The 70,776-nt window shown below is 51.8% G+C and overlaps 1 protein-coding gene and 1 pseudogene across 4 annotated transcripts; both read right to left on the reverse strand.

Moving 5' to 3' along the window:
- Nucleotides 1-16,553: 16,553 nt before the first annotated feature.
- On the reverse strand, nt 16,554-46,286 carry Atoh8 (atonal bHLH transcription factor 8). 4 transcript variants are annotated; one of them, XR_005873980.1, is made up of 4 exons: nt 45,008-46,286; nt 43,921-44,024; nt 42,730-43,019; nt 35,421-35,531 (listed from the first exon to the last, which is right to left on the reverse strand). XR_005873980.1 is itself a non-coding variant. In XM_005076093.4 (3 exons), exons 1-3 carry the CDS (start codon nt 45,770-45,772, stop codon nt 17,489-17,491), a joined length of 963 nt encoding a protein of 320 aa, XP_005076150.1. In that variant the 5' UTR covers nt 45,773-46,274; the 3' UTR covers nt 16,554-17,488. The 4 variants fall into 4 exon arrangements, 3 of the variants coding, with proteins under 3 accessions (XP_005076150.1, XP_040594143.1, XP_040594144.1); XM_005076093.4 differs by lacking the exons at nt 42,730-43,019; nt 43,921-44,024 and adding an exon at nt 16,554-17,494 and having other exon boundaries at nt 35,340-35,531; nt 45,008-46,274; XM_040738209.1 differs by lacking the exon at nt 42,730-43,019 and having other exon boundaries at nt 35,346-35,531; nt 45,008-46,285.
- Nucleotides 46,287-63,013: 16,727 nt separating this feature from the next.
- LOC101844300 lies at nt 63,014-63,404 on the reverse strand (annotated as a pseudogene).
- Nucleotides 63,405-70,776: the final 7,372 nt, after the last annotated feature.

Below are 70,776 nucleotides of genomic sequence, written 5' to 3' on the forward strand. Positions count from 1 at the left end.
CAGCTGTAAAGCATTTTCTTAGTTAGTGATTAATGCGGAAGGGCCCTGGGCTGGTGGTCCTGGGTTCTATAAGAAAGCAGGCTGAGAAAGTCATGAGGAACAAGTCAGTGATCTGTCACGTCTGCTGCGTGGCCTGTGTCTGAGAACGTGCGGAGGGTGTCGGGGATTGACAACACAGAGACTCGTTCAATGATATAAAGAAAACTTTAAACAGGCTCCAAAAAGGTTCAAGAAAAACTTCCTAAGAAAAGCTCCCACCAGAGAAGCTTCTGCTCTCTCCTCTACCCTGGCTGGTTCTGCTCTGACCCAGAGGTGGATGTGTGTGGGTTTTTGAAGGTGCGGTTAGTCTCTGGACAAGGTCAAGGTCAGGGCGGTTTCCGTGGGAAGGCCTTTCCCAGGAACTTATTGTATCATTTTTAGTAAACATGTTTTTACTAAACATTGTCTTACAGCTGCCTACTCCCAGGCAGAAGGGGAAGTGGCCAGGAACTTATTGTATCGTTTTTAGTAAACATGTTTTTACTAAACATTGTCTTACAGCTGCCTACTCCCAGGCAGAAGGGGAAGTGGGTCTCTGCTCAAGGTCTGGTGTTCCCACAATTCACCCCTTTTTATTTTCAAATGAGGCACTCCTGGCTTAGGTCAAGTAGGGTCACCCTCCCTTTCCTGTCTTTGGGGGACCTTGAACCCCTGTTTTAGGTGGGAGGGGTCTTCCCCACAGGTTGCCCGTCATCGGAGATACCCCAACCTTAAATCATCTGTAACCAACCTTCATGGCTATCGGGATTGCCATGGGCTAAGCTAAGCAATACTTGGTTACGGATCTCTTGTCTCTGGAACAAGGCACGTTTGAGCTCGGCATAAAGCCAGAAGGCCTACTGCCACTGCCACCATTTCCAGGACCCCCATTGACATAGCGCCTCTCCATTACCATACCCATCACCAGATCTGGGCCATAACATTCTACCAGCCTTCATCTGTTACAAGGGTAACCAGCATGTGATTTACATTTACAATTTGATAAAGTTTCCAATCGTTTCAAGATCTGCTCAGGAAAGCATTTAGAAAGTGCACTTGCACAGATACATTAGGTACAATCATTGATGTTACACATGTAGCATTACGAAAAATATGAACAATAGTTGTCGCATTAGGACAAGTTGCATTTCTCCAGAAAAATACACTGGCCTAGTCGTGATTCTAGAAACAGGAACCATCAAGTCTGATATTTCAAGTGACCATGTCCTGTTCAAATACTGAAAAGAGGCTTTTGCCACTCATCATAGTCCATACCAATGTCCAAATGCTTTAAATGGGTCCTTTTTTCTCTGTTGGCTTCATGATGAAAACTCATGGGTCCGGAAGGTTGATGCAGCAGGTCTGTTGAGAAACTGGAAATCTCGAACTGACTGTTTTCTTTCTTTCTTGGGCTGTAGATTCGATGACATCAAGGGTCAGGAACACTGATTCAGGAGATCTCACTCAAACTGGCTTAGGTAGGCTCCCATGGTCTCAGGTACAGTCTTTCTCTGCTCCATGCATCTCACCAAATGGTCTGACAGCTGCCGAAGCCCCACTCCCTTCCTGCAAGAAAACACAAACATGCCCTCGACCCCAAACCAGGGTCCCCTCCACTGTCCAGTGCATGGATGTCTCCATTCGACCCGAGCAATGGTCGCTCAAGTTCCATCATGCCAGAATCTGTCCGAAGCTCACTGGCATTCACATTATAATATTTTTAAATGAGGAGTGTATTATTTGATGAGTCATGTAGGGACTGGGGGCATTATTCCCCCTTTTTTATTTAAAAAAATTTTTTTTGAACTGTTGAAGCTGGACCATAACCGTAGAAGAATTTGTCTACCCTCCTTGGTTAACTATCTAGGTAAATTGGGATTACTACTTAGATTATTTGTAGATGCCCATTAAAAAGGACATATCCATTAAATATTTCCCAAAAACTTCTGAAAATCACTCAAAGATTGTAAACTATACTGTGTCCAAATAAGTTTTTAAAATTATTTGAAGTCTGTGAGCAGTCTTTCCCAATCTAACCTGTAGAGCTCTCACTAGCTGACAAGGCCTCGTTTGCATCTTAAATTTTTCTGTTAAAACATTAACAGACTGGCTGGATGTTCCTTTTGGCCATATTTAAAGCAATCTAGGTAGCTTCTTAACTAATTTTGAAGGGATTTAAGTATCCTTTTAATCATATAAGCAGTTTACACTCACGCATTCACAATCACATTTCATACATACCGGTGTGGCCACACCATACATTCAGAACATACATGCATCTTTCAGTCATCCTTTTTCCCTAGGTCATGATTAGTCTGTTGCAATGAAGCTTCCTTAATTGAAATCTATGTAAAAGAACAACTCCAGCCAATCCTTGAACTAAAAAGGTTAAAAAGTCCTATATGTTTTTATCATTCCTCCATTTGAGCTACAGTCATGGGGTACAGCCGTACCTACTCCTTGTAACTCTGTAGATGCAAGGTAGAGAGGCCAGGCTTTTGGCCAAAAGTTTTTAGAGATGACTCACAAAATAGAACTTAAATGTAAACAAAATTTTCCATTCCATATACCTTTGTCTTTGTCTTTTTCTTTAATTAATACCAGTACCAATTTTTTTTTTGAGTCAGGGTTTCTCTGTATTGTTTGGAGGCTGTCCTGGGACTTGCATAAAGGTGTGTTGGGATTAAAAGCGTATGCCGCTGGGAATCTCTTGGATTCCCCTACTTCCTGACCCTGGTATCAGGCTTAGGAGGGGGAAACTCAGAAATGTCTAGTTTCTGACTTTTTAATCTCATTGGCAGCAGCCGCTCCCAATGTATTATTGGTGTTATAAAATTTGATGAACAGGGAGCTGGAATGACTATCTGGCATCAACATGGGGGGGAATCCTCACCAACCCCCATATTTCCCTTACCTGAGTGTTTAACAATGGTTGGATCATCTTTAGCATGGTGAGCATTCCTAGTATCCGGAGTAGTGTTGGGGTCGACATGCCTGATGCACCATTCGGGGACCCAAATGGGCTTCTCACTTCCTGGAGGGAAAACACAAACAGCCCCTCGGACCCTAGCTAGTAGGGGAGTGGGTGGCTGCCATTTTCCTGTAATCAAATCCTTCCATCTGACCCATCCCAAGGACTGGGAGGGTTTGTTCCAATGTCTCTCCATAGCAGACAAATTATTATGGTCTATGGTCAAAAAATTTAAAATGTAAAGTATGGTGGATAACTGAATATTGGGGGAGGTAACATACTCCCCCTTTTTTATTTTCTTAAAATACTGTTTGAGAGTGGCATGGGTGCGCTCCACAATAGCCTGTCCCGTGGGGTTGTGAGGAATACCAAAAGAATGGACAATGTGATGTTCCCTGCAAAAGGCAGCAGTGATCAACACCCCCCACCCCCAAAGGCCTCTGCATCGGCTCCTGCCTCCAGGATCCTGCCCTGCTTGAGTTCCTGTCCAGACTTCCTTTGGTGATGAACAGCAATGTAGAAGTGTAAGCCAAATAAACCCTGTCCTCCCCAACTTGCTTCTTGGTTGTGGCATTTCGTTGCAGCAGTAGAAACCTTAACTAAAGGCACCCTCCTAGTCCTTCCCAAATGGTTCCACCAAGTATTCAGACACAAGAGCCTATGGGGGCCGTTCTCATCCGAGCCACACAAGTATTCCTGTTTGCTTTCTATTGCTGTGAGAAAGACCATCACCAAGATAATTTGTGGAGGAAAAGGTTGGCTTTTTGTTTGTTTTCTAGTCCATCACTAGGGAAAGTCAGGGCAGGAACCCAAGGCAGGACCTGAAGAAGTTATGGAGGAACCCTGCTTACTGTCTTAGTGGCTCAGCCTTTTTTCTTGCACCATCCGAGACTACCTGCTTAGGGAATGGAACTGCTCACAGTGGGCTTCCCTGCCCCCATAAATCATTAATCAAGAAAATGTTCTACAGACTTGCCCACGGGCCAGTGTGATGGAGACAGTTTCTCTACTGGGGTTTTGCCTCCCAATAACTGGAGGTTTGAACGAGACCCCCATAGTCTCATATCTGAATGCTTGGTCCCAGGCAGAGGAACTGTTCAGAAAGAATCAGGAGTTGTGTGGCCTTACCTTCTCCAACTTGTGCCACCTACAAGTTTGCAGTGTGCTTCTGATGTCCAGCTTTCTTGGACCACTTCCCACGAGGGGATGGGCTTAGATGATGTGACTGGTTTTGAGTCATTTCTGCTTCTGTAAATAACAACTCACCTATATTCCTGTAAGTAGCCCCAAATAAACTCATTGGTTCACCCCCCCCCCAAAAAAAGGAGTTGTGGCCTTGTTGGAGGACATGCGTCCCTTTGAAGTTTCAAAAGCCCACGCCAATCCCCCCCCCCCACCTGCTGCCTGTAAGGGATGTGAAGTTCTCAGCTACTGCTCTGGTGTCATGCCTGTCTACTCCCCCCGATGATTACCATGTTCCAACCCTCTGAAAATGCAAGCAAGCCCCACACCTTTAATGAGTTGCCCTGGTCGTGGTGTCTCTTCACAGCAATAGAACAGTAACTGAGGCACTCTAGTTTGTGTCGAGTTGAGAAAAAATAAAACCTTCCCAGGATAGCAAGCATTTGTGAGAATGGTCATCTGGAACGATTAGGAAACCTCAGCCCTTGGTGAAAATCCACTGACACACATCAACCGTACTAAGCAATGACTCGCTTTGGAGGCCGTTCCTCAGAATAAAATTTGGTTGTTATGAGAGAAACCCACAGCTTCCAAAATGTTATTCCCATTACGGCACTCAGATGATGACATCACTTGTAAAATGCACTGGGTGTGCTGGCTACTTCTTGTGTCGACTTGACACGAGCTAGAGGTCATGTGGGAAGAAGGAATCTTAATTGAGAAAACTCTTTCATAGGATTGGCCTCTAGGCAAGTCAGCAGGGCATCTTCTTGATTTGTAGTTTGTGTGGGAGAGCCCAGATCAGTGTGGGTGGGGCCGCCTCTGGGTAGATGGCCCTGAATGGTATAACAGAAGGTCTATTGCTGAGGGAAGTTAGGGCAGGAAATGAAGGCAGGAACTTAGGGAACTCAAGGCAGGGTTTAAAGCTGAAGCCATGGAGGATCCCTGCTTATTGGCTTGCTCAGCCTTCCTTATTACAGCATCCAGGACCACCTGCTTAGGGGATGGCTCAGCTCACAGTGGGCTTGCTTCCTGAGCAAGCAAGCCAGAAAGCCACAGTCCTCAACAGCCTCAGCCTCAACTCCTGCCTCAAGTTCCTTCCCTGATGACTACAAACTGTATGGTGAAATGGACCCATTCCTCCCCAAACTGCTTTGGTTGTAGCATTTCTTCAAAGCAACAGAAATGCTAACTAAAACACTGGGTAGTAGAACATGGCTGTGTCTTAACCTATTAGGCTTGCTTAAAAACAAACCAGCAAACAACTCAACAAATGTCAGTAAGTGTCAGCTTACTTCTGACAGTCCTGGAGGCTAAGGAGTCCCACTGGAAGATGGGGATGTGGTGCAGGGGTAAAGTGCTTGGTCAGCGTGTAGGAATCCCCGGGTTCAGTTCCTAGCATTTCGAGAACAAAACAATACCGGTAGCATCAGGAGGAGGAGTAGAAAGGGAAGAGGATGAGAATGAGGAAGTCCAGGAAGAGGAAGAGGACGGGGAAGGAGGAAGAGGAGGAGAACAGGAGGAGGAGGAAATAGTCAATGACTCATTGTGTCAGCAGATTTGGAGACTGATGAGGGCTTGCTTTCTAGTTCATGGATGACATCTTGTTGCCATGTCCTCCGATGGTAAAAGAGGGACCATCTGGCCTCTTCAGCCTCCTAGAAATACACTAAATCTCATTCAAGAAAGTTCTTCTTTCATCATCTATCTCATCACTTAGGTTTTAACACATGAATTTGGGATAGACACAAACACAGACAAAAAAAACTAATCTGCAGTAGACTGCTTGAGTGTAGACAACTATCCCAGGACAGAGGATAGAGCTTCACACACGTGCAACTCATCTGTAGCACGTGAGAGAGGCTCAGCATTGGTTTTGAGGTGCTGACTTAATATAGATGTCTGCTTATCTTTTACACAGAGATCTGAGCTATTACTCTGCTGTGCTCTATGATGCCATCAAGAGCCCAGACCCGATTCATGTTGCTGCTCTTCCATCCCCAGAAAGATGCAAGATGGCACATTACATATCTACCATCCATTCAGAGGGTGAAGAGGAAGGAATGGTCAACCTAGCCCTTTCAGAACACACATTGGTTGTCTCAGTATATCAAATAATAGCAAAACACACTTGTTTAAAAAAAAACAATAAGCACTTGTTAACCAGGTTTCTGTGGATCAAGAATTTGAAAGCTATGAACAAGGTGTCATACAGGATGGCAGCCTTTGGAAGCCTTGACTGGATGTGAGGTTTGCTTCTAAAGTGGCTAACTCTGGCAGAAAACTTCAATCCCTTGCTCAAGGGCCAGTCAATAGGAGTGCTTCATGGATTTCATGACTTGGCAAAGAGCTTTTTCCAGGTGACTGTGAGCTGTCACAATCATGATGCTATTGAACTGCAATACGTTGGTTTTCATCCAGTCATTCTGTGAGCACCCCCAAAGGATGTCAGGGGACGCAAGTGTGAAGTGTGTTTTTATCTCTACTTTGTATGTCTACGGTGGCGTGAGTGATAAAGGTCCCTCTTTTACCATCGGAGGACGCGGCAACAAGATGCCATCCATGAACTAGAAAGCAAGCCCTCATCAGTCTCCAAATCTGCTGACACAATGAGTCATTGACTATTTCCTCCTCCTCCTGTTCTCCTCCTCTTCCTCCTTCCCTATCCTCTTCTTCCTCTTCCTGTACCTCCTCATTCTCATCCTCTTCCCTTCCTACTCCATTTAGTCCCTAGTGGATCAGATGCGAGCTCTCAGCTACTGCTCCAGAGTCATGCCTGCCTGCTGCCATGCTCCCCGCCACGATGGTCATGAGCTCCCCCTCTGAGCGGTTAGCAAGCCCCCAACTGAATGCTTCCTTTTACAAAAAACGCCTTGGTCATGGCGTCTTTCCACAGCTAGAGCAGTGGCTAGGACAGTCTCCTGGAAGGTACATAGGCTTCCTTCTTCCCCCTGCCCCTCCCCCACCCTACTAGCACAGCTGTATATTTTCTTCTTCCGAGGCAGAAACTGCCATGCTGTCTCCTTTTTCCCTCACGGCAGCAGGTTTCTAGCTAGGCTTACACCACTCAGTAGATAACTGTCCTAGATTCATTTCCATGGCTGTGAGCCTGTCAGCTTTGAGGCATGCCAAGTGCAAGGCAGGCAGAAGGAGCAGGACCAGGGCCTGGTTAGACAGGCCACGCCAGCAGACGGAGGGGCAAGGCATGAAATTGCAGCTGGGGGCTAGAGAGATGGCTCAGAGGCTAAGAGCACTTGGTGCTCCTGCAGAGAACTGGAGTCTGGTCTCCAGCACCCGCATCAGGTGACTCTACCACCTGTAACTCCAGCTCCAGGGGATCTAATGCCTTCTTTTGGCCTCCATGGACAAACCACCCATCACATATACATAAAAATGAAATTTAAAAGCAGAGTGAGCATAGGGTGGTGCCAGAGGCATGGACTGGGGCCAAGAAAGGTTTAATCTAAGCATCCAGGCTAAGGGTCGAGGTCCTGGTTCTAAGGATCCATAAGGTGTCTGGAGGGGAAGAGGGATTTCAAAACGTGCTCTCAGCATCAGCAGTGACCTCTAATACAGATTTGGATGGCACTCTCCTGCTCAGGAAGGAAGGGTAAAGGGCTTAGGGGCTGAGGGTGCAGCTTATTCAGTTGAATATTTACCTATCATACATGAATTCCTGAGCTAGATTCCAAGTACCAAATGAAGTTCCGAAACCCAGTACTCACAAGATCAAGACAGATCAGAAGTTCAAGGACATCTTTCGATACATACAAGTTCAAGGTCAGCCTGGGATAGGAGAAACTCAGTCTCAAAAAAAAAAAAAAGATTACAGAAAGTGATTGGTTGGTGACGTCTGCAAGCGTATGGGGGGGGGGATGATGTGGCGGCCAGGCCCATCACTTCCGGAGCTCTTCTTGTCTAGTGGCTCACCTCCTTCCTCTTCCCCCACTCGGATGCCCCTGTAGTAAGAAAAAATTTTCTCCAACTCCACCCTTCTCATTTTGGCTGACCCACCGCTAGGCTTTCTATACACAGGGCTTTTTTATGCAGTTATAATCAAAAGGTACGTCCTAATTGTAAATGCTTTTTCCACTTGGCATGGCAGTACAGGACTTTCCTACGATTGTTTCTTAATGTGATTTCTTTTAAAGTAACACAACCTCATTATAGAGAACGAATAAAAGAAAAAAATACACTTTAGAGATTGGAGAAGCAACTCATTTGGTAGAGTGTTTACCCAGGATGCATGAAGTCCTGGGTTTGATCACTAGCACCCCATAAACCAGGCGTGATGGCATGTACATGTAACCCTGGTACTCAGGAGATACAGGCAGAAAGTTGAGAGTTCAAAGTCATCCTTGGCTGTTGGTGAGTTCAAGAGCAATCTGATCTGTGTGAGAGTTTATCAAAACAAAAAAAGGTTAAAAATTAGTAAAGCTTACTTTAAAAAGTTGAAAACACCATTCATTCTGAAGTCTATCAGGGACTCCACAGTTTGTCAGCCAGCAGAAAACTAGGAGCGTTCTCCTACTGGGGCAACAGTTCTGGAACTTTCCTGAATTATCAAAATTAAAAGCCACCCCTCCCTTTCAAAAGAGTGGGCTATGAGCAAGGCCATCACCAGAAACAGAGGTTGAAGTACTCAATAAACATGAGGGAATGTTCTCTTCTATTACTCAGAAAAATAAGGGTTAAAACAATGAGATGTCTCCCTCCCCCTTCCCTGGAAGATTGGCAAAAGTTCAAGTATGATAAGGTCTAGGCCAGGAGAGGGAATGGGCACACATGGCTAGAACCTCTTGGGAAAGTCATCTAGGGTTGTTGATGAACATTTAACATGTTCTGTTAAGAACAATCACAGACCCACCCACTTCCAGATGAAAACCCAGAACATGAAGACACAGGGTCTTTACGAAAGCACCCCCTCATTTATTCAATGCATAGTTGTTAATCAGCCACGATGGGCCAGCACCGTTTGGATACCAGGAATACAGAAGGAAACCAAACTGACTCCTGATGAGTTTACCTACTAGGAGGAGACTTTGGTCAACCATGGGAGTGGATGAGGAGCAGGACAGATGAGGGGCGGGACTTAAGTGTGTGAGGGACAACCTCCTAGAGAAGACCCATGGTTAGTTACTTTCCTTGTTGCTCTGACAAAAGTAACTTAAGAAAGGGTCATAGTTTTAGCTTCAACTTGACACAAATCTGGGGTCACCAGGAAAGAGGGAACCTCAACTAAAGAATGTCTCTACCAGACTGGCTCATGGGGCATTTTCTTGATTGCTAATTGATGTAGGAAGGCCCAGTCCACCGTGGGTGTTACTATTCATAGGTGAGCAGGGTTAGGCTGTGTAAGAAGACAGTTGATTGTGGGCCTGAAGCAAGCCAGTAAGCAGAGCTCCTCAGTGTTGTCTGCTCCAGGCGCCTGTCCCGGCTTCCCTCCGTGATGGACTGTAACTTCTAATATGAAATAACCATTTCCTCCCCCAGTTACTTTTGGTCATGGTGTTTATCACAGTAACAGAAAGCAAACTAGGACAGGAAGGGAGGGTTTATTTTGGGTCATTATTTTTGGGGACAATCCATCATGATGACAAGTGAGGCAGCTAATCACACTGCGTTCACACTCAGCAATCAGAACCATGGATGCCGGGGCTCAGCCCACTTTCTCCTTTTCAATGCATTTCAGCATTGTACCCATGTGGTGATGGCACCCACACTCAAGGTGGGTCTTCCTCCTTAGCCAACCCTCTCTGGAAATGTTCTCAGAGTCACATCCGGCGAGGTGTCTTCCATGTGAGTCTATATTACATCTGGTCGACAAGACTCAACATCACGATTGACATTTAATTGAAGAATAGAAGATGAGGGAACTAGCCACGGGGACATTTGAGGCTGTCTTGGTTAGAGTTTCTATTGCTGTGATAAAGCACCAATGACCATAAACAACTCTGGGAGAAAAAGGTTTATTCCAGTTTACAATTCTCAGGTCCCACTCCATAGTTGAGGGAAGTCAGGGCAGGAACCTGGAGGCAGGAGCTGATGTAGAGGACAAGGAGGGTGCTGCTCACTGACCTGCTCCCCATGGCTTGCTCAGCCTGCTCCCTTTTCGCACCCAGGACCACCAGCCCAGGAGTGTCACTGCTCACAGTGTGGGCTCTCCCACGCCAACAATCACTCAAGAAAATGTGCTACAGACTTGCCTATAAGCCAGTCTGATGGAGGCATTTTCTCCATTGAGAATCCCTCTTTCCAGATGACTCTAGCTTGGGTTAAACTGACCAGCACAGAGCATCCAAAGCAATTGAAAACAGCTAACTCAAATCGTAGAGGCATACTGAGTCTGGTGTGTCAAGAGAGCCACATGGTGGAGGCTGGAGCTCTGCTGACAGAGAATGCATAAATACCTATGCCAGGTTCCCAGCACCATGTAACCAGGTGTAGTGAAGATAGCCTGTAATCCCAGCACTAGTCAGGTAGAGACAAGAGAATCAGAAATTGAAGATCAACCTTGGATATATATGAAGTTGAGGGGCAGCCTGGGTTACATGAGACCTTATCTTAAAACACACACACACACACACACACACACACACACACACACACACACACACAGGGGTAGGGGTGTGGAGGTGGAGCCAAGTTAACAGAGGCTTTGAGGAGGGCCGTGTTTGATGAGGACCAAGGACTGTGCTCTGAGCACTGCAGATGAACATCTGTAGAAGAGGGAAGCATGGGAGGTGCCAGGTCAGGGGGACTTCCATCGCTGTGGGTGGGCACTGTGTTCTTCCCTCAAGGAGGGCAGCAGAAAGGACTCGGAGAGCAAGAGGGCAGCAGGTGACACAGCCCTGAACAGCTGCACACAGGCAGCTGTTTCTCTAGAACAATGGGATGCCCTGTGTCCTTCCTTGTGTTCCAGAGGCCTCTCACCCAGGGCCAGGACAAAGCAGGTCCCTGGGTTAATTGTCTCCACTGCAGCAGAGCAGGGCTCACTGACTGAGGCTCTGGCCCAGAGCAAGCAGTCAGGCAACTAGTTCAAGAGCTGGCTCCTGGGAATAGTGCTGGGCTTGGAAGAGGAAGACAGTCCCCTGACTTAAGGCTTGGACCAGAGGAAGGACACAGCCCTGGGAGGGGCCAGGGAGAGGCCAGGCCAGATGAGGCCAGTGTTGAGTGGAAAAGCAGACAGAGCAAAATGCTTCTTCCTTCCCCTTGTTGGGGTGCCCGGCAGGGGCAGGCGCAACCTTGTGAATTTTAAAGTGGGGGCTACTTGCATTTTAACTGCTAGGCATTCGGCAGATAATAGCTAGTGAGACAGAATTATGGAGGGAAACTTTATCACCTTGTTTCCCGAGGGAGAATCGGAGGCTCAGAGAGGGACTAATTTGGCCAGGGTCACCCAAACAGAGGAAGGCTGGGAACCACACCAGGCCTCGGGCACCCATGACAACCTGCAGTCACCAACATCAACACACTGCGGAGACCAGGCTGCGAGGGGGAGTAGGACCCAAAGAAGGTAAAATGGTTCCAGATGGAGGATGAGAAAGAGAAGAGAGACCTGGGCCTGAGGAGAGTGGGCACCTGTGGACGGACAGCACGGTGATGAGAATGGCCCAGCCAGGTGACAGAGGAAGTAGAGTTGTGTGAGAAAGGAGGCCTGGAGATCAGCCTCTGGCCCTCAGACACACACACACTCACACTCACTCACACACATATACACACTCAAACACACTCACACACTCTTACACACATACACACTCACATATGCACTCACACACTCACTCACACAGTTACATACACAAATACACACAGTCACTCACACACACATACACAGTCTCATACACACTCACGCACATACATGTACACAGTCACACACACTTACACTCTCACTCACACACATATACACATTCATACACATTCACACACGCTTACACACACACACAGCTATACTCACACACTCATACACACTCACACAGTTACATACACATAAATACATACAGTCACTCACACACACACATACATATACAGACACAGTGTCTCACACACACACCACACACCACACACACACACACACTCCTGCCACCATCTCACCCTCTGAACAGCTTTGGGCTGGAGAAGCACAATATTTCCTGTTTCCCTGTAATTGTGCTGAGCCAGTTCCCAGAGCCTTCTTCATTCCATGCCTAGAACACACTTTTCTTCTGCTCCCTGCCCTGAATCTCCACCAGGCTCTGAAGAACAGCCAAGGCCAGGGGTGAGGTAGGTAGGACCCTGTGGGCTCACTGCTCAGTCCAGCAGCTTGCCAGAGAGCAGGAGGTGACTTGCCTTTCAGGCACGCACGCACGCGCACACACACACAGACACACACACACACAGACACACACAGACACACACACGCACGCACGCACGCACGCACGCGCACACACACACACCCGGGCCCCATGCCCTGTGTGCTGTCCTGGGGAGATAAACCAGGTGTATTACTTCCTTCCCAGTCTGCCTGGCTGACCCAGGGAGCTAGCCATATAAATCGCTGTGCTATGAAGGAAAAGGAGAGGATCCCGGAAGGCCCACTGCGTATGAAGTTCGAGGTCTAGGGTCTGGGGAGGTGACCTTCATCCAGGATAGAAAAATGACTACTTCTTTTTAAATTATTTTTATTTATGTTTATTCATTTGAGGGAAGGACTTTTCTAAAAAGACATTTCTCTCTCCTTCCACCATGTGTAACTCAGGGGCAGAACTCAAGTTATCAAACTTGGCAGTGAGCAACTCCACCTGCTGAGCTATCCGCTGGCCTGGATGAGCATTTGTGAGTGATTCCTCTAGAGGCTCTGTTTTTTTCTGTTTTAAATCTCTGGATAGTCCCCACACACACACTCCTGCCCCCTGTGTGCTAATCTCTGGGGGACAGAAACAGAGGCTGCCTAAAGAGAACAGGCAGCCCTCAGACCCCATGGGTTAGCAATTATGTGGGGAGTTTTAATCTGAGTCCAAAACAAGAAAAAGACACTTCAAGAAGTGGATGGGACATCACTAGCTGGGGGGACCCCAGAGGTCATGAGGCCACTACCGGCTTGTGCTCAAGAGGGTTGCCATGGGGTTGAAGCCAGGTCCTCAGATTCCCAGGACCTTGGTTGGTCTCATGTCACTGGAGGCTGTTCTGGGTGTCCGTCTTCACTTGCCAGAGGGCCATGGTGTCTTTCAAGAGACCCTTAAGTCATTAGTCTTCAAATCTGCTTCTGCAAAGGGAACAACGGGAGACACTCAAACAAAGGCAGTCCCCAAGACAGTATTGGAACCCATGAAGTTTCATGGGGACTGAGGGCTGCCACCTCCTGGCCAACTGCTTCCTCGGGCTTGGCTCCTGGGTCCTGTGCCCCAGACCAAGGAAGGTAACCCTGAAAGGTCACACCAGAGCTGAGATTGCCAGGACCAGCAGTGTCATGTGACCTATGGGATCCAAAGACATGCACACTAGGCAAGCACTCAACCAACTGAGCTCACTCTCAGACCTGTAGTTCCTAATTATTTCTAAAAAAGTATGTGGGGGCTGGAGAGGTAGCTTAGTGTTTAGGAAGGCTTGTTCTGCAAGAGCAAGGACTGGGATTTGGACCCTAGTACCCGCATAAAAAGTCTGGGCATGGTCTCTCATGCCTTGAATCCCAGCACTGAGTGGGGCAGAGACAGGAAGACCTTGGGGTTGAAAGTTCCAGATTCAGTGGGAGACCCTGCATCAAAGAAACAAGGTGGACAGTGAAAGAGTACAGCATGCAACACTCCCTCCTCAGGCCTCCTGACACGCCTGCACATACATGTGCACATATACTGCATACACATACATACATGAACACACACACATATACCCTCGGGCACAGACATGCATACACACTCAGTGTGTGATGCCTATTACATGCCTGTGTGTGTATGTAAGAGGGGAATTTCTGGGAACTTCTGTTCATAAGACTGGAAATGCAATCCCAGAGGATAAAAGCATGCTGTCTGTGGGCCAGATGGCTTTGAAGATGGGTTAGGGCATGGTCTAGCTGCTCCTGCATGTTGGGGAGGGGCATCCTTTGTGCTGTCCCTTCCTTCTCTCTGTGGCCCATCTGCTGCCTCTGGACCAGTCTTCAGTACAGGGTACCTGGGAGTGGGAACGTGGCTGGTCCAGGGAACCCTCAATCCTCCTGGAGACAAGGCCAAGGCCCTCACTCAGCTGAGGCAGGGGACTAGCCGTGGTGCTAGCTACCCTCCTGTCTCACGGCCCATCCATTAGTCATTCTACATGATAGTTCTGTTTTGGGGTTTGGGACATTAGAATAAGAAGACCGGATTTCAGCCACAGCTGTAGGGACAACCTTAGGGTGAGTCACAGCCCAGAAATGCAGCATCGGGGGATCACAAGAGCTGGAAATGTGATCAAGAGCCGTATAAATGGAGACGTCAAGGCAATGACCTGTGTGATCTGTAAACGTTGTCAACGTTATCACAAACAGCAGACATCAATGGCTCTCCATACCCTCGCACCCTCGTACTACGGGCCCTGGGGTAAGGAGGGAATTGGCCAGGAGAGGTAGCTGAAGAGAGGGCCACAGGGAGCTGATCCCAGAGACCAAAGGCAGAGATCTGGGGATGTCAGTCCCGAGAGTGGTCAGGGATCTGGGGTGTGAGTGGGCTGTGCCTGCTTCCTTGGTACACAGGGGGCGGGGTGATGTTTTTATTTGTATGTGAAAGGAAAACTGTGTCCCATGATAGAAGGGCGTGAACCCAGGTCATCGCTGCTGGATGAGTCTGACCTCTCCATCAGCCCCAGGGTGGCTCAAGAGAACTTAAATTCCCAGGGGAGCCAGAGGCCCGGCAGCAGACAGAACTGCCCAGTTAGAACTGAAAGGAACAGCTTTCCACTGTCGCAAGCACGGGGCTCCAGAAAAGAACCTCGCTCCGTGGGAAAACACAGGAAAGGAAACAGGGACTCGAGAAAGGACTGATGGTCTTGGGATGGGACTTGGTCCAGCCAGGATGGGAGCTCTAATAAGTTGGGTAGAAGCTACAGATTTGAGAGATGTTGGGACAGTCTGCAGCATGCCTGGTCTCGTTTCCTTTGTTTGTTTTTGTTTCCTCTTCTTTTAAAGATTGTTAAGAGAAGCTTTTTCTTTGCTAGCCGCTTTGGTTTATCTCCCGCCAGTTGCCTGGGCTCTCCCGCGCCAGCATGGTTCTAGAGCCGCATCAGTCCCAAATAAACACACAGGAGGCTATATTCATTATGAAGCTGTTGGCCTTGCTTGTCCCTTACTGGCTAGCTCTGCCTTAAGTAATTACCCCATAATTGTTAATCTAAGTATGTCTCTTACCGGAGAATAGTTCCAGGCTTCCTACCCCCAATGGCGTTACATGTTGACTCTCTTGTCTTTCTCCTTCCCAGAGTTCTCCTGGACTCCTAGTCCCTCCTATCTAGGTTTCCTATAGGCTCAACAGTACTTTATTGACAAATGCACAGGACTTCCCCCAACAAAAGATTTATTTTCTTTCTAATGATGTGTCTGCGCGTGGGTATGTACATTTGAATATAGTGCCCACAGAGACCTCAGCTCCCCTGAAGCTGAAGTTATAGACTGCTGGGAGCTGCCCAGTGTGGGTATTAGGAACCTAACTTGGGTCCTCTGAAGATCAACAGCTCTTCACCACAGGGTCATCGCTCCAAGCCCAGCCAGCCTATCCTAACTTAAGCCGTTGTACCCTGGCCCTGGCCGGGACCACAGGCAAGGGCTTGGGTCCTGCTCTCCTCCAGCAACCAGCATGGCTCTGGCCGTGGCTGTGTTATCATCTGGTCCCTGACATGGAGGTGAGTGTGACGCCGTGAAGTGAATGTGAAACCTGTGTCAGGGAGACTACATCACACTCCCCACATCCGGTCCCAACACCCTAACCTTCTCCTCAGTGGATTCCCTTCCCCCATCCTGTCTCTATCCTAAAATGACCCTCAGAGGAAAGGAAGGGACAAGGCCACCCAAGAGTGATGCGTTGGAACTGGGAAAGACTGGCGAGCGTGGGGCCTGGAGCCGGGCCTTCCCAGTTCAAGGGCTGCCTCTGCTGATGACTGGCCCTGTCTCCTGGGGCCTTGTTTTCCTATTTGGAAAATGACAGTAAGAGCAATCCCGGTCACACAAAACTTGTGGTGGGAGCTAAGTGAAGGGTGAGTTAGAGAGGGCTTCTCACACGACCTGGCCAGCCCTCCTAAGCAGAGTCTGACCAAGGCCACGGTGGGGGTTCTCTCACCAACGCTGCTTCTGAAGGACTCCCCGCCCCTCCCTCACAACCCCCAGCTAATGAGTGCCCAAAGTCCTGCTCAGCCCCGCGTCCACTCAAGACACACCAGCACTCTCTTTATGCTGCAGGTTTTACTTCAATTTGAAGCAGATGGTTACACACACATGTGAACAGCTTTGGCCTCTAGCACATGGAGCAGGCACTGGCTTTGAACACGCCCCCTTCCCCACACACTGGCCCATTCGCCTGGTCCCTTCCTCCCCAAGTCCTCTTGCCTGGCCTTCCCAAGGGCAACTGACCTACAGCAAGGTGCTGTCTTATGTGCCGGCCACTGGTGAGCACCTGGCGGGGCAGGCTCTGGGAACCCTCAGACCGGTTGTCTTGGGGCATGTCCCGGGTGGAGAATGGAGCAATGTTGCTTCTTCACTTCCCCCCTTTCCCCTCAGGACTCAGAGAATATCAGGCATGGGGTCAGAGGCCTGGGTAGTTAATGGGAAGAGACAGGGATCTCAGACCCCACCTTCCACCACACCGAGGCACAAAGCCTGCCTGTCACGGCCCCGGAAAGCCTGTCTTGCACCCGGCTTGGGGCCCAGCGCAGACAGAGCACTGGCTCAGAGGGTTAAGTGCTTCTGAAGGTCACCAACTGTCCGCTCCTTGCGTGAGTTCCTGGCGGAAGTGCTAATCCATCTTTGGCTTGAGGTGGACTCGGTTGGGCAGCAGCGGTGCGGCTTTGCTGTTGGGGTTTCATCCCGTAGTTTCCTCGGACAATCTCTGTAGAATCTTTGGCAATAGCCTGCCCCACCAGTCAGAAGGCAAAATTTGAAGCAACCCTGGATGGCTTGAGGACAGCAGGCGACTGAGAGGGAGGCAGGCTGCCCCTGTCCTGGTCCTGGGTGGTCCTGAGAGGCAGTAAGTGCGCTGAGTGTCTGGTAGCATCTTGAAGAAGACAGGGAGTGAGGCTGGCTGTCTTGGTGGCCTCGGCTTCTTTCTCCTCAGGCCCAACTGGGAAGAGACCCAGAGCAGTGTCCATGGTGTAGCCTGTGGCAGGTCACTCCTAAAAAAAAACCAAAACATTTATCAGCAACATCCCCTATTCACCTTGAAGCTGGATGCTGACGCTCACAGAACATTCTGGAGACATTAAACCCATCCTGCCCAGGCAGTCTTTCAGTTAGACAACAGGGCCAGAGTTGGACCCAAGACTAGCTGTCCCCAAAGCTCATACTGTCCCCCTTCTCTCCACCTCCAAGAACCTGAGGAAGTAAAGCCCTTTTAAGCTCGGGGGCACCTGGTGCTGACGTCATGAACCCCACATTCACACCTGTGAGGGACAGCAGAATCAGTCCTGCTACTGTGGGGCACTGGGGTGCGTGGATGGTGGGCCTTCCCTGGTTCCCTGGAAATAACTGTCTGTCTGAGTTTTCACTATGTCTCCACCCTGTTCCACAAGTCCTGAGGCCCATCACCTGCCACCCAGGTGACCTGACAGAGTCACTCCTCCAGTCCTAGGTTTCCACATCTGACAGAAGGCTCATCATCTGGAGGACATCAATAATCTGCTCCCTTGTTTTTTTTTTTGTTGTTGTTGTGTTTTTTTGTTTATTCTAAGTGGAAATGAGAATGGGCCTGTAGAATGCCAATCCAGAAAACAAGCCATCAGAGATCTGTGATTCCGAGCATCAGGAGGTGAAGACAGAGGACCCAAGAGTATTGCTTTCACTGAGGACCCTGGGACATCTTGAGAACCATGAGTTATTGGGTCAGGCCATCTCCAAGTCCCAGGCTCGCTCTCTCTCTCTCTCTCTCTCTCTCTCTCTCTCTCTCTCTCTCTCTCTCTCTCTCTCTCTCTCTCTCTCTCTCTCTCTCTGTCTGTCTGTCTCTGTGTGTGTGTGTGTGTGTGTCAGAGCAAGTGCAGAGGCTCATGAGGGTTCCAAGAACCCACCCAGAACATGGGAAAAATACTCAGAGATCTTGATGCAGCTCCTGTTCTGCAAGACCCCTGATAAAGCAGACCATGCTGCTGTTAAAGCAAACCATCTAATCTATCAGGCACCTCTGATGTGTCAGGGGGAGAGGGGGAGCCACACAGAGCGTGGAGTGAGCGCCACACACTGGCAGTGTCGGGGTTTGAACCCAGAGCAGCCCTGTTTCTCCTACCAACAGAAGCTGCTCCTACTGAAGTCTGGCTTTGGAAAGCAAGCGGGAGGGAGCCAAACCATGAGGCTGGAGGACAGCTAACCACAGACCCTTGTATGTCTTGCCTTGGAGGCCCCGGGATGCTGGTAGGAACATAACCAAGATGTGGTCCAAGATCCAAAATAGAGGTTGGAGCCACGCTGGATGCAGGGTCCAAGGAGGGTGAGTGAGCCAGACCATGGGGGAGGAAGGCTGTCCAGCTAATAGTGGCTAGGCAGGGGGAAAGGAAAAGTGAGAGGCCGGCTGGATCTTGATGTGGTAAATCCCAGGCTTGCATTCTCCCAGCCCATTGTGCATGGCTGGCCCCAAAAGAGATCTGCTTTTTGTTACTGAGTCTGAGGAGAAGGATTAAGAAGCGGAAAGGAAACCCATGGGGATGGCACTGCGTCTGTGGTCCACAGCATGGTTTACAGCCACGTCATCCCAACACCGACTGCCTGGGCGGGCCCTGCCATGCACTGGGCCTGGAGCCCCTTCTCATCCAGCTTGACTGCGGTCTGGAGAAGGAGTGGAGGGCTGGAACCATTCTCCTAGCCACACTGCAAAGGTGGCCAGGGCAGCCTGGCTTCAGCTACAAGCCCTGCTACCACTCAGCCTGAGCTGACGATGGGTGCCCAGCTCCGAGCATCCTACCTACCCCAGACCAGCAAAGGAAGCTGACTGGGCTAGCTTCAGTCTCCAGGTGGTTTCTTCCTCTCGACCAATCAGCTGTGGCAGAGGGCAAGGACGCAAGCACCGTTGCATGTTGTTGCTTTTGGCTATCCTGGCATGCTGGCTCTGACTGCCGCAATCAGTCAGTACGGCAGAAGGATGAGATCATCACAAATAGATGCTACACCTGTCTACTCATCCGGGGGCCAGAACACCAGCCCCATCGGGACCAGTGGACGGCTCTGTTCACTGAGGTAGCTCAGTGCCCGGCACAACTCCAGCTGCTAGCGCCATCTCCGTAAACAAACACTTACAGAGCGAGCACACTCCTACTGGTCACGGGCTTCAGTGCACGGCAGCTCCTCGTGCCAAGGGATGTGCCTCCGTTCTCAGGTGGAGCACTGAGCGTTTGTGCAATGATGGCTGTCCTTTAGAGAATTTGTTTCCTGTAACCTAGAGCGACCTCAGCCAGCTCGCTGGTCATCTCAGTTTGTTCCTCCCTCTGCCCTCTGCTTACTATGTCTCTGGACTTAAGTCCTTTGCTTCCGTCTCTTGATTGCTTGTGTCATGCAGGATAACTGAATCACTTTAGGGACATTAAAAATTGATCTCAGAGCCAGGCAGTGACAACACACACCTTTAATTCCAGCGCTCGGGAGGCAGAGGGCAGAGGCAGATAGAGCTCTGTGAGTTCCAGGCCGGCCTGGTCTACAAAGCTACACAGAGAAACCCTGTCTAAGAAGGAAGGAAGGAAGGAAGGAAGGAAGGAAGGAAGGAAGGAAGGAAGGAAGGAAGGAAGGAAGGAAGGAAGGAAGGAAGGAAGATTTCAGGCCACGGCACAAGGGGAGAAAGATGCTTGCCTGATGACCAGCCTAAGTCTACCCCTGAAACTAAGTGATGGAAAAGACACTGACTTTCACAGTTGTCCTCTGACCTTCACATGGATGCCATCGCACACACATAAATAACAATATTTGTATGTGAATGTTTTGCCTGCACACATGAGCCCCGTGCTCACAGAGGCCAGAAGGGGGCACTGGATCACCTGGAACTCGAGTTCCAGACTGCTGTGAGTCACCATGTGGGGGCTAAGAACCAAACCCAGGTCATCCGTGAGAGTAACCAGTGCTCTAACCACTCAGCCATCTCTCCAGTCTCCATCCCCACCTCCCTCCAAAGTTTTAAAAACTCGTGGCTCATCTATAATGTCCACTTTACCTCCTTAACCATTTTTTCACTATTTTCAAATTACTTATTTTTCTGCAATTTGGATACAGTCATGTGTGTGTGAAAAAATACCCAGAGGGTTTGAAATCTGAAGGTTTTTTATTATTCATTATGTCCTAAAAGCAGCAGGCAGATTGTAAGCACCTTTAAGAAAACTACAATGCAATAGAAACGTGGGGAGGTAGCAGAATTCTACAAGAACCGTATTGCTCGCCCTCTAGCCTTCCACGTCTGCTGCCACTACACGATCAGGTCAGCTGTGGGGCCTGGGCAGGCCAGGTAAGCTCTCCAGCTAACCCTAGGCTTCCTCACTTTAAAATGTCACTTACTGCGTGTGTGAGTGAGTGTATGCGTGTGCATGCGTGTGTGCGCGTGCGTGCACGCGTGTGTGTAGATGTACTGCATGCGTGTGTGTGCGCATATGCGTGTGTGTGCACGTGCGTGCGTGCGTTGCCTGTGTGTGTGGTGTGTGTGCGTGCGTGCATGCGTGTGTGTATAGATGTACTGCATGCGTGTGTGCGCGCGTATGCATGTGTGCGCGCGTGCGTGTGTGTGAGCAAGCGTGCATGTGTGTGTGCCCATGTGTGTGTTGTGTGTCACAGGGCTCATGTGGCAGCCAGATGACAACTTGCAGGAGCTGGTCCTCTCCCTGCTGGAGTGCAGCTCAGGTCCCGGGCTTGGATGCATCTCACCTGTGACTGCCGCACCACCTCCTCAGCCCCTCCTCACTCCCTCTGTCTTTAGTGTGTGTGGGTGTGTGCGTGCCTGCACAGAAGTCAGAGACCAACTGCTGCTCACCTCACAGCCCGGGTCTGTTCTCCCATCGTTTCTGGGCTGGGAACTGCAGATGTGCTCTGAGCCCATAGGCTTCCGGCCTCCAAACTTCCCAGGGAACTAGAAACAGGCAAGAGTCCACCCATCTTTAGGCACTGCTGTCCCACCTGACCTGGACACCATGAGGCAGGTGGGGAATTTGGGAGCAACTGCAGTTAGCTATGTTTACACAAACATGACAGGGACATGGTGGGAACCTGTGATCCTCCTATGTTTTGTCTGGGAGGATCCTAAAGGCATCACTGTCATAGTCAAAGCCTTTGTGAGCCAGGAGAGCCAGGCGCAGGGAGAATCTATTCACTCAACCAGTTGTACCGAGTTGCTGTCACACAGTCTTGGTGACAGGCCCTGCCCTGCTTCCTATCTCTCCTCACAGAAGAGCTGTCAACCCTGTTCAGTCCCCTGTGCCCCCCGGGCTGTTCCTCAAAGAGAGAGACACTGTCAGGATTCCAGGCTAGGGTATGTGACCTGCAGGTCCTAGGCCCCAAGACTGAGAGCACTGGACCCAGCAACCCACACCCTCCCTTTGCTGAAGCCAATGATTCAGGCCACGCCTCTATGCCAGGGGACGATGTAGAGACAAACTTTCCCAGCAGTAAGAAGCAACAGCTGTCTGTGTTGTCAAACGTAGAGTCCCAGGCAACCTGGGCCAGCACTCACTGACTACTGGCTCTGGAGACCGAGGGAACTATCCTACCCATGGACACGCCAGCTCCAGCGGGGACTATGACTTATGTTTTTCCTGACACTGCCCCACAGCGGATACTGAGGCTCTGCTCAAGTCCACCCTCTCATGCCTCTACCTCCCTCCTGGAGAGAATGAGCTGTTGCTCCCAAGCCCCAAAGCACTTCATTTCCCAGCCCTTCCAGCTTTCTGTAGCCTGGGTTACTGCTAGTGGGGCTGCTTGCCCTGCCCGCCACTCCCTTGAACTCCCGGTGGGCACTGCCCTAGGCATCCTGATCTTCCCATGGCCTGGCAGGGAAGCAAGGGGTTGGGGCCCGGGGCCATCTTTTCAGAAAAGCGGCCATGTGCCAGGAACCTCACCTCATTCCCTTCTCACACTGACAGAGACAACCCTTGGGAAATGGGTGTTACTGCGTCCATTCAGCAGATGGATAAACAGAGGCCTGCATAACAGCCTGCTGCTGGAGCTTGCTGTGGACAGAGCCTGGGCCCTGGCGGTCGTAACAGGCTAACTTCTCCCATCTGCCCTCACTGGGCCAATTAAACAGACAGCAACAGTGAAGAGCAGAAAATGTGGCCAGGGCTGGAGGAGGAATGAAGGCAAGCCTAACGGAGCAGTTCCGTTGAGGTGTGGCCTGGCCCATCATCACCACCTCAGCTCTAGCCTCTCCTTGAGGAGCGATCTGACAAGCTGTCAGAACCGTGTGAGATCTCTCCCTGGGAGGGGAGGGGAGGCTTCAGCCCTTTCCCTCTCCTGGCTGGCAGCAGGAGAGGCCTGGCACACCCGAAGCTAGGCCCACAGCCTGCAAGGAGCCCCCAGGGCCTGCGGGGGACCGCCACGCCATGCTGACGCCTTCTCTCTGGCTGCCGATCTGTTTCTCAGAGCTCTGCCCGTGTCTCCCCGAGCCAACTCCTTCTTGGCCTCTGCTGTGTTTGTCTCCCTGGGTCTGTCCGTCTATCTGTCTCTCTTGGTCTGGTGCCCCGTAAGGGCAGGGCTGGTCCAGGCAAGGCTGTAGGGCACAGCACCCGCAGCCGGTTCTGCGGGCTCACTCACAGTAGCTGCCTGCCACCCCCACCCAGGGCTGGGGACTTTACAGCACCAGGCTGGAGGGATCAGCGGAACTGACAGAGCCCAGCCAAGTGAAAAAGCCCCACTCCTCCGTCTTCTCCAGTGGGCCTGACCTCACGAACACCCCCTGTGTGTACACAGCCTAGTCCAGGGGAAAACTCCCATTTCTTGGGGCTCGCTGTTTCAACAGTCTAACAGATAAAGGGAGGGGCACAGGGTCTCCTCAGAAACACCCATGCCCACCAGGTTGCCTCACCTGCTTCCAGGGAACAGTAGAGCAAGGCAGACCCTGGCCCTGACCTTCAGATGGTCGTCTCTTCTATAGTGGGCAGGGCTTCAGGTCCCTGAGCCATCTGCCCCAGATGGCAATTACTCTGTTATTCTGTATCTCCCTTCCCAAGCCTTCTAAGTGACAGCAGGGGGCAGGGGGGGCAACACCAGATAAACCAACCCACGCTGGCCAGGAGTCCTCTGTAAAAATCCCTACCTGTACCCAGAAGACACATGAGGGAGCACAGGTGTGTGTGTGTGCGCGCGCACGCATGTGTGTGTCCCAAATAATCAAGTGATTTCAGCAAAAGCCATGAAAACATGGGGCTTTGTTTTGTTTCCTTATTTATTTACTTATTGAGATAGGATCTCACTAGTAGCCCAGGGTAGCCCCAAACTTGCTATATAGCAGAGAATGACCTTGAACTTGTGTTTATCCCCCCCCCACTACTTCCTGCGTGCTGGGATTGCAGGCATGAGTCAATACTCCTGGTTTACTCGAATGCTGGGGGGTCAAACTCAGGGCTTCATGCATGTTAGGCAAGCATTACCAACTGAATGATCCCTACCCTGCAGACGCAGTTTTAACAAGAGATACGCCCTTCCCGTGTCTCTTCTAATATATCCTTAAGCCCGTGTCTCAGCTGGAATCCGGAGCGTGGTGGGATGTGGGTACAGGTGGGGACATCTCTTCAGGGCTTTTTATTCCCCTGACACCTTATCTGTTACACCATCAAAGGAGGCTCTAGCTATAATAAGGAAAGGCTGAGAATGTGATGAGGGAAATGACCCCTTCCTTTCATAGCCGTGCACATGTGTGTGCCACCCGCCCAGCAGGCAATCCAGTATAGCGATTAAAGGTGCCAACCGGTGGCGTCAGGGAGTCTGCGCTCTGAGTCTGAGATCCCCATCCTACTAGCTGTGTGACCTGAGCGTGTCAGTCAACTTCCTCCTGGGGGCTGAGCCCGTGAGCATCACAGGCCCCTGCCACTCAAGGAGCCCTTCGCTCCAACACAAAAGGCCTCTGCTGCTGGCTCCTCACCATGGCCGTCCTACGCCTTCCCTGGTGGCGTGGCCGCTGGGCAGCTCCGCACGGCTCCCAGAGCTGGCCTTGCTGCAACAGGTTGTTTCTGTTCTGCTGCTCAGACCCCAAGCACCTGCGAGTCCGGGTCGGAAGTTAGGCACACACATCAGGTATGGTGAACTCCTGTCCACACAGCGCTCTCCTCTGGATTTTCAGTTATCACTTTTGTGTCATTTAGCTCTGTCTCTGTTATTCTCTGTAGTAACCCCAGGACTTGGAACAAAGCCTGGCAGAGTGAACACTGAGACTCAGACTCACTTAGTCTTAAATAAAAGCGCAAAGCCCTTTGGATCGTCTTCATCATTTTCCGTTCAGGGATGGAAAAAGACTAAAGAAGTTAACATCTTACAGGCCGGGGTTAGTTCAAGGTTTTAGGGACAAGAGAGCAGGAAAAGGAGGTGTGGAACATTGCTACTGTGGCGGGAGGGGGACTCCCAGAAATGCCTCTGAGCAGCTCGTGTGCCTGGATGCATGTCTCTGCCATCCCTGCCACCACGGGGCCATCTCTAAGGGCTCCTGGTCTTTGGAGGGAGTGTTTCAAGCCATCAACTAACTGCATTCTGAAATGAACCTTGTTCCCATATTGGAAAATGGTGTAATCTGCAGGGAGCCTTCCATCTGATCCTGCCAGATAGATAACAGTCCTACGAGCACAGGCATGCACTCTCAAACACACACACACACACACACACACACACACACACACACACACACACACACGGTGGTGGTACACAGCCAACAGAGTCAAGTTCTTGGGAATCTCCCAGGCTAGTACGACACCTAGCTTCTCCTGGACACTTTTCATATGGGCCAGCCCTGTCCTCCAGGACCCCTTCTGACTTCCAGCTGAGAAAACCTTTTCGTAGCCATTGGGCCCTCCAGTCCCCTGCCCCCTGGACAGCTGTTGCTGCATTTTAGGAGGAAGATTGCTTGCTGAAGGCAATGCCCAAGCCCTGAGCATGCACAAACGGTTGTGCAGAAATGCAGACTCCTGTCCCCAGAACCCACATTGCTAGGCAGTCCAGAGGGAGGGCTGCGTCGGAGGGCAGTGGTGGTGGCCTGATGTACCAGCCTGCGTGGGTCCTGCCCAGTCCCACCCTGCTCTGACCCTGGGTGACTTTTGGGTCATCTTATACCCCTAAATAATAGAGATCCCCAAAGGTGGTGGGATCAAGGAAATCATGATGCGAGAAGATTCTTCAAACTGTAAAATACCTATTAACTGGACAGGTGTGAGGTCATTGGGGAGCTGGCCACCTGTGTTCTACGAACCTGGATGGCACCGGCTTTGTAAGGATATGGTTAGCATTAAGCGAGCTAGGGAAACAGATTTCTGCCATGGTGGTTGGGGTTAGAACACCGGTTGGCCCCTGTCACAACTGGAGTCTACTCTCCCGGGATGACCTACGTGAGGGCTACTCTGCTACTCTCCCCGTGGACAAGCCCTGATGGTTTTCTCAGGTTCAAGAAGAGCTGCTCTTCAGGGAAGGTAGGAGATATCTAGGCAGAGCTGACTGTGCTAAAGAAGCCTTCATCTTGGTCTTGTCCTCACCCAGATTCTGCATGTAGTTTGAGGCTCAAGTGCCTAGAGCTGTGGCAGCCACTGTGTAGCCATGAGGAAGAGATAAGGAAGCCTAGACCTCCAAAGCTGTTCTACAGGCCCCATGAGGAAACTGCGGTAGGAATCCAGGAGGGCTTCCTGGAGGAACTGAGCCTTTCACAATGGGTGGGTGGGAGCCAGGCAGAGCTGGATCAGATGGCTGGGAGGGGGGTATTTTAAAGAAGGTTAGCCTATGTACAGAGTAGACCAGGCCCAGGCCCTCTGAGGAAAACTGGGATACAATGATGGCTGGGGCTGGGTCGACAGGGGTGGGGTGGCGGTGGGGGCAGTCAGGTGTCCTGTGGGTCTGATCTATGTCTTACCTATGGAGAACACCTGGGAATCCAGAATGGGTGAGTGAAGCTGCCGGGCTGGGGGCCAGCAGAGCGTCTGGGATGAGCTCTGGAGGAGTCTGTTGGAGTCTGAGCAGCTTGGCTGTTGGTACAGGGTTGGGGTAACCGTGAATGGATGACTCCTGACCTTGTCAGTTAGGACACACTGGGAAATCAGGGAAGGAGGGTTCCTTTTTCCTCCTGGAGTCTGTCACCAGGCCTGCTGGGATGGGCATAAAAGGGCGGCCCATCTGCCCGCCAACCCGTCCTGCCCTAGGCCCTCCACTAAGAGCTAAACAGTGGTCAGGTAACCCTCCCCAAACCTTGTCCTCTGGAAACCTAGAACTGAAAGTAATCCCTGGTCGCTGGGCCAAGTCCACTTTGTCCCCAGGGACACAGGATCAGTAGTCACTCTTCTAGGTCCTCCATATCTTTGGAAGACCAACTTCTCATGTGGAAAATGTGTATGGTAGGTGACAGATTCACAAGTCGAATTTATATCCTTTCAACTGCCCACCCCCGGTCGGCTCCTCCCAACGTGGGCCTGAGATTTTTTTTTAATGTGTACGAGTGTTTGCCTTAATGTGTGTCTGTGCACCACAGGCATGAAGCACACACAGAGGCCAGAAGAGGGCTTGGGACCCCACGGGGCTGGAATTTTACAGACAGCTGTGAGCTGCCACCTGGGTGCTGGGACTTGAACCCTGATCCTTCGGAGGGTGAGCCAGTGCTCTTGACCTCTGAACCCTCGTTGCAGCCAAGCCTGAGACTCTTGAACAGGGTCTCACGGTCCTCAGAGCACCACTGAGACCCAGTCCAGATGGAAGACTCAGATACCCCACCCCCACAGAGGCCACACAGGGAGGACCTAAGGGTTGGCGCCAAGCCCCTCTGGACATGAGATTAATGGTCCTGAAATTATGATAAAATAAACCTCTGGTCCCGCCCTATCTGCCCAAGCGTAGGTGGGAGGAGAGAGGTGAGGGGTTTGAAGAAGCTCAGAAGAAAGATGGCATGAAGGTGGCAGGCTTGGAACGCAGGCCACTGGCAGTCACTTAGTACTGCTAAGTGAGGGGCTGACAGGCCCTGGGGTCTTGAAAGGACAGCAGAGAGGCAGAAAAGGCAAAAAAAAAAAAAAAAAGTTCAGGGAGCTCCAGCCCTGTGCCCTGCCCCCACTGAGCTGACCGGGGAAGCACCCCGCTGCTCTGCCCCCGCCGGGGAGTCTTGACCCTGTTCCCTGTCCCAAGGGGTGCCAGGAAGACAGGAAGCCTTGCTTTTCATCCGGGCTGCCAGCCCTGCCCCAGGACCCCACAGCCCAGGACAGGCCACCTGGTGACTGTCCCCAGAAGGTGCCCAGATCCTGAGCAGACATGTCAGCAGTCTTTGGCGACAGTGGCAGCAGTCAGTTCTTTAAAAAGGCCTCACGTCAGGCTGCAGTCAGCTGTGGGGGCCAGGCACCGGGGTGTTTATGGCTACCACTGTTCTCCCCGAGGTTCCTCTTTGCCGCCCTCTGGTGAGCCTGTGCACAGTAGGCTCTCTCCGGCTGGTCTCACCCCAGTCCCCGCAGGCACAACAGCTTCTGCAAGCTGGGGTTGGTCAGGGTCACAATGGGATATCTTTCCGCCTCAGTGTTACCGCTTAGTTAGAACTCCAACGAGGACAAGTTAGGACCGGGACTTTTTGGAGACACTCAGCAATTAGCAGGTCAGGACCTAGTCACGATGATCCAGGGAGGGGTGTGTGTGTGTGAGTGTGTGTGTGTGTGTGTGCGCACGCGTGCACTCACCCGTGGGGAGACATGTGGGGGACAAAGGTTAGCATCAGGATATGTCCCTCACTTCTGTACATTATTTTCCTTTCTTGAGACAGGGTCTCTCCCCGAGCCTTGTCATTAGCCATGGCAAGCTGTCACACTTGACTTCCACAGCAAGCACTTTTCCTGCTGAGCCATCTCCCCAGCTGCTGCCCTCCCAGTAGATCCCCAGACCTTCTTGCTTGCCAGTCTCCTCCAAGCCGGAGGAAAACAGTCGCTCCCCACTGTCCTTAGGGTTAACAGCTTTGAGACCAAACAAAGTTGACAGTACCCTAAGAACTAATTAGGTGGCCTTCAGGTAACTCCCAAGGAGGAAAAAAATGACACCTGGTGTCAGAAAAGGAAGAAAAAAAAAAACAACACTAAAAGCAAACAAGGGCGTGGGGGTGGGGAGGAATAAAAACCAGAGATAAAAAGTCAAGAGCAAACAGCGGCGCCTGAGAAACACGAACTGCAGCCGCCAACTTTTACGGCATCCAGCCCTGTTATTCATAAGCGAGTTTCCTCTCTCACAAAGAACCTTTTGCACGGTTTTCGCTGCTGCCTCCAAACCAGCTGCTCGCGCTGTTGTATCCTGAGTGATGATGAGGTTCTGAAAGGGCTTTTTGGGAACAGATGGCCAGGGGAGAGCTGGGGAATGTGCCAGCGGAGGGCCGGGCGGGCTGCCAAGGCCTGCGGTGACTGAGTTCTTGGGCTTCCAGCTCGCGTGCTTTCCCTGCCCTCTGCCCTCCGTGGCGCCAGCAGGCCTTCCCAGCGAGCGCTCGGAACATCTGGAGTCTGGGGTTGCCAGGAGGGGGGGCGGGCGGCCTGGGGGGGACCCGCTGTTCCTGCGGAGCTCCCATAGACTTGCAGCCAGGCCCGCCTCTCCCAGCAGCTAATCAAAACCACAGCACCGAATGGGAACCAGGCGGCGCTCCCAGCTGCAGCCGGAGGCCGCCAGGCGACTTAACCCGGTGTCAGGCCTCACTGGCGGGGCAGCCCTGGGGGTGCTCGGAGCTGATGACACCCCCTCCCGCCCCCGAATCTCGGCCCACCCCACTCCTCGCCACCACCAGCGGGGCTATTGGCTCCCTGCAGCTAAATGGAACCTCCACGTGCTGCAGATGCCTATTTACATAAGGGCTCCAAGTGGGTAGGGAACAGGACGTGGGGTGGGGGTGGGGGCGCTCCAGGGCAAGCTACAGGGGGAGAAAGAGCTTGCAGCTTTCAACCAAGAAAGAAAATCTACTTCTTAGCCCTGTGGCCCTGGGCCTTCTCTTGGCCTCAGTTTCCATTCTGTGCAGTGACTCCTGGAGTATGATTAACAAGGGGCAGAGATGGTAGGGGCAGCGTCTGGTGCACAGTGGGCCTCACCATATGGCTGGTGTCTGTTGATGGTGGTCTGTTTATTGGCATTCTTCGGCACCAAATGTTGCCTAGGTTTCTTGGTATAGATCCACGCCCTTTGAAATCTAGGATTTATGGACTGACTGCTTGCTGGCCTCACTTTAAAGGACGGGACCACCACTTCGGATTCAAGTGCTAACTCAACGGATGAGCCGTCCTCTGCCCTGGGTACCTGCCCTTTCCTAAGATGTTTCTTTCTAGGGCTGGATACAAACTTGTCACCCCGTAGCTGTAAATTGAGAGATTCCCTTTCTGAGAGCAGGGCACCCTTTCTGACTCACAGTTCTTGCTTTATGGTGAAGAGACCTCGGGATCAGACAGAAGTACCACCGCAGGGACCTAAAGCCTTGTCTACCTGCAAAGTCCTACGTTTTGTTTACCTCCCAGTTATGCACAAACATGCCAGAGAAGGCAGCACTCCTGAGAGGTGTGTGGGGCTCAGCCCAACTCTGCGCAGACATCTTTGTGCAGCGCCTATGTCCTAAGCACAGCCAGTTCCTGTGAGACTGCTTTCATGTCTGAGCATTTGGGGCAGTTGCTTCTTTCTCACGACATCAAGGCTCCTGGGTCTTCATTCACATCCAGCATGGTCGGTGAGAGGCAGAGTTCTGACCCACAGGGCTGGGACCGCAGCCCTCCAGCCTCCTCCTCACCTCAGACCACCCAGGGAACATCACAGGCCATGGCAAGGAAAGCCTGCCCAGCTCACCTGGGAGGCGTCCCCAGCTAATGATCCCTCTCACCCGGGTCCTGCCAGACTTATGGCCTAACACTGTCAAATATGGGAGAAGAAATGGCAGCTGAAGGAACGCTCCGTGTTGGAACAGCTGGCGACAAACATCTATGTGATTGGAATGCCAGAAAAAATAAATTGCATCCATTTTTACGACTGGAGGGGAACTGGATGGCAGTTTCCCACACACCTCTGTTTTTTTCCCAGCATATATGGGCTCCACAGGCTTTGGTAGCAAATGGCATTTAACTCAATGACCTATCCTAGAGGATTTGGATTTGAGAGCCTCCCTGGTCTGCCTGAGTTTCACGTGGGAAGCAGTCGGTGCCTGGGGGGAGTCAGGCACAGCCGGAGTGTCCACTTATGAGGCAGATTAGGGACAATGCTAGGACAGAACCCTCAGGGGGTGCTCAAACCCACGCAGATTTGGGGGAGCTGGACCCAGCCAGGGTGGAGCTCCTGAGTCTATCCCACGCGAACTCAGGCTCTATGAACAGCCCACAAAAGGATGATCCAGGGCTCGGCCATCTAGACAGGAAGCAGCCTTGAACACCCAGAGTGTATACTGACTCTCCCCTCTCCCCCACTGACTGCCATCCGAAGCAAGTCTGCCCTTGGTTAGTCCCCAGAACTAACCAAGCCCACTACCCCACCTGCTATCACCTTAAAAAGCTCCTCTCCTTCTCCCAGGCGGAAGTGACAGCTAAATCTTAGCCTGTTGGAGAGGTCTCAGACTCTTGGTGGGCACCCACACCAAGAGGTGCTTCTCCCCTTCTTAGCCCTACAAGCCACATAGGCAGGCTGGTCCCCTGACTTCCTCAACGGATTTCTGCTTATCCTGTCCTCCCACCCCACCGTCTGTGAGCAACTGAGGCAGGGGCTTAATGCCATTCACTCCCAAGACCCAAAGACCCCCATCAGTGTCAGCAGGAGACGTTGCAGCAGAGCTATTTGAAATCCCTGGAAGGGGGTGTTCTAGACTGGGGCTACTGGCTCTCCTAGTCCATAGGTTGGACAAGACCCACAGAGACCAAGTATGAAGGAACAGGTCAGTCCTCCTTCTTCTCTGTGTTCCTCCTCCTCCTGTGAGGATCCCAGAAGCTGCCACTATGGAAACTGAAGCTGCAGGAGCATGGCCCAGGGCCAGGCACTTAGCTGCTCTCTGTCCAGCACAACAGAGTTGGGACAGCCCTCCCTAGAGTGCCTCTCGTGGGGCTCTCTGCCTTGCTAGGGCTTACGAAACTCAGAGCTGGAAAGGAAGAATGGCCGGTGAGGGTCTCTGATGGACAGAGGGGCCCACCTGAAGCCTGGGGTGTGGACCACATTCAGTGTTGGCCCTGTTCCTAGCACAGACCTGAAAGGGCAGGGTGGCTCATAGGGTCAGGGGTCGCTGGACTCAGGCTCTCAAACAGGTAACCCTGAATGAGGGTCCCCAGTCTCTCAGGGACATGATCGCTCAGGGAGCAATCCCCCAGCTCAAACTGACATCAGTCACAGTGGCCAGGACCACCAGCATCACGGAGGCAGAGCAGACACCTGTTCACAGTCGTTCCCCTCACCCCCAGCCTCTTGCTACCCTTCCTGGTGGTCTCAGAACTACTCTCTCCACTTGAGGCTTTTTGGCCTGGAATTCTTGGCAACCTTCTTGCCTCAACTCCCAGATTGCTGGGATTACAGGTACAAACCATCGTACTAGGCACTGCCTAAGTTTTTAAACTTTGGTTAAAAAGAGCTGAGTCCGGTGGTGGGTGAGGCGGCTCAGAGGGCCAACGCACTTTCCACAAAGCCCAATGAGCTGGGTTTACCCCTGGACCCTATGTGGTAGAAAAAAAGAGAGCCGACAAGTTTTCCTCTGACCACCTCCACAAGCATGGCACACATCCCTCCCTACCCCCAGGAATCAATTTTTTAATGAAAATGAGTTGTGGTGGGGTTTCAACTTCACAACACATGTGCCCCTGATCACATGTATTGGAAACTCAACTCCAAAACTCACGCTGTCGATGGGGCAGGGACTTCTGGGAGTTAATTATAAGAGATGAGGTCATCAAGGTGGGGCCCTATATGACAAAACTAGCTTTGTAAGTGAAAGAGAAACCTGAGCTGGCAGACTTGCTGTCTGACTGTGTGATGCCCTTGGCCAGGTTAGATAAAGCCAAGGAAGTGCTTATCAGAAACCAACACCTTGGCTACTGGACTGCCCAAGCCCAGAACCAAGAGTTAAATAAATAAACCCTGTTCTTTAGAAACTACCCAGTCTGCGGTATTCTGTTACAGCCACAGAAGGGAACAAAGGCACAGGGGAGCCATGAAGCTGTCCCCCAGACACAGGAACGGGCAAGCAAACAACCACAACTCAGCCTTGGTAGGAGGGGGCTGGGAGGGTAGCACAGCCTGGGACGGTCATCCCACTTTCCACAGAAGAGCAGCAAAGGCACCCTCAGTGAGCTGCCCAGAAGTCAAGTGGAGGGCGTACACTCACAATGTCATTCAGAGCTGGCCAAGGTCCACCAACCCTACCTATCCCAGGGCCTCCTCGAGGGTGACATTAAGGACAAGCACAGGGCGGGGAGCCACCATGCTTCTCCAGACCCAGAAGGGCAAAGCAGACACCCGCGTGGAGGGTTCCAGCCTTCTTACACTCCCTAAGTGCCCACAGGGCTCTGGGAAATCTGTCCACCCCCCCCCAACAGACTTTCCTACACCCATGGCTTCCTGGTGGCTTCTGATGGCTTCATTAGTTTTTGTCTTTTTCACTCTGATCACTCTTGGCTTCCAGATCCTCCAACCACAATGTCCTGTTGCCACTAGGTGGCAGGGACAACGTGGCAAACTATTCTGTGTCTATACCCCCATGGCTGTCACAAAGAGGGTATTGTACAGGGAGCAGCTATACGGAGGGACTGTAAGCATCCCTTCTATCACCTGCTAAAGACTCCTGTGGTTGCCAGTGCCCTAGATGGGGTAGATCCCTGCTGGGGGTGGTGTCCTTCGGACCCTGCCAGCATCCCAGGCTGCCGCATGGCAATGTTGAACCCTGGAGCTAGAGCACAGCCTCCATCCCCTCTTGCCACAGGAGGCTTTCTCAAAGAGGCAGTTCTGTGCATCAGAAGGAGAACCTCAATGAGCGAGGCGTACCCTGGGAGGCCAAACAGCCAAGATGAATGAGGGTCCAGGCTCTGCTGTGAGTGGATAGCACACACCTAAATATGTGCTTCCTATGCTAATTCCCCACCCCAGAACAAAGGGAAGGCTTCCTCCAACCAATCACCAAGCAGACAGATCTGCCCTCCCTTTCAGGACCCATGAACACATTTCATCTTTGAGGCAGCCTTGAGTGAGTGCCCAACTAGTCCCAATCATCAAGGAAGCTTGAGGAGCTAGGAAATGGTTCTCAACTGATAGGTAACAGCCAGGGCTGCTGGGGGACTCATTCCTAATCTGTGGAGCATGGAGGGCTCTATGGTTTCTTAGCCTTGAGGTGATGTCACCAGACTCCAAAAGCTTTGCTCTGCGGGCAGTCTCAGTCTGCTGGCCGCTTTCCCCTTGCTGGGGCTGCAACACACTGCCTACTGCAATCAAAGTCGGGGGTCCATGCTGGGGCAGGAGTAGAGGTGGGGTATAAAGAGGCAGGGAGGAGTAGGAGGGGTAAGGAGCCTGCCTGCCCATGCTGCCTGCCTGCAACGCTGAGGGACACACCGACAGCTGAATGCCACAGGAGTTCACCAAGAGTTTACCAACCTCCTTTGTCACGGAGCACGCGCGGCATGGAGCCATCAATCACACCTTCATTTACCCATGTCACTCTCCTGAGGAAAGCAGGCCCCAGAGTGGCCAGTGCCGCTTCCTCTCTGGCCCACTTGATGAGGGCCTCTCCTAATTGGCCCTGCTAAATCACTCCCAGGAATGCAGTGTGCAATTAGGGCTGGTGGCACCCCCTGAGGAGGGCCTCCCCGGCTGGGAAATCAGGGCAAGCCATAGTTTCCCTACCTAAAAAGAGCCTGGGGGAGGGGCAGGCCAAAACGGGGATTGGATGAAGGATACCAGAGTCCTGGCTCTTGTTCCCAGGACCTCGTGAGCATCTCACAGACAGACTAGGTCCCACTCTCCGTCTTTCTCCATGCCTGATGGGAACAGAGACCCAGACAGCTACAGAAACTCTGCTAAGTTCCGGCCCCTGACTGGACACCCTGAGGCATCAGGCGTGTAGGAAACTATGGTTGTGCCCAACTGCTTTCCCCCTCCACGGATTTCCTTAAATGCGCCAGGTTTAGTTTTAGTACACGCTGCCCTCTCTGCCTCCAGTGCCGTCCACTGATTCATCTGCCTGGTGGCCTTTTAACTGTTCCCAGCTCAAATGCCCCTTCCAATAAGATGCTCTGCCCAGCTCTCTTGGGCAGGAGAATCACCCTGTGACTCTTCCGTCTGGCCTTCCCCCGCCCCAGGGTAGGCCACACTCTCAGGTCAGGGATATGGTTCTGACCACCCTATCACTGCATAAGAAGTTCACACCCCAAGCCAACCTGTTCAGCAAATTGCTCCAAAATGAATATATGGAATAAATGGGTGAACAGATACCATCCACCCTCACCCGCAGTTCCTCGTCACCCCCTAGACAAAACCCCACTCCCCAAACCTGCAGAGGGCGTCTCCCAGGCTGCCACCTATTGAGGGAGGCCTCATCTGACATAACATCAGTCAGGGCCACAGCGGTAATTAGGCCTCAGATCACACAAGAGCAGGAAGGGCTTCAAAGACGGACCACTGACTTCACTCAAGCAACAAACAAACCCAAACCCAGAGACTCCAGGGTATCTTCTATCTAAGGTGACTTGCTCAGCCGCTGCATGCCCACTATCCCACCCAGGATCCCAGGAATGCGAAAACCCTGAGGTGTCTGCAGGAACATCCCGGGAGACTGATCTCTCTGGCTGCTCGGGAATCCTGGGCACGAGCAGGGTTTCCCCACCTTACTGTCCCCACCTCCCCTAAGGTCGCGGCCTGCACGCAGGTGCATACCTTACGCTTCTTGGCTCGGCCTTCCGCCTGCAGGGTGCGGGTGCAGCGCTGCACACACTCGGAGAAACTGAGGTTGCTGTGGTCGGCGCTGTAGTCCAGGTCAGCCAGCCGCGCCAGGGACAGGATGTAGTTGCAGGCGATCCTCAGGATGGCCAGTTTGGACAGCTTCTGCCCGTAGGAGTAGCATGGCACCTGGGAATGGCAGAAGGCGTCAGGAACAGCTTGTAAGGGCCCCTGTGCTGAACATGCACCCCTCAGGACCCACCTAGACTGGCAGGGGAGTAGAGGCAGCCTGACACCTGATTTTATGACCTGTCCCAAGCATCTGACGTTTCCACTCTCACCACACTCTAGGGTGTGCCCGAATTCCCGTTTGACAGGGAAGACCATGAGAGCCAACCCACAGCCAAGCACCAGCTGAAGTACCACAGGTTTCTGCCCCGACAAAGCCCTGTCCTCACCCTCTGAGGGGGCAGATCTTCTTTCTACTTCTGGTGCTGTTTTTCGTATGTTCATTCATTTTTTCTGTTGAACACTTAATGCCCCAAAATTTAAAAAAAAATCCTGCAATAGTGTCTCACTATGTAGTCCTGGATGGGCTGGAACCCACATGTAGACTCTGCTGGCCTCTAACTCATAGAGATCTGCCTGCCTCTGCCTCCCAAGGGCTTGGATTAAAGGTACGCTCCATCATGGCCTGCAAAAGCTTGACTCCTATGGGCCTAGTAGTGTATACCTATAATCCCAGCACTTGGGAGATGAAGGCAGAAGGCTCAGGAATTCAAAATCAATCTCAGTTACATAGTAAGTTCACACAAAGCTACATGTGACCCAGTCTCAAAACAACTTTAAAATTTTTAAAATAAAAACACGGCTCCTAGCCAAGTATGGAGGTGCACACCTATAATCCCAGCATTTGGGGAGCCAAGGCAGCAGACTGAGCAGACTGTTGCGAGCTGGAAGCCACCCTGGGCTACATAGCGAGTGCCGGGCTAACTAGGTCTGCAGAAGAAGATCCTTCCTGAAAACAAGCGAACAAATAAACTTCAACTCCTGCCTTCAAAGAATTTAGACCCAAGAAGAATCACAGAAGTGGTACAAACTCTAGCCATGCAAACCTAACAACCAGAGTCCAATCCGGGGACTCCATGTACAGGTGGAGGAAAGAACCCACTCTGTCCTCTGCTGAGGCTCTGTGCCCACAGGCACACATCATTCGCGCACGCGCGCGCACACACTTAGTAATAAATAGCATTTTTAAAGATCCATGCATCCCCTTGGGGCCCTGAGACATTCAGTGCAGACGCTCAGAGACAGTAATGTGGTGTGTTTTCTTCCTTCTCCACTTTCCCTTCGCTCTCTGGACCTGGGCTACTGCCAAGCATGGCACACAACAGGTGGGTAATAGATGCCAACAGCCCGACTTGATTCATTTGCCTGTGATTCAGCAGCAGCTAATTGCTCACTAATTATAGAGGTGTGTGCTAGGAGAGGGGGCGGAGCCTGCCTTCTTGGCATTGTCCGCCCCATACATGTGCTGTGTGAGCCACCAAAGAGCCATGACCACAGGACAGTGGGACTGAATGTGGCGCTGTGACAGGAACGTACCTCCCCAAAATCTACCCAACAGCCACCAAAACCAGGGACATGTTCCTTCTCTCCCTTGTTCCCCCAAATGGCTGAAATGCTCCACTAGCATCCAAGGCTCTGGTCCCGTCTATAGCTCTTTGGCACCTATGCACAGCATATCACCAACTCCCCATTACTCCACCATGGGGTGGGGGGGGGCAAACAGACTGCTGCTGTAGTATTTCAGGAGCGTTCTCACGGGCCAGGGGCTCTTTGAAGTCAATGGTTTTGAACCAGGAATGGTTTTATCCCTTAAGGGACAGATGACAAGGTCTGGGGCTCCCAGTTGTCACAAGAGGGGAGCAGCGGGGTTTGGAGGGATGCCTGGGGTGCTGCTGAAACTCACACTATGCACAGGGTTCTCAATGCAGCATGGCCGCAAGGCCTCTTCTGGTCTCCGCAGATATTGCACTACATACAAACCCACATTCAGACACACATACACGTAATTAAAAATAAAATAAAATGGTAAGGGCTGGAGAGATGGCCCGGTGGTTAGGATACTGGCTGTTCTTCCAGAGGACCTGGGTTTGATTCCTAGCACCCACATGGCCTCTCAAAGCCACGTGTAACTCCATTTCTAGGGGATCCAATGCCCTCTCTCAGCCTCTTCAGGTACCAGGCACTCACATGGTATGCAGACATATATGCAGGTAAAACACTCATATCCATAAAAACAAATATTTTAAAAAGATAAAATTTAAAAAAATCTTATCTGGGCTGAGAGATAGTTTAATCAGTATGCCTTTCAAAAACAATGTTCTGACTTCAATTCCTAGAACACATATTAAAACATCCAGCGTGATAGCATTAGCTTGTCCTTTCAGCACTGGGAAGGCAGAAGCAGGAGCATCGTGGAGCTGTGGGTCAGCCTGCCTAGACTACTGGGTTAGTTCCAGACCAACCAATTAAAAAAAAAGGCAAGGCAAAGCAGAGGCTGTCCTCTGGCCCTCACACAAGACACACACACACACACACACACACACACCCTTCATCCCACTGAAGATGAAGAAAACAACATATGCAATACCTTTGTCTCCTGGATCCAGCACCTGACTCTGTCCAGCCTGAGACCCAGTGAATGACACGCTCACTCTGAGCCTCGGTGCCTTTGTACACTGGGAACAAGACTGACCTCACGGGGCAGCAGGGATTCAGTACATGACGTGGGCACTGTACACAGCAAGCCTAGCAGAGGTCAGCAAAACAATGACATCCCGGTTATGTCTGCCTGCAGGGTGGAGGAATCTGGGGACCCAGGACTACTGTCCCTTACAGATCATTCTGAAGTCTCTCTTCAACAGCCAACTCTGCACCTGGGCCCTCCAAACAGCCGGGCTTCTAGGAGGGAGCAGGACTTTGAGAACAGTCTATGTGCTGGGGCCCAGAATGCCAGGTGAGACCAAGGCCAACCCAGGAGCACCATGCCAGGTTCTGGGCCAATATGCCCCAGATTTGTCCCTTTGTGCCATTGGTTGGCTCAAGGTCCTGGTCAAATAAATTGAAAGAAAACCATGGATTGAGCCCTTGTCCCTCTGACACAGCCAGAGCCTCTCAGAACATTATCCTATTTGAAATCTGCCCCAAGTCGAGATGAATGTCCCATATGCACATGAGGAAAACAGGTGACATTCTGAATCGCAGACCAATCGGCTGAGACCTGGCTGGGGCCAGCAGCTCATCTGCCTGGCACCCAGGGAAGGCACATACAGCAGGACACTCCTCTGCTAACCAAGGTGGCCACAGGAGCCAACAGTGGCTTTCAGACGGCTTACCCCTATCCCTCCCCTACCACAAGCTGGCTCCCTGGTTTACTTGGCTCCCTCTAGGTTGTCCTGGTGCCAGGGCTCGAGAGACACTCAGTTGGCAGAGTGCTTGCCTAGCATGCCTTGGTACCCTGGGTTCAGTCCCCAGCTCTGGACGAGCCAGGAGTAATGGTCCACATCTGTAACCCCAGCACATGAGAGGAAAAGCAGGAGCACCAGAAGACGTTTGATGTTATCCTCGGTCATGTACTGAGTTTGAGGTTAGGCCCGGGTGCATTAGACCCTGCCACCAATATATAAAATGCACATTCCACTCACAACAAACAACAGCAAAACCCAGAAAACCACTATCATTCTTTTCCTGGTGCCTAAGCAACCTTTTGACCCTCAACAGCTCAGCTACAACACAGCCTGGAGACACCTTGGCCTGGCTGCTACCATAAGGTAAGAGTCTAGAAGATTCTGCTTCTAGGATGTGATTCTAGATAGGAAGAGCTGGCTTAAATCCCAAGCACTTACAGCGGCATGATTTAGATCAAATGTCCTCACCTCTCTGAGCCTTACCTCCCCCTTTATAGAGTAGGAACAGTAGCTCCTGTGTTCCTCACTGAAGTGTTTTTTTTTATGTGCATTTGTGTTTTGCCCCCATGTTAAGTCTGTGTGAGGGTGCCAGAAACCCTGGGACTCAGGGACTAGAGAGATGGCTCAGTGGTGCAGAGTACTAACTGCCCTTATAGAGGACCCAGGTTCAATTCCCAGCACCCACATGGCTGTTCACAACTGTCTGTAACTACAGTTCCAGGAGAACCAACACCCTTATACAGGCAAAACAAAACACCCATGCATATTAAAAATAAATAATATTTAAAAAGAAACCCTGGAACTGGAGTTGCAGTCTTGAGCTGCCATGTGGTTGCTGGGAATTGAACTTGGGTCCTCTGGAAGAGAGACAGTGCTCTTAACTGCTGCCCCTCCTCACTGAATCTAGAGGACATACATTGGTGTTGGGAAAGGTCCCCAAGGGCCACCTCCTACAAAGCCCTGTGGCTGGAGGCACTCTGAATGCACTGTCTGTACCCATCTCTTCAGCTGATCACGGAGGAAACCATGTCCTCTCCACAAAGATGCACTTGACTCCCCCTGCGGAGAGAGGTGCTGGGCTCTGAAGTCATGGCTTGACCAGGGCTCTTCTCAACTGGCTTAAGCTGGGGGTGAGGACAGCTTTGAGTAAGGAGTTTGGGGCTGGCGATCCCAGAAGGTCCCACTTGTGCACATTACCTGGGTGAGCATCTACAGCAAGTCACAGGCCCCATCCACACACCCCACTGCCTGCACAGACCCCTTCTGGGTCAAGAGCCTGGGGCTGAAGGAGTGGGCAGGGCCACCTGGCTCCCACTCTTCATCTAGACTCCCCAGCTTCCCGGAATGGTAAGGGGACCTCCCTCATGCTCATCCATAAGGCCTAGTGGTGTCTGCACACATCCGTGTGGGTGTACATGCACGTGTTCGAGTGTGCACATGCAGGCCAGACACCAATGTCAGGTGTCCTCCTGACATTGAGATACGGTCTCTCCTCAACCTGGAGCTTGCTTGTTCAGCCGAACTGGACTGGCTATCAAGTGCCACCTCCCCTTTCTGCCTCCCCAGTGCCGGGGTGACGGATGTGCGCCAGCCTGCCTGACTTTGTAGGTGGGGGTTGAATTCAGGACCTCATGTTTGTATAGCAAGCATTTTACTGGCTGAGCTATCTCCCCTGCTCCTGGACTTTAAACTCCACAAAGGATCAGCTCTTGGCATTTTCACAAGATCTTCTAGGCCCCCAAACATTCCACTCCTCCTCCACTGCCCAAGCTAGACCCTCCCTTGGCTCCCACAAACACTCGCTGGGCAGCCTGAGGGCCTGACTGTCCCTTGGACATCTTCCCGACTTTAAAGAGGACCGTGGCCTCACAGGACCTGTTTCTTCACCAGAAATGTGGGCATCCCAACAGCTGCTTCTCAGAATGGGGTCACAGTGAGGGGAAACAACATAAACAAAAATCAAGAATCTACCAGAACATGCAGGGGAGCTTTCAACGCCCTTTGACCTCTGACAGTCCCTCAGGGGGGCAGCCTCAGAGGCCCCCAGAGCTATAAGCACAGGATGTTCCTGCATACAGTGACATTCTAGATTCCTTCTGTATGAAGCGATTCCCTTGTGTCAGTGACAAGATCTGTGGGGTGAAACTCCCACCCTGATCTACAGCTATTTAATGTCCCTGCCAGGTCTGCTTAAAAAGATCCTTAAAAATTCAGTTTCTACAATATGAAGTAGGGCACAAGGCCAACCTAGGGCCTGACAGAGCGATCCTGGCCACTCTCTACAACTATCCTTGTCAGTGCGATGAGGAGTAGCCCTACAAACATATGACCAAAGATATATATCCATGTCACAGGAATCTCAATAAACAGTCTCCCTCGGAAGTGTGAGCTTTGGGGGTAGGAGACAGTCCTGTCGCCCTCACAACTGTGGGGAGCTTCCAGTGTAAGCAGGTTTACCCCGGCCTCAAGCCACTGTGGAGGCAGATGCACAGAGATTGCTGGGGTCCCCTGTGCATCACCTCAGAGGATTTGGGAGTCCAAGAGAGGCTAAGTTGAGACAATCATCCCCCTCTCCTTCTGGGATAACTTTGAATTAACCTGGTGGGGACCCTGGGGACCCCCCCCAAGGCACATCGTGAGAGGTAGCCTTGGCCTCACTTTCTAACGCCTCCTCCACGGGGAGAGGCAGCCGGTAAGGGCCTATCAGTTTGCTGCTGACTCTTCTCCATGGACATCAAGGGGGGAGAACAAAACCACTCACAGGCTAGACATACCTAAGGTGGGCACAGCTGGAGGGTCCTGCCAGGGAACAGAGTCCCACAGCTCAGGCCCTCTGTCCTCTTCCCAATGCAGCTGGCCTTTCCCTTGGACCCCACTCCCCACCCCACCTGGCAGGGAGCAGCCTGCACGCGGCCAGGCCCAGCTGCACACACATGGCCTTCATATGAGGCAGCCAAGGAGGCCTCCGGTACAGCTGGGCTGGTGGCAAGAGCTGCAGTCTGACCACCTGCCTCCCACCCCCTCTCCCTAGACCAGAGGACCCTCTCCTGCCTGCACCTCTGCCAGCAGCCACCCAGCCCCTCCGCTGTGCCTTCCTGGCTAGCAGGGCAGTGGGTTGCAATGGCAGGCAGAGGCCTGATGGGTTCCCTGGGCGGAGGAGCCAAGAAGCAAAGCTGTTAAGCACTGGCCACTGGGAAGACTCACTAACCCTGATTCATGCCAGGTCTGTGGTGAGCGCACAGCTCCGCAGCTGCCCAACGCCGTGGATGCGCTGCCAGACTCGGAACTGAAGAGTGACCCACGGAAACAGTGCACAGAAGCTGCGAGGCCACAAAACACAAGGCCTCCGCCAGTTCACACGCGCTCCCTGAGACCCTGGAATCGGCTTGTGTGGACTGGGATGCTGCGGAATGATGACAACGCCTATTCACGAAACCAGCTAGAGCACAGAAGATGCTAAGCCTGGAACTTTCTGTGCTTATCATCAAGCGATCGGAGGACCGGCTAGATAGCTCAGTGGGGGCCTGCTGCCAAGTCCAACAGCCTGAGTTCGATCCCCAAGGCCCACGTGGTAGGAGAGAATCAACTTCTGAACTTGTCCTCTGACCTACGCAAACACACACACACACACACACACTTCAAGGTTTTCAAATGAGCTGGGTATGGTGGTGTGTCCCTTTAATCTCAGCACTTAGGAGGCAGAGGCAGGCACATCTCTGTAAATTCCAGGCCAGCCTGGTCTACATAACAAGATGCAGGCCAATCAAGGCTATTTAAAGAGATCCTATCTAAAAAAAAAAGGGGGGTGTAAAAAAAATAAAGACTCCACACTGTGTCATCTTACAGACCCCTGCTCAGCCCCGAGGCCCTGGCAGATGTGTGGGAAATGCTCCTCATGCTTACTGTCTGCTTACTTTGTCCCCTTTGTGCAAAAGAGCTGTCTATGGGGAGGGGTAGCATCATGAAGCACCCTTCGCAGCTGAGGCCCAGAGAGGACAGGTGACTGTCCACGGCCACACAGAAAGACCACGAGGCACGACAAGTAGGAGGCTGAGGCCCAGGAAAGGAAAGCACTCCCTGTGACACAGGACTCCATCGACCAGATGGGTGCTACGGTGATGGGAGACATGGTAGGTATGGTCGTAGTCCCTGGCTGTGTGTCTGTCCTTCTCAGGCAACAAGCAGGTGTCCAATAGCAGTCCTTCTAGGAAAAGGACAGAATGGTTAGGGCTAGGATAAGGCAACAGGAGGGGTGCGTGTGTTTGTGTGTTCTTCAAGTCCATGCACTGAACATACACACATACATTTAACTGCATGTGGGCACACACAAACCCTCTCTGAGAATGCGTGGGCTCTCCTTCTGCAGACACACTGAACTTGACTCTTCGGTGCAGAGAACTTGCCTCACAGATGGCAGGAATGAAAGGAGACAGTAGTAACAACCTCACTCACAGTCGCTAAGGGCACCACCCAGTGGGAAGATTTTAGCCAGAGAAGATCTCCAGAAACTGTCACCATCTAACCCCTAACTCACTCACTACATCTTGGCTAAGTCTCTTACCTTCTCCTGGTCTCAGTAACGCTTACCACAAATGGGCCTATCCAATCCTGACAGGAATGCTAAAAACTAAACAAAATAGGACTCCTAGTAGAGAGTCACAAAAGTCACAGGACACGAGAGACACAGACGAACCCACAGGCATGAATGCCGTCTCTGGGGAAGGCTGAAGAAGGTGGCCGGACACAGATAAAGGGAGGCTCTGGGCTCGTGACTCCCGACTCAGGAAAGGCTCACCTAGTGGCCAGTGAAGCAGAGGCACAGGCAGCTTCCTGCCCTTCTGCCATCCTCCATCCCGAGAGAGGGACCGCAAGATAGCCCCACAGGCTGAGGCTGGCCAGGCACACGGGCACACGCCAGCTGGCTGGGGCAGCATGGATGGCTCCACAGCTCAGGGTAACAGCTGATGCTTACAAGCCGTCAGCCCACCTCACTGATCAAACGTTTCTCCCAAACTCGATGAGACACTCAGGCTGAAAGGCCACTTTTCCCTAGGGGTTCCACGGCCAATTCATAGATGGGCTAAGTCTTCATTGCCTGATCTTACCCACAGGAGGAGGAGGAGAATGTGAGCCAAGATGATGTTTTCTGAAACAGTTTGTGACTGGCGTAAGCCCAGAGAGGTTGAGTAACTTTCCAGGAGACAAACAGCTAGTCGGTGGCAGGACAAACAAAAAAAAATACACCCATTAAAGCAATTACAGCCACCACTCACTCTAACCCCTTGCATGGCCCGAACAGCAAGGCCCATGCCACACCCTTTTTTAGATCTCACTTGTCCCTAAGAAAATGAGAAACTAAGTCCCAGGGGAGTACCAGGCTTATCTTAAGTGGGATTGTCAACTGCCCCCCCCCCTCCACCGTGGGTAACTCTCCAGTTAAGGATTCTTTTGCTTCCCCAACAGGTGCTGTCAGGAGAGGCCAGTCCCCACCAGCACCGGATGGGGAGCTAAGACTTCTCCAGAACTCAGCTCTGCAGGCCTCCCTAGAGGGAATGCTCCAAGTGGCAGTCTCCTGGGCAGAGGTGACTGGTGTCACCAGAAGAGGAAGGGCAGTGGTGGGCAGGATCTCCTGGGAAAGTTCCCACAGATCAGTTCCTGAAGCTGTCCCTGGAGGGACGACGTCATTAGGGACTCCAAGAACCAGGCAAGTGCAGAGATCCTACAAGGAAGCTGGGTGAACATGGAAGCCAGGGCCTCTCAAAGGGGCTGACAAGCTCCCCTGACAGCCCTTTACATTGCGGGACCCCCCACCCAGGAATGCACCTCCGTGATGTGTGACAACTTTAGGGGGCCGAGACCCCAAACACACCATATGTGCAGAGCTTCCCTCCCCTGCCAGGGGAAGATTCCCATATTCCCCCTCTGTATTCCCCACCAAGCCCAAGGGATTCCAAAAGACAAATAATAACTCGCTGCCACACACGTCAGACAAGGTTACCCCTCGGGAACACCGGGGTGTGTATGAACCAGAGCTCCTCAGCTTTGGCCACTTTGCAAACTAAGGTTCGTGGCAACAGTGATACCTCAAACCTGCCTGAGCTGCGGGACCCCCTTTATTTATCCTGACTCCAATCCTGGGGCCACTCACCCACCCACTGCTGCCACTGGTGTCCCTCGGCGGAGAGTGGGTACCTGTTTCCTGAGCGCCTCAAAGGCTGCGCTGATGGTGTGCACCCGCGTCCGCTCCCTGGCGTTGGCCAGGAGCCTCCGGGTCTGCTGCAGGGCTTTGATCTCCGTGGAGGCGGCGGTCGCTTCGCCTGGCCGTTTCCTAGGCGACGCGGAAGAATCCGGGTGGTTATTGTAAATTACGTGTGAAATTGACGAGTAGGAACTTTCCCCCGGGCGCGTGGGGGGCGCAGGGCGCACGGGGGACTCTCGTGGCGCCGCTGGGGGTTCGGGAGGCGCAGACGGCGTGGGGCGCGCGGGAGGGGCACACAGCAAAATGCGGGGACGCAGAGCCGGCTCGCGGTAGGGCTGCACCTCGGGACGCCCGGGTGCCAAGCTCTGGGACGCCGGTGGCGGCGTGGGTAGTCCGGGTCCCACTGTGCCCAGAGAGAAACCGCGTTTGCGCGCGTCTGAGACCTCAGGCGCTCGGATGCCCCTGAGCTCCCTGGCTGTGTCCGTGCCTCCACCTGGAGGAACCGCCGGCGCCACTGAGGCTGGCACTGGGGTCGCGATCGGGAACGGCTGTGTCCTGTCCCGGAGCCCGTTGGTGGCGGCGGTGGCGCTGGCCGTGGCGCCGGGCTCGGGTGCTTCCAAGTCCAATCGGAAAGTTTTATAGCCGTTCGCGCGCCGCGCCGGCTCCTTGCCTTTCCGCTTGAGTTTCTTGAGGCCGTTTAGCTCTTTCACGCACACGGTCTTCCACGGCCCATCCTCGAGGACCGGGATGTGCTTCATGGCGCGGACGGCGCCAGGCAGGGGCGTGGGACTGCCCGGGACGCGCGCCCGCTGCGATCGCTCTGCACGCTGAGCGCCTGGCTGCGCCCGGTGGCCGCCGCGCTCAGCGCCGCCTTGTCGCCGCGCTCTCTCCTCCTACCCTCCCTCCCCGGGTCCCTCCCTCGCTCCCCTACTCCCGGGGCAGCTGTGCCTCCGGCTCCGTGAAGCCTCGGAGGCTGCCCGTTCCCCCAGGAGCGCTCAGAGTGTCATCAGAAGTCGCTGCCGCGCTGCCAGCATTTCAGCAGAACGCCCGCTGCGCTCCATCTGTGTTTGTTTAGCCTCAGTTTACACAGAAGCCCAGTTCGCAAGATCACTCAGCGCCGCCCGCCCGGAGAGGAGGCTGCTCCCGCCGCCGCCGCTGCCGCCTCCCCAGCCCGAGCCGCCCGAGCCGCGAGCGCCTTTAAAGAAACAGGAAGCATTTTTCAAAACAGCTGGGCTGAGGGCCGCCTCCTTTGTCCGCGTGCTCTCGGCCTCCCCCTACCCCCATGCCTTCTGCCGGAACCTGCCTCCTCCTGCTCGCCCTCCCCGCCCCCTACTCGTTAGGGGCGCGCCCGCCTCCTCTCCCCAAAGACAGTCGGCTCCCTCCACTACTGTCCTGAGCACGTGGCTGTTGACCGCTCTGGCCATTCACTGCCCTGCCTTGTTTGGCTGGGGGTGACACAGCGCCGACCTTCCCCACCCAGAACCTTCCCGTCTCCTTCCCACCCAAACTGACCAACACAGGATGAAATCCCAGAGCTGTGGCTTCTTCTGGGAGGGGAAGGTAAGTGGGAGAAAACCCCAGAGTGGCTGGTCATTGTCATCCCAGTACAAGGCCTTCTCCTTCTTTCTCCCACCAACTGGAGCAGAGGTCCCAGGAACAGAAGAGGACACACTGACATTGGGAAACTGAGGCACCAAAGCACACGGGAGGAGAGGAGGGTGGGAGTTTCTGGTTTAGCAGACCTAACGTCTGTGAAGATCTGAAGTCAATCTCACCCGAGGCGCCCTGCTAAACCCAGATTTGCTCATCTATGAAATGAGAAATCAGGAGAACATCCATGCTTGTCACAGGAAGACTTAAAGCACTAGAGCATGGGGTGCCGCTCACCAGTAGCGGTGCTAATGCCATCGGCCAAGGCAGGTCGGCTCCTCAAGGAGCTCAGCTTCCTCCTTTACCGAGTGACCTTGGCACAGTCTTGTAACCCCTGTGCTGCTGCTCCCCCTTGTGGCTAGGGTGGGGTCTTAATCACACCTTCCTCCCGCAGGGACCTTAAGGACAATTGAGCAGGGACCCTAATGCCAGTGGTAAGGGGCAGAGTCCGCTCTCCAGATCCCTCTAGAAAAAAGAGGCCAACCAGGAGGCCCTGGCAGGTCCTCCCTGAAGACCTTCCCCCGTGCTGTCACCTAGGGTTTTCCAGCGGTCTTCTTCTTCCTTGAGGGGCATGGTCATTAAGAGGATAAATGAGGTTTCACTATAGTATTTGAATGATGCTCAAAGTCAAGTGAATGGTGGCCCAGACACGCCGGCGCAGTGAAACTGTATCTCAGGATCTAGCCAGACTTGGACAGAGTGGCAGACTGGGTTGCATGGCAGTTTGGAGTGTGTTAGAAGCCTCCGCGAGGTAGGATTCCTAAACAGGCAGCGAGTGTTCTCGGGAAGCAGATCTTTGGTTGAGTACAAAGGGCTTCCCATAAAAGCTGAATCCCAGCCCCTTGCAGATATCCCCCAAGAGGAGGGAGAGACCACTGTACACCCTGGGGTGGGAGGAGAGGGAGCAGAGACAGCATGGACACCTGTGCTGGGTAGATCTTGCCTCCCCCGCCCTCACTCTGCCACCTCCCCCTCTGGTCCACGTGAGGATCTGGAGTTGGCAACAGGCAAGTGTCCCTTATCTGCCTCATCAGTGTGGAAGGGCACTTGAAGAAACAGAAGGGAAATGTAAGTAGCCTAACCTACGGGAAGAGTGCCTGTGACTGCATTCTCAGCCTACCGGGCCACAGACTATAGGACGAGGCCAGCTGCACACATCCCTGAGCAAAAACCTGTCCCTTCCCAGTAAGTTCTCCCAGTACTCCGGCTTCTCAGTCAGTTTCCTTGAGAAGGAAGCTAAATAGAAACCAGCTGGGCAGCGCCCCCTGGTGGCACAAAACTTAGGAGACTGACACCACACTACTGACCCTAAGAACAGTAAAGACAGTACCTAGAATTTCACGAATCCATGAATGTGCTGTGATGAAGAGGCTCTCAGCTCTCCATCCTTGCTTTGTACGAAACGACACAGATACTCTCCAAGAAAAATATCTATCCTTAGTGAAACCTTTCCCCTCTGAGACAACCTTTTGAGGTTATACTGGGAGAGCCATAATGATGCCTCTGTGAGGTCCCATGTCCTTGAAACGGCTGTTCCGTGGAAAAGGACGGGAAGGCTTGGAGCTTACACCACAGGAGAGACATGTTAGCTGGCCAAGTGCTGGTAATTACCACCACACAGGAGTGACCACACAGGTGTTATAACCCTCATCTTCATGACACGGGAGGCAAACTCACTCTACCCACAAGAAAACGAAGGCTTCTGGAGGAAGAAGTAGCCGGCAGAAAGGGAGTGCGAGATGCTGTTTGAATCCAGACCAACTGACCCTGGAGCCTGAGCTCTGAGCTACTGTACTTCCTCTGCCTTTTGAGAGCCTGTGCCTAGCACCTGGGGGTGAGGGACTGGCCCATGGGAGGGACTGCTCTTTTTGACAGATGGCTGACCCTTGCTTGTGCTTCTAGCCTGAGTATAAGCTGAAACCCCAGCCTGATGTCTGCCTGGTTCCTTCCAGATCAGAGTCAAATGGCAGGAGCCCTACGTTGAGCAGTCTGGAGTCTCAGGCTCAAAAACCCAGAACCACAGCAGCCATACACTTCTGTTTCTCTGTGCTGCCTAGAGGAACCTGTCCCACGGGTCCTTGGCACACAAGCACAGTCCGTGAGGGCAAGACAGCTCTTCAATGGGGCTCTGTGATTGCTGTCTTCTTGGCCACATAAGACGGGACCTTAAATACTTGCTGCGTGAAGCCCTACATTCCTGAACACGGAGTCTATTTCTGGCTGTTCAGATTGTTCCAAAGTGCATGTGCCCCGCTAGTGAAATCAGGGAAGAGCGAGACTTAGACAGCCAGGTGCAAACAGAATTCAACGAGAACAGCGCCCTTTGTAGCCATGCTCACAGCGGCCATGCCTGGGGCCAGCTGGGGAGTAAAAAGAAAGAATGGGACCATCCTGGGTCCATTGAAACCCCCTCCCTGCCATCTAGCCCGGGGAGCCAGCACTGCCACTATTAGCCAACAGGACACTGGTTCCTGGGATGAGCTATCCCCTTTGTACCTTCCTGCACCCTAGCGGCTATCCAGCTGTAGAAAACCAAGGGTCTTGGGGATAGAACACAGTAACGGGGCTCTGCAGGAGGGGAGGAAGGAACCTTTTCTCTGACACCCTGTGGTTCTAGCTTTGTCCTGAGTGTGCTCTGCCCTTAGTGGAGTAGATTCTCTGGAAAAGGGCAGTGGCTGTGGGGCGGGGGTGGAGGGCTTGCTCCTGACTCTCAACTTCAGAGGAACAGGAGGACAGAGGAGGAGCAGGGTGTCGTGTCGTTCACCAGTACAATGCCTGTTGAGCATGCACAGGTTTGATTCCTACCATGAAGGGAGGGGAGAGGAGGAGGGATGGCTGTTAAAGTGTAGGATGCATGTGTCATCTCTCTGCTCAAATCTTCCCAGCAGCTTCACTTTGCTCCAGTGTCTTGAGGACTTCTCCAGAGTCCTTCTCTCTGCGTATTCCTGGAGACAGAGAGCAGTGAGTCTGGGCTATCCTGTGATTCCTTTGGCTAGCGTAGCCTTGGAAGTGGCCCTGTGCTTTATACGGGCTTGCTGTGTCAGCCTCCTGCCAGTTGGAGCCCTTAATAGAGCCCCAGTGACTCTGCTGGGGGTTGGGGGAACACCACCGTGCCTCTAAGGCCTTGTCCTGCGGTGATAATTTGAGCAGGAGACAATGGTTCAAATCAATAGCCATTCATACTATGGACAGATTCAGCCAGGTGCCATGATAGTGCTGGCTAGCAGGAGGAATTTGATGAGGTTCCTGCTGTCAGGAGCCCACATACTAAGGGTGGGTATTTCCCATCCATTCCTCTGAGCACCTGTAGTGCTGGGATGTTGTTCCCAAGGCTGGGGATACAGCAGTGAATAGGGGAAAACCCCTGACCTCAATAGGACTACCATTCTGGCGCAGAGATGCAGAGTCCTGGAGGAAGGCTGAGTGTGGCCTTCTGAAAATGGCCTGCTCCTGGAGGAGTGCAGGAGGAGAGCGTGGTGGAAGAGCTGGGGTACTTCTTGGGGAAAGGAGCATTTGAACCAGGCTAGAAGGAGGTAGCGTTTGCCTAGAGGACCGGTACCGCTGTCTCTCTCCCTCTCTTCCTTCGTGCCTACGCTGTTATGTCCCATGCTCGCAGAGGTCTCCTCTCTCTGTCCATTTGCAACTGGAACCCTGACTGACCCTTTTCGGTCTATAACCTCCAGTGCGTGTGTTTCTTTTCCATCAGACTTCATGCTCTGTGCTCCCCAGTCAGCAGGAGGAAGCAGCAGACAGGAGCACTGTCTAGGGTAAACGAAGACCCACCAGGCAGGCGGCACGGCGCTACTCTAACCATTGAGTGTTGCTAAGAAACGGTGGGATAGCTTCAGCTGCAGGGAGCTCTGCCTAAGGTTGACACACTGTCAGCCAAGAGGACATTTGGCAGATGAGGTGGGAGCAACCAAGTCTCCAGGCACCAGCTTCCCTTAGCATGCTCTGCCCTCATCCCCCCCCCCGACCTCACTGCTAAAGTTTAGGACTCATTCTGCTTTTCTCTTTCTAGGGTCAGCATTGGGAACACTCTGAGGGGTGCGGGTCGGCTCCTGCTGTGTTTGCCTAACGGGCTGTTTCAACCAGATAGTAGAGCTATCCTGGTCACTTCATGTGGCCAGTGGGAATCTTTGGGTTCCCTTATGGGTTTGTTTTGGCCTCTTGGTCACATAAGAAAGAAGGGGCGGGACTGGAGAGGTGACCAATCAGTGGCTAAGAGCACTTGCCGCTCTTCCAGAGGACCCATACTCTGTTCCTAGCACCCACATTGTGTTGTTCAGCACCTCCTATAATTACAGTTCCTGGGCGTCCAGCGTCCTCTTCTGGTCTCCTTAGGTACCTGCACACATATGATGCGCGCACGCACACACACACACACACACACACACACACACACGTAAAATAATAAATATTTTAAAGGAAAAGGAAAGAAAAAGCATAGACTATAATTCAGGGCTGGGGTTGGCTAAGCTGATAGAGAGCCTAGCAAACATGCAGCTCGAGTCCCATCGCAGTGTCGCATAAACTAGGCGTGGTTGCACACATCTGTAAGCCCAGCACTCGAGAGGTGGAGGAAGGAGGATCTAAGCATGAAGTTATTCTCAGCTGTACAGGGACTTCGAAGCTGGACTGGAATGCGTGAGACCTTGTTTCAAAAAGAAGAAAAAGGGGGGTGGAAAGATGGCTCAGCTGTTAAGAGCACACACTGACCTTGCAGAGGACCTGAGTTCAGATCTCAGCACTACCACTTGTCACTGCAGCTGCAGGGAATCTGACAGCCTCTTCCGGTCTCCGGGGACGCTGCACTCCTGTATACACCGCATACACATATAAACGTAATGTAGACATTTTAAATAGGGGCCAGAGAGATGGCTCAGAGGTTAAGAGCATTCATTGCTCTTGAATCGGTCCTGGATTTCCAGCACTCCAGTGACTCATAGCCATCTGTAGCTCCAGTTCAGAGAACCCAGAGCCCTCTCCTGACATGCTCAGGCACCAGACACACACACAGCACATACCTACATCGGGTGGGGGGGACACACTCATACAGATAAATAAATCTAAAGCATACTTTTTAGAAATAAAATCTTTTTAAAAAGAAGGGAAAACGTAATTCAGACCTAGGAGTTTGGGACACTGTTTCCATTGGTGTCACTCAAGTTCAAGGGGCTCTGGGCTAAACAGTTTCCTACAGCTCTGAGCTGGTCCTCTTCCAAGACAGGTCTGTACCCTGCCCTGGCCCCCTGCAAGGCTCAGATCATCTGTAAATGGAGAAGCAGGAGGATACAGAACCACAGACCTCAAACCTCCCTGAGATCCAGCAAATTAGGATTTGTGCTAAACCTCCTCCCACCCCAGAGCATAGCACTGAGGAAAAGCAAAACCTCCACTCTGGAGACAGAAGCCCCAGGAACCTCCCCCACAGGCAGGGAAGGCTCGGGCCCTTGTAAATAGAGCGGATCAGCCAAGGAGGCAGCCAGGGAGCCAGCAAGTGGCTCCTTAAGGCTGCACTTCACGACCCGGTTGTCAACAGCCTAACAAGGCTAGGCCTCAGCCACTTTCCTCCCCGGGGTTGGCTCCCAGTCCCCACCTCTGTGTTCAAAGGCTGGATGGGAAACTACAATATGATGACTCCTTCCTTTTCATCTTCCTTCTTAAGGAAAACAACTTTCAACTCCCCGCGGAGCGCATTCCTCCACTGTGAAGTCTTCCCAAACCCATCTCTCTGAGTTCCTCAGAAAGAAGAGAGTGGGGCTTGGCTGCCTCTTCAGTGAGATTTCTAAAAAAGGTCTCTGCTGATGGCGGCAGTCGGGAGAACATGAGGGGGCAGAAGAGAGCTGACACAATCTACACTTATTAGCAGTGAGGAAAATTAATAAGGCATACCAGTGCAAGGCCCACTCCATAGACCCGGGAAGCCCCAGGGACAGCTGGAGATCTGGTGGTCTCCGCCCCGGCTGAGTCTTCAAAAGACCTCATCAGTTGCAATCCTAGATTGCCACAGCTGGAGTGAGGGTCAGCCATGGCCATCGTCTAATGTCCCAAGGACAAATGCTTTTTATCACGCATGCCAAATCTAATTGATTGGTATGGAGGGGGGTGGCCCGAAGTCCTATGTTGAAAAGGATTCTGAGGTATCTGGGTCCCTTGGGAGAGGGATGCTGTAACTGATTGGCAGACGTTTGCCATGGGTGAGAGCCAAGGAGTGCCAGTGTTCACACTGGCCGTACCTACTGTAGTCCACCCCTCCCACATTATTGGTGGGAGAGACTGAGTCCCAGAGCCTGGCGTGTATAGGGGTTTCCCCGCCTTCTCAGGAAGCCAGCTGCTTTGGGTAAGTGGCACCCAGGCCTGACCTCGGAGCTACAGATGTCAGATCCAAGGGCTGTCTCCAAGAAGCAAGAGCAGCTAACAGCTTGGGTTAGCTGGGTCAATTGCCTGTTTCCTGAAAACAACTGGTAGATGCAGTTGTCACCTTGAACTGATCGGTTGGATCAACAGTTGCCGGTGACATGGCAGGCCTTCATAGTCGACCTAAGACTAGTAGTCACTTTGGTCGGAACAGGATCTGTGGGAGAGATTAACTGAGTATTTGGGCACAGGACAATAAAACCCCCAAGTAGTCAGTGGAGTTGCCCAAATGGGGTGAATCACTGTCCAGCGTATTTGGGTTGAGCTGGCCTAGCCACTCACCCATGGCTCCGCCCGCCTCCTTGTACCATCTCCTAGCCCCCTGCCAGCCCAGCTCATTTCCTTCTCTCGAGTCTGACCTTGCTTCTCTTGGCAGAGAGGCCTTCTGTGGTATGCCGGGTTCCTGGCCCTGCCACATCTGCTGGTCAGTTCCACTACCCCAAGTCTGTCGCAGCACAAGCACCAACCAGGATCCTTCCCGTTTTCAAAACCAGGGACCCCGGGGGCTGAGATTGGAGAGAACTCACCTGGGGGTGACAGATCCAGGGTGCCTGCCCTGGGTAAACACATCCTATAGAGTTAGAGTTCACCCCAGTTTCGTTTCCTCCTCGGAACAGCACAGATAACTGCTGAGGATGCCCAGGAAGGTCCTGAGCTAAGGTCTGGGTGTTGAGAGCTTGGCACATGGAGGGAGCCTATTGAGGGTGTAAGGTGGGGTACCGGAAGGTAGCTCTGCTACAGGAAAGGGCCCATGTGGTAGTGCAGCAGGGCTGTCCAGAGGCCCGGTCACCGCCTCCTGGGAACTTCTCATCTCCAGACACTTGTCCCACGGAGCCCTAGGAAATCTGGCCACCTCCTTAGGTCCTTAACATCCCTCACCGAGAGCAGAACGATCTTCTGTGTGGGGTGCTAGAGGAGAAACTGGCTCTTGCTAAGAAATTTGCTAGTGTGAAAAAGGCATCAGTGGCGGGACGAGAGCTCAGGCTGCAGAGAGACAGCCCCTTGGTTGAGCTCTGGCTTGTCACTTACGACCTCACAGATCGATCGAGACCTCTGTGGGCCTCAGTTTCCTCATTTGCCAAGTCAGGACTGAAAGATTACTGAGCCTCCCAAAGCTGTGGTGAGGATTAAAGAGATCAGGACCCCGGGTTGCAGCTCAGTTAATAGCTGGCATACGTGAAGCCCTGGTACAGTCTTAACACCGCATACACTGGGTAATCCCAGTGCCGGGGAGGTGGAGGAGGACCAGAAGTTTCAAGCCATGCTCAGCTACATAGGAGGTTTAAGGCCAGCCTGGGTGCCGGCTACCCTATGTCACAAAAAGCAAAAGAAGAATTGAGGAGAGGCTGGTGGGAAGGCTTGGTGCACGGTAACCACTAAAGCAGGCAATCGAACAGATTCTCTCCCCTGAGTGCAATGGTTCAGAGCCTCCCCTGAACAATTGAGTCTATCCCTGCACCCTGCTCTCGGGAGACTCCCAAGAAAATGTGCTTGTGCCCTGTACTGGGAGCCTTCTTTCCCGTCCCAGGGTCCCCACTCCCTCCCACTGGTGTGCCCCTCCTTGGAGCAAAGGACTCAGAGAGTACTGAACAAAGTGGCCAAAGGATCCTGCCCCCCCCTTCGGGTTTTCCAACCCCTTGTCTACTTTGTTCCTAATGCTTCTGTCTCCACGTCTCTGGGGCTCTGTTTGCATGAGGGGGAAAAAAAGTCTTCATGCACACATACAGCCCAGCAAGCATCCAGTTGCTCCTGGGCCGCCTGCCAGCGATTGAGTGACCTGCAGCTTCCTCCCCAAATCACATTCCACTGGCACGGATCTCGCCCCGCCTGACGCCAGCCTCCCAACTCGCCCCCAGAGCAAACATTTCCAGTTGGCAGCCTGGCCTTGTTTTTCTGAGGCCCTAATTCAGTCTCCCTTGTAGAAAACAGAAAACAAAATGTGTGGGACCAAAAACTGCAACAAAATAAACTTTAAAAAGAGGGAGCAGGAGGGTGAGGGCTTTGCTCCAAGGCACATGGAAAAATATAAGCTTCAGTTTTAAGAAGCAAACCCACACGCTGCCCATCACCCCGCCTCTCGTGCTGGCTTGGAGGCCGAGACGGATTCATTCAGGCTGCTGCTAAAGACAACTCTGTTCTCATTCATAGCTGAGTTATAGGACAGGAGAGAACGATGACATGAGGCTAGAGACGACTGAGGGGGTGGATGGCCGAGCTTCGGCACTGGTGTTTGTTCCACAGGGGAAATTACCGGAAGAAAAATAAACACAGCCCGCCAGATTTGAAGGCCGGTTGGTGCAGCATCGGGGCGCTAGCAGGACAGGGTGTGTGTGCGCGCGTGTTAGCGTGTGTACATGCCTGTGGGCGCCACCGGGTTTGCCTTCTCAAAATAAGGGCTGCTCAGTGGAAAGATGTCATAAGCCAGGCTGGGGCGGCCAGGGGATGGGCCAGCCAGGGAGGGCTGAGGCTGGCGCCCAGGCCTGCTCATGAGGTCAGGCAAAGGCCAGGTGTCAGAACAAGGGAGTGCCGCCCGCCCGCTGAGGCCTGTTAGCCAAGGACCAGGGCGTGTGGGGACAGGATTCTGAAGGTCAGTGTCTATGGGGGTCCTTCCTCGGGGAAGAGTCCGGCTCATAGCTTCACTAATGGATGTGGTCTGGGGACATGGTGCTTATCTCGGTCCTTAGGGGATGGCTCCGGAGAGGCAGGGCCGGAGGGAAACTGAGGAAGTGGAGGGGTGAAGAGGAGAGAGGGCGGGGAGAGGTGGGGCAGCAATCCACAGAGTGAGGACAGACAGACCCAGATGTCATCAGTACACAGATGGGCAGAGCAACCGAAAAGATCATGGTGCTGGGGCCAGCCTAGACACTCAGGTGGTTACCTTTCCTCCATCCACGCCGGAAAGCTTGTCAGACTTCAGGGCACAGGCACATTCACGGGAGAAGCTGAGCTGGTCAAGACAGCTGGGAAACTGCGAGAGAGGGTTGAGGGTAAATGCAGTCGGGGACCCACGTGACTTCGTCTCTTGGTATGGTGACAGCTCCCCACACAGGAGCTGGCTGTGGGGAACTAAAACGATGAACGAGGCCTCAGGGTGAGGGGCTAGGTGGAGTCTGACGTGGCTGTAGGGACTGAGCAGTGGCAGATAGGTAAGGGTTGTTGGAGCAGCAGTTCACTCATGTAGAGCAAGGGAGAAAAGCCAGTGTCTCCCAGAGGGATGCCTGATGGGACCACCTGGGGCGTGTCACTGGGTGTGCCTCCCTGCCATTCATTCAGCCTGGTGGTTGGGCTTCTTCATCCTACTGGCTCCTAAAGAGACGGACTTCAAATGGCCAGTCTGGAAGCTTCTCTTTGTCCAAGTAAGGAATTCCTCCCCTCGAAGAGGCTGACAAGTCTTTGACCCTTGGCCCTTTTCCAGTTATTCTCCAGACCTAGGAGCCCAAGGACTTTCTTCTTCCCGTTCACAATCTTCAAGCGAAGTAGTTCACCAGCTTGTCCAAAGGATATTTTTACCCAAACTCAAGACATATCTTATGCCAAAGAATGAGTCTCTACTGGCCTGGAGAAACCAGGGGGTGGGGGTGTTGGAAGAACCCTGGAAAGTTGGTCAACTCGTTTTCAAGTTCACTGTATTGTTGGGAGCCCCCAAAGACTTTTTGTAAAATGTCCCCTTCTGTTCACTTTATCATGCCTCAGAAGGACAAGTTGTCTCTCTAAATATCTTCCAAAAATCTTTTTGAAAATGTGTTGTGTAAGCCGGGCGGTGGTGGCGCACGCCTTTAATCCCAGCACTCGGGAGGCAGAGGCAGGCGGATCTCTGTGAGTTCCAGGCCGGGCTGGACCGACAGCCTCCGAAACAATACAGAGAAACCCTGTCTCGTAAAAACCAAAGAAAGAAAAGAAAATGTGTTGTGTATGTGTGTACCTGCCCGTGTGGGCCTGTGGAGGTCAGAAGTCAATGCTGGCCTCTTCCTTGGTCCCTCTCACCCTGTTTTTTGAGGAGCTGTCTCTCACTGAAATGGGAGCTCACTGATTTAGCTGGGCTGACTGGTCAGCAAGTCCCAGGGTTCTGCCTGTCTCTGCCTCTCCAGTGATCCACCGTAACTATTCTTTTGTTATTGGTGGGTCCCCTCCCAAGGGATTCTAAGGATTTGAACTCAGGTCTTCATGTTTGTGCAGCAACCACTTTATGACTGAGCCATCTCCCCAGCTCCTAAATGTCTCTGAATCAGCATTTTGAATTCAAGGGTTTTCTACATGTGAATGGTACCATTTATCCAATGTGACCACCTTCAGGTTGATACCTGAGTCCTTCTGTCATGGTCCTACTGGTGTGTGAGATCTTTCTTGCTTTCTAGTACAAGATGTTCTGGGCTTATCTTATTCACTGACCTGGAAATAGGCAGTTCTCCAGGAAGCGTCACTCCTTCCTGTGGGAGAGCATACTTAGAGACCACAGTTAGAGCATTCCATGTTCTCAGAGACTGTATGTGTTCCCTGCTTCTTGATTTTCTCCAAGAAAAATTTGCATTCAGGGCAGGACCACACAAAGGATGGGGCATTATGTAACTAAGTGTGACTCTCTTAGATCTGAGGCTGTCAGTCCTGAGCGGTAGGCTTTGTCTGGCTAAAGCCACCTCTCCCACTCCAGAAACTAACCTCGGTCCCAGGGTTGGCCACCACACACAACTTCCTTTGGATAAGTACTGTAATGTGAAGGGCTCAGTCACTAAAATTACACCTCCCAGGAGCTGCTTCTAAGCCAAAGTTCTTCCAACAGCAAGATGACAGTATTTTTTAATTGTTTATTTTAAAACATTTATTTTATTAATTCATGTGTATGAGTGTTTTGCCTGCATGTATGTAAGACCTTCTCACTGGCCCAAGGTGTTTTAAATGAAGTATGTCAGGCTAACTTCTAAGCACACAGATTGTCAAACACAAATCCAAACTACTGCCTGTCTGGAGACTCCTTGTGTGCCTATGGAGTTTCTGAAAGTTCCCCTCCATATCCTGTCTGTGTGAGATCTTTGACATCCACTTTATAATAAGACAAAGTCAGAGTGGCATGCGGTAACAACGCCTGTAATTCCAGTGCTGTGGCTCCAGCAAGAGGGCTGTGAGTTCCAGGCCAGCCTAGGCTACATAAAACCTAAAACAAAGAGGAGGCAGGCAAAGACAAAGATGAGGGAGACAAAAACAGTGACGGTGAAAAAGAAGACAGAGGAAGAGAAGGAGGAAGGAAGAGATAGAAGACAGTGGGTAAAAGTACTAACCATGAAGCCCGATGACCTGGGTTTCATTCTAGGAACCCACGTGGTATAGAGACAGAACTGACTCCCGCAAGCTATTCCCTGGCCTCCACATGCATGCCACGCACACATGTCCGTACACATGCAAATAAATAAATAAATGTAAAAGAATGCAAGGGCATTGTGGCACATGCCTCTAATCCCAGCACTCAGGAGGCAGAGCTAGGAGGATCTCAGTGAGTTGGAACCCAGCCTGGTCTAAATAGTAAGTTCCAGGCCAGAGACCCTCTCTTCAAAAAACACAACCAAAGTAGTAATAACAATAACAACAACAATAATAATAATATGAGGCAGGGAGAGCAGGAAGGCGGCAGGACGCAGGGCTGGGAGTGTAACACACTAGCCCGTGTGAGGGTCTGCTTCACTTCCCCTGCACCGCAGAAACAGCACAAAGCAACCTCACGACACATCAGTAACATCAGGCCATGGAGGGAGGGATTCCCAGCTACAAAAGGAGCCTCCAGATGAAATAAGAAGTCCGTGGGTAGATGCTTCCAGTGATAACACGCAAACGCACACGGCATGTGCAAGCCAGGAAAGGACAGAGAGAGCTTGTGCGAACACAGACCATCAGCGCCTCACAAGCTCTTCCCGCGACGTCTGAGGCTGTCCTGGGACCAGCTGGCTCTCTGTCACCGTTGGTGAGGATGGCCACACGAATTCCTGTATGTGTGCCTATGGTAGTGCTGTCTGCCTCTTTCGCCCTTTAAAATTTAGGTGAGGCTATGAAACTCACACTAGCCAGTGTGTTTAAGTAGAAAAGGCTCGTTCCGCCTGCAGACAGACTCCTCGGAATTGCTGTGCCGTTCTCCAAATGTCTTCTTACTGCCTCTGCAGCCATAATGCTCATGCCAGGTGCTCCTTCATGATGACCACGGCTTGAAGTTTTCCCTCCGGCTCTGTGGGGGAGATTCAGTGTGGTCAAGAATAAACCCTGAGGGCTGCAGAGCTGGCTCAGTGGTTAAGGGCACCTGCTGTACATGCAAAGGAACCAGGTTTGATTGTTAGCATCCACGGGGCATCTTGCAATGGGCTGTAACTCCAGTTCCAGGGAATTAGGCACCATCTTCTGACCTCCAGGGCACATACACACCCACACAGGCAGGCAAAACACCCATGCAAATAAAATAATAAAATTTAAGAAAGAAAAAAAGAAGCCCTGGTTGATTTAACTGCTAAGATTTAGAGTTGTCTCCAAAATACAGTGTATCATAGCCTAAATACCTGCACTGCATCTCTTCCTTTGCGCATTCCCGTGAGTGTGTGTGTGTGTGTGCACGCACATGCGTGTGCATGCGTGCTGTGCCAGTATTATGTATGTGTGGAGGTCAGAAACCAGCTCTATCCCACTCTACCTTATTTCTCAAGATGTGATCTCTCACTGTTCCTGCTGGCAAGGCTAGCCAGCGAGCTCTGCGGATTCACCTGTCTCTAATGTTGCAGGCACTCGTCACCATGCCTGGCCAGGTTTTTTAGTGTGAGACACTGATAAAGAGATACACAAGCGCTGAGGATCCAAACTCTGGCTCTCACGCTTGCACAGCAAGTGCCCTACCCACTGAGGAATATCACCGGGCCCCTGAGCTGCCTCCCTTCCTACTGTTTCCCTCCCCCTCTGCACTCTCCCCCCTCCCCTCCCCTCCCCTCCTTCCTCTCTTTTTCTCTCTCTGCCTATTTTTATGGTCTGCTCCATCCTCTTTCCCCGTGGACTCTAGGATGGTTTGGTCTTCTTTTGGTCTCTGCTCCCAGGACCATGCACTTTTGCTTGCTCCACACTCTCCCGGGGCTAAGCTCTGCTTTGCAGCCCTGCCTCTGCCAGCCTCGTTCCTCATCTTCGTTTAGAGAGGCAAAGGAAGACCCTGGGCTCTAGCTCCTCTCTTCATACAACATGGATTATCAGACAGTGACCTGAGCTGTCTCTTAGTGCTAAACGCGGATCCCAAAGAGCTCTGGTGAAGGAGACAAGGGGGTGGCATTACATGGCACAAACTTAGCACCTGCTCTAGGACGTGGGCAGGGCATGGCCACCTGGAAGAGGCTAGGAGCAAGCATACCTTAGGCCACCCCCTACCCCTGTCCCAGAGCGGAGACATGGGAAGGATACAGGATGCATTTGGTTAAGCATGAGATCATGTTAACCTCCCGTCCCTGAGATGCTAAACATCTGGTCGAAACAAGAGCAGTGTGACCGAACATCTGGATACTCACTCTGCACGGCATGGAACAGCTGCACGCTTGGCAGCATCTGCGTGAGTAACTGATGGGGGTCTCTTCTGTGTGCTTAACATCACACTCATGCTTTCCTTTGACTTGTAACCAAAAACCAGACCCAAACTGGTTTAAATTTTAAAAGGGAAATGCTTAGCTTACTGGGCTAAGGAGCCCCCAGGACAAGGTCGGGGTTGGCTCTTGGTAAGTGTTAATCCAGCCGCTGGACTCTGTTTCTTACTTTCCTGCTGTCACCTTTACCGCCTCCCCGTCCCAGACAAGGTCCCCTGGGTGGTCCCACATAGGCCACCAGAAGCCTGATCTTGTTCACATCAGAAAAGCGGGATCATATTTAACCCAGCATTCTTAGCAGAAGCCTCAACGTCTATTCTGCCTGGACAGGACTGGGTCACCCACCCCAGTGGATCCAGTCTCTGTTACCAGAGGTTCCTGGATGCTGGCTTAGTTGTCTGCTGCAGCTGAGAAGCAGAGATGGAAGCAGCATCTCCAGAACTTCCAGAATCAAGCTGGAAGAGCGACAGGGAAGGGACTTGGAGGTGCACCTCCTGCCAGGTACGGGGTGGGACTAAGATAAGGCACATGAGGGACAAAGGGCCCAACAACTAAAAGCACCACCCACCCGCTCGAGGCTGCGAGCTGATTCTGTCCTCCTCAGTTTTAAGTCTTTGAATCTTACTTAGCTAGTTAATTTGTAGGCACGCATGTGGCGTTGGTACACGTGTAGAGATCCGGCGACAACTCACAAGAGTTGGTTCTCTGTGGGACCTGAGGATTGAACTTGCGTTATCCAGGGTGGCGGCTTTTATCCACTAAGCCAGCGGTTCTCAATTTTCCTAATGCTGCCATCCTTTAACACAGTTCCTCGTGTTGTGGCGACCCCCAACCACAGAATCATTTTTGTTGCTACTTCATAACTGTAATTTTGCTACTGTTTTGAATCGTAATGTAAGTATCTGATATGCAGGATATCTGACTGTGAACCCCCCAGGGGTCACGACCTACAGGTTGGGAACCACTGTACTAAGCCGTCTTACTGGCCTGACTCTGACCTTCTAAAGCCATGGGGTGGCGTACCTCCTTCCACTGTACCCCAGCTGTACCTTGCGTTGCCTCAGTGCCCCCACTAACTACACAGCAGACTACCTAAGACTTGCGGGCTTGAAACAAAAACCATTCGTTCTGTGGAGGTTTCTGCGGACCAGGAATCTGAGAGGGGCTTAGCTGGGGGGACTGGCTTGGGGTCTGTCGTGAGATACAGTCCAGACGTCAGTGGGGACTTCAGTCATCTGAAGGCTTCACTGCACTGGAAGATCAATCTGCTTCTAAAATTGCTGTTGGCAGAAGGTTCTGGTCCCACCGCAAAGGGCTGCTGTTTTATATATACCTCGTGGCATGGAAGCTGATTCCCCAGAGCAAATGATACCAAAGAGAAAGGAATAAGCTACACTGCCTTTGTGACTCTTCTTAAAACTCACACCCGAGCCAGGTGTGGTGGTGCACACTGTTAATCCCAGCAGTATGGAGGCAGAGGCAGGCAGATCTCTGAGTTCAAGGTCAGCCTGATCTACAAAGTGCATTCCAGAACAGCCAGTGCTACACAGAGAAACCCTGTCTCAAAGAAGGAGAAGGAGAAGGAGAAGGAGGAGGAGGAGGAGGAGGAGGAGGAGGAGGAGGAAAGAAGGAAAGAAAGAAAGAAAGAAAGAACGAAAACGAAAGAACGAAAGAAAGAAAGAAAGAAAGAAAGAACGGAAGAAAAGAAAAACAAAAACACAAGTCACACCTCATCTCTCAACTACTGTCAATTAGAAGCAAGCCACTAGTCCAGGTGTAGTCTACCTTCTGAAATGAATGCCAAGGAGTTTGTAGACCTCTGTAGAGTTACCACATGAAGGAATGACAAGATGGGTGGGTGACTAGAGGTGCCTTGAAGACAGAAGGATTGCAAGTTCAAAGACGACCTGGGACACTTGGTAAGACCTTGCTTCAGGGAGGGTCTGGATGGGGGGCTGTAACTCATTTAGTTGTAGAATGCTTGCCCAGAAGTTGAAAGATTCTGTGTTCAATCCTCAGCACTGCAAAAACAAATAAAACTCCTAAATACTACTTCTCATTGTCTGAGGCCTAGATAACATATTTTGATTCTTTTTTTGAGGTTTATTTATTTTTATTTTAGATATATGAGTGTTTTGCCCGAATGTATGTATGCCTAGGGTTCAAGAAGCCTAGAAGAGGATATCTGATTCCCTGAACTAGAGTTATAAACAGTTGTCATCCACCATATGGGTGCTGGGACTTGAACCTGGGTCCTCTGGAAGAGCACTCTTTAACCAGCACTCTAAAGAGCCATATTTCCAGCCCCACATTTTTCTTTGAGACAAATTTTTTATTTATTCATTTCTTGCACTTGAAGTCCTCCTCGATGACATCCGTGGCCTGAGATTCTTTGCCATAGTCCTTAACCACTACGCAACTGCAACCAACCACTTTCCGTGGCTTCCCCTCTCGACCAGTTTTACAGAGGCCTACCCATGCCCCTAGTTTCTTGTTGTCATCAACCTTAATTAGGTTGATCTGATGCTCGGCACGAAGGGCCTCCACCAACTTGACATACATCATAATTTGATGCAAGCACACAGAGATGGGCTTGGTGCTTGTCTAAGGCTTTGGCAGCTTCGCGGATGCCATGTGCGAGGCCATCGAGGATAACGGCGGTCTTCAGCACCTCCTGAAGTATAGTATTAACGTCCATTACGCCTCCAGCAGCAAAGCCTTCCTCGGCCATGGCAGTGAAATACCGGTGAGGCGGTCTCTTGAACACACCCGAGCCTCTGCATCTGCGCAATTTAGCAGCGGCAGGGGAAAAAGCCCAGCCCCACATTTTTATTTCATGTGCTGTCTGTTTGATTGGTTCTGAGAAAGTGCTATGATTGACTGTTAATGTCTGCCCGCAGCAGACCAACACCCACTGTTCCTTAGTTTTTTGGTAACAGAACAACAACAACAAAAAGCAGAACTTTGTCCTGGTTCACAATCCAGACTTAATGTGCTCAGAGAAAGTGGGTCCTAGATGATGTTTTGTGATTTGACTAAACTATCCACTCCATGGAAAGGGTAGGCCCATTCATTCTTACCTGTGGTTGACCTAGGGATGAAAATGTACCCAGTCTAGTCAAGAAGGGCAGTCCTGGTAGAAATGTTCTGGGAAAGGAATGCCATCCAGATAAAATAACTTTGAAAGCAGTTTGGGGTCGGGGCCAGGCACAGCAGCATACACATGTAATAGAAGCATTCAAGGCAGAAGCAGGATCCTTCCTGCCCAAAAACATCAAGAAAACTGACCTGGAGAGCTTGCTTAGTCGGTAGAGTGCTTGCCATCCAAGCATGAGGTCCTGAGTTCAGCTCCCCTAAGATGTAAGCACAGGGGTGTGCACCTATTGTCTCAGCACTGGGGAGGGAGAGGCCGGAGGATCAGAGACAAGACAGGCTTGCTAGCCAGCCAAGCTAGCTTAATTTTCAAGTTCTAGATGTGACGAGAAACCCCATCTCAAAAGAACTGGTACGGAGACTGGGGAGACGGCTCAGCAGTTAAAAGCACTGGCTGCTCTTATTTATTAGTGTGGGGAGTGGGGTGCGTGCATGTGTGTGGAGGATAACTTTTGTTTTTTTAATATTTATTTTATTTATTAGTGTGGGGAGTGGGGTGCATGCATGTGTGTGGAGGATAACTTTTGTTTTTTTAACATTTATTTTATTTATTAGTGTGGGGAGTGGGGTGCGTGCATGTGTGTGGAGGATAACTTTTGTTTTTTTAACATTTATTTTATTTATTAGTGTGGGGAGTGGGGTGCGTGCATGTGTGTGGAGGATAACTTTTGTTTTTTTAATATTTATTTTATTTATTAGTGTGGGGTGCATGCATGTGTGTGGAGGATAACTTTTGGGAGTTGGTTCTCTTCTCTCATCACAGATCCCAGGGATCAAATTCAGGTTGCCAAGTTTGCACAGCAAGTCCCTTTGCCCGAAAAACCATCTTACCAGCCCTTTAGATCTCGATTTTATGTGTGTCTGCATGTGTGTATGTCTGTGTTCACATGTGTGGGTGCACACGTGTGTCAGCATGAGGATTCTTCCTCAATCACTGCCTACCTTCATTTAAATTCAAATGCTTTAATTTGATTTAATGTGTATGAGTGTTTTGCCTGAATGGGTGTCAGTGTACCACCTGTGTGGCTGGTCCCAGAAGAGGGTGTCAGATCACCTGGGACTTCAGTTACAAATGATTGTGAGATGCCATGTGGGTGCTAGTTCCTTAGTGTGTACAGGTGTGTGGGTGGGTAGGTATAGAAGCCAGAGGTTGACGTTAGTTTGCTTGCTCGATTGCTTCTACTTTATTAGAAAAAATATGTGCATGTGTATTACACTTTTGCTTGGCATGCACACACCACTGTACACGTGTGGCAGTCAGAGGACAGCTTGTGGGAGCTGAATCTCACCTTCTACCCTGTGGGTCCCACGGACCATACTCAGGCCATCAGGTTCAGCAGTCATGCTTACCCACTGAGTCAACTTGTGGGCTCCTTGCTATCAGTTTTTAAGGTAATTTCTCCCAATGAACTTGGAGTTTGCTGCTTTGGGTAGACTGAGCTTTCTGCCTCCACCTCTCCAGCACTGGGTATACAGCCATACCTGGCCTTACATGTGCTGAGATCATCAAATCCAGGTCCTCATGTTGATACGGTAAACATTTTGCTGACTGAGCCATCTCCCCAGCCCCTTCATTTGGTCTTCTCTCATAGTGTTAGATGTAGACCTTTCCTGGAAAACCTCACCAAAAAAATCCCACATCATACTCCCAGGATCACATAGCAGGCTTAGCAGTCTCTGGACGGCTACAGATCTGGCCTCCAAGGATCTTATCTATGACAGATTCCTAGACCTAGTCATCCTTGGGGTGACAGCCAGGAAGGCTCATGGTCAGGTCTAGCAGGGCTGTTTAGTTTCTCTTGTGCACTTTCCTGTCCCCCTCTTCTTTACCCTCCTCTGTCCTAGTTTCTATTTTCTCTTTTTCATTGAGGTTTTCATTCTGGATCCATGAGTGTTCAGAAAAAAAAAAAAAGACTACATTGCTGGACTCCCTTGCAGCTAGATGTAGTTATGGTAAGAAATATTCTGCCCAGTGATAAGGCTAAGGGAGTTGGATGTTAGCTCACACTGGGGTCCTTAAAGTAAGGACTGTACCCTACACCACACCCTATCCTCTGACCTGCTGCTTAAAATAGGGGCTGAGTGCTGTGGCACATGCCTTTCATACCAGTACTTGGTAGCTATAGGAGAGGCAGGCAGAACTCTGTAAGTTCAAGGCCAGCCAGGTCTACAAAGTGAGTTCTAGTTCAGTTAGGGCCACACAGCAAGACTCTGTCTCAAAACAAAAGACTGGGGAGGATGTAGCAGAAAGGGTCCAAAGCAGAAGACCTTGGGTTTTCACACTAACACTAGACACCCTACAGCTATTAGGTAGTGAAGGTTCTGTCTTGTTTGAGCCACTCTCACTTTGGGGTCTGGTGTTAACCTCAGTGCAACTCTATCTCTCTTCCACTGCGGCCCCTTCCCCTCCCCCACCCTCTCTCTCCTGTTGTCCACTGCGGCTCCTTCCCCTCCCCCGCCCTCTCCTGCTGTCCACTGTGGCTCCTTCCCCTCCCCCACCCTCTCCTGCTGTCTGATTTCTTCTCCACCCCTTCCTCTTCCCCCTTCTCCTCTCAAGTTCTCAGACTCCATGATCCCTCGCTTCTGTCTACTCTGCGGCTCACTAACCCTTTCTAAAGTGACAAGTCGCAAAACTGGTCTGCTCAGGACACAGGTAGGCCTCCTGCTATCCAGCCCGCATGGACATGTCCCTATCCCAAGGGCTCTGCCCTGCCAGGGATGTGTCTCCACCTACAGGAGTCCCTCGTCATATTCAGCTACGTGCCCTGACGGTGCCCGCTCCCTGGGAGGGGACAGAGGGCCAGCCAAGGTGCTAACCCGAGGCAGCCTCTCCTGCGGCTGATGCCAGTGCCCGACTATGCCTACGGCCCTGCGGTGACTGCAGTGACGTCTGGAATTGGATGCTAGCCTGGGCTACAGACCATCTGGCTGTGCCCCTGGCTTCCCCAGAAGACAGCACTCTTGGTTTCTGGGTAGTTGAAGCCAGCCTCAGCTGGGAGCCCGCCACGCTCTCACCCTTCAGCCCCGGTTCCAAGTAGCCCAGGTGGGCGACTGGGGCAGGAGATGGGCAAAGAGCGATATGCACAAACCACTGTCAGGCCGCTGTGGCTTGTCCTCCTAGCCCTCCTGCCAGCCTTTGTCCCCGATCAGCTCTCACAGTGACAGATGGTGCCTTGGAGCCAAGCACTGGGCTGGAGCCCAGGGGGACCATGTCAGCTGTGTGTGACAGGGTTCCCCTTTCATCCTCCGGCCTAGGGCTGGGGCAGCCCCAGCTCTTCACCTGGCTCAACAGGGCTTAGCAGGGCTGGGGCTGAGCTGCAGAAAGCCACACGGCAGAGAGGCAGTGACCCTTTGGAAACGGGCTCGGGGGTGAGTAGGAGAACACGGGGCAGCCATACTGGGTCTCTCTTCCAGCCAGGGCATAGATGACAGACGCGACTCTAGTGCCTGGGAACAGATGAAGGACACTCGTTCACATCCAGGATGGGCTCAGAGCCAGTCTGGATGCCCAGAAGGCCACCTCTTGGTAAATACCATTCCCACCTCCCCACAGGCGCCAGCAGGCCAAGGTCCTTAATCTGGGCTAGCGAGGCAGGGGTGGGGTGGGGGATGGTTTCGCCCGGCTGCTGGGAAGGGCTGCACAACCTGTGCGGTGTGGGGTGGTGTGATGTCACATCAGAATTCTCCAGAGGCTTTCCATCTGGAGTCCGCACCACCCTGGCAGCTGCTCCCAGTATGGTGCCCCTCCCCAGCTCTGGGCTGGATCGAGTGTCTGTCCCCTCTGGAAGCCAAGCCTGGGACAGGCTTAAGAAGAACAGATTCAAAGACAGCTTTTCTCACAGAACAAGCTGAAGGCAGAGGATGGCTGGAGGGCAAGACAGCACTTGTGGGGTGAGAAATAGAGAAACATTGGAGACGTCGCCTCTCTCTCTCTCTCTCTCTCTCTCTCTCTCTCTCTCTCATTTCCCACACTGGCCTCTATGTACCCTGACTTCTGTGTCTTTAGCTTTGCTCCGTCATGGATGTCCTCAGTCCACCTGGTAAATTCCATTCAGCCCTCAAGAGGGAGCTTAAATGTCCCTGACACTGGCCTCACGTCTGCCTCCCTCCTCACCAACAGATTCATTAAAGCCCCCAGCAGCTCCATGCACAGGCACGGAGTGCACACTGCTGTGTTAGCAGATGGCCTCACAGCCACCTGTCTGTCAACCCTGCCAGCCAGCAGGGACTCAAGGGCAACCGAGGCAGTCTGGCAGAGATCGGGTATGACTTGTCTTCCTTAGACGTGTGACCACCAGGGCCTGTCCTTAAGGGTTACAGACAGGTATGAGCACATCAGGCTCACCCTGGTGATTTGTTTGCCCTTGCTGAGGCTACATTTGGGGCAGCAGCAAATAGTTGCTGAGGGAATGCATTTAAATATGCCTTAATTTGGCTGGAGATACAATTCGTTGGTAGAGCTCTGCTCTGCTCAGCATGCATTAACCACTAGGGTTTTGATCCCTAGTAAAGCATAAAGTTAGGCAGCACTTGGGAGATGGAAGCAGGAGAATCAGAACTTCAGGGTCACTCCTGGCTGTAGAGCTAGTTCAAGACCAGCCTATGCTACAAGAGACTTCAACTCAAAAATAAATATATATTTTTGAAGAGACGTTTATCATAGTCTCTCACTAATTCTCAATCCATGGGGACCTCTCTTTGATGTCTTGTAGTTATTCAAAGTCAAACTGCTCTTGTGAAACCAAAAGCACCCAGATAGCTCCTGTACCCAGGAAGCCAATGAAGAAAGCAGGCCCTGGGGACTTGGGGGGCCCACCCTCTTACCTGCACAATGCCAGGCAAGGTGCTTCATCAGCCAGAGCCGAAATTTATGCTTTGGTTCCATGAGAAAGAAGACATATGAATAAGATTCAGTGTTGTTAAAAAAAATGAGGTGACAGGTGACAAAGTGGATGACAAGAAAATGTAGCACGGCAGTGGGCTAGGGAATCATTTTGCCCGGTTCTAGAAAACCTGTGTTGGTGAGAGAGGTCTGGAGGGATTCTGTGAGGTCATCACCTATGAGCAGAAATGGAGAAACCAGCTATGGCAGGGATCAGTGAATGCTGTGGAAAGGCTGTTTTAAAAAGTTCTGTTGTATAACTTTCCGTGGAGAGACATGAACTCATGCCTGTTTACCCCAAACAGAGCATCCGTGAAAGACCAAACAAGCAGCTCTGGGTCAGTGAGACGGCTCCGTGTGTAAAGGACCTTGCTACCTAGTCTGACGAGTTCAATTCCCCAGGACTCAGAGTGGAAGACTAGAACTGAATCCTGCAAGGTGCTCTTTGACCTCTGCAGGCATGCCGTGACACACAACCTTCCTCCCACACACGCGTACACACACACACACACACACACACACACACACACACAAATGTAATAAGGAATAAAATCCCAGAGTGGAGACAATGTGCTAACTGTGCTTACTTCCAAGAGCACAGATGACTCCAAGAGCAGCTACAGCACCAACAGCCTCCCCTCCCCCCAGCCCGGGTTCGGGACAGCCTCTGGAGAGCGGCTTGGATGCGTCCTCTTCAGTTACTGTCTCTTTTATACTCTAGCACTACCGTGTGCAGCTGGAGTGAAGGTGCAAAAGGTTGTGAGTGGCACAGTCTCAGATGGGATCTGATGACTCCTGATTGCTTCCACGAGGACATATTGATAGACCCTAGCTTGTTTGGCATGGGAGGGGGGGGGTGTCACAGGCAAGCGTTTGATTGCACAGTGGTGACAGCAATCTGGTGTCTGGAGGACAGCACTTCACAGTAAGTTCCTATCCCAGACAGTCCCATTTCCAAACGCATTTCAGATGGCCGTGTTTTACCAGAATGTCCCCAGTGACTAGAACAGAGCCCCTGAACATTGTAGGTGATCAGTGGGAAAATTCAGGGACAACTTATAGCAAGCAGGACCTCACTCTGTGTGATGGGAATGCAAAACCAAGATCAAGCATCATACATCTTGTTCCTCCAGAGAAGTTAAACATCACTGTAGCTAGCATTCTTCTTGTAGTTGACACTGTGTGTGTGAGAGAGAGAGACAGACAGAGACAGAGACAAAGAGACAGACAGACAGAGATTAAAAAGGACATCAGATGCCTTGGAGCTAGAGTTAGAGGTCGTTGTGAGATGCCCAGCGTGGGTTCTGGGAAATGAACTTGGGTCCTGTGGAAGAGCAGCAAATGCTTTTAGTTGTTGTTTCTCCAGCCTCTACCGGCCTTGAATTTACTATGTAGCCAAGGATGACCTTGAGTTTCTAATTCTCTTGCCTCTACCTGCTGAGTTCTCAGATTATAGGTGTGTACCACCATGCTCAGTTTATGAGGTGCTGGAGACTGAGCCCAGAGCCAAGCACTCTACCAGTGGGCTACATCGGCAGACCCTGCAATTGACACCATCTTCAAAGTGTGAAAATAAACCAATGACCTAACTTATTCTAAACGGAACTGCAAGTCATTTAAGATACTTTCTTTGTGCTAAAACTTGCAAGGACACCCTGAAAAGCAGAAGTTCAAATGAGCATACACATTTTTAAAAGTTCATTTATTTATAATTTACATGTATCAGTGTTTTGCTTACACATGTATATAGGCATAGTGTGTGTGCTTGGTGCTCAGTGGTTATGAGCAGCTAAGTGGGAGCTGTTAAACAGACCTGGGTCCTTTGCAGAAGCAGAAAAATGCTATTAACCAATGAGACATCTTCTCAGCTCCCATGAATACATTTTTTAAAGAAAAGGGATGGGGGCTGGTTGGGGTGGCAAACACCTTTAATCTCAGCATTTGGGAGGCAGAGGCAACAAGAATTGGAGGCCAGCCTGGTCTACGTCCCGTGAGTTCCAGGTCAGCCAATAGTGAATAGTGAGATGATCCTGCCTCACCCCACCTTTCAAGGAGTGGGGGGAGGATG

The sequence above is a fragment of the Mesocricetus auratus genome, unplaced genomic scaffold, assembly GCF_017639785.1.
Source record: "Mesocricetus auratus isolate SY011 unplaced genomic scaffold, BCM_Maur_2.0 Super-Scaffold_100676, whole genome shotgun sequence".
NCBI classification, from domain to species: domain Eukaryota; kingdom Metazoa; phylum Chordata; class Mammalia; order Rodentia; family Cricetidae; genus Mesocricetus; species Mesocricetus auratus.

What these genes read in the sequence shown, in the direction of transcription:
- Atoh8 (XM_005076093.4), bottom strand. Translation starts at nt 45,772, where the DNA reads ATGAAGCACATCCCGGTCCTCGAGGATGGGCCGTGGAAGACCGTGTGC. An exon ending in TTGAGGCGCTCAGGAAACAG is followed by an intron (nt 35,532 to 45,007) that starts GTACCCACTCTC and finishes TGCCATTCCCAG; the next exon opens with GTGCCATGCTACTCCTACGG.